Source organism: Tupaia chinensis, unplaced genomic scaffold (assembly GCF_000334495.1).
Source record: "Tupaia chinensis unplaced genomic scaffold, TupChi_1.0 Scaffold000133_1, whole genome shotgun sequence".
NCBI lineage: Eukaryota > Metazoa > Chordata > Mammalia > Scandentia > Tupaiidae > Tupaia > Tupaia belangeri.
Window position 1 is genome coordinate 3,471,644 of NW_006159602.1, and position 72,089 is coordinate 3,543,732.

The 72,089-nt window shown below is 41.8% G+C and overlaps 2 pseudogenes; both read left to right on the forward strand.

Moving 5' to 3' along the window:
- Positions 1-1,821: 1,821 nt before the first annotated feature.
- LOC102484691 (coiled-coil domain-containing protein 174-like) lies at positions 1,822-35,392 on the forward strand (annotated as a pseudogene).
- Positions 35,393-50,682: 15,290 nt separating this feature from the next.
- On the forward strand, positions 50,683-50,948 carry LOC102469660 (dynein light chain 1, cytoplasmic-like; annotated as a pseudogene).
- Positions 50,949-72,089: the final 21,141 nt, after the last annotated feature.

Here is a 72,089-nt window from a genome sequence, read left to right on the forward strand (position 1 = left end):
TCTTTGCCTTTGGACTCGCAGTTTCTTGCATAGATGACTGCATGATTGTCACAGGAAAACAGTACTTGCCTACAGCTTTGCTCAGTTGATTCGTAAGAACTGCATAGGTTACCCATCATATCTTTGCAAGGATTCTCTGAGAAGAGTGTTGACAGATTTAGGTCTACAGGCTCAAAAATTAAATCCCAACTCTTTAGACTGCCAAATCCAGGACAAAGTCAAGATCTTTCCTTTTCAGTAAGATGACCATCATCTGAGACAACTAAACTGTCACGTGGCTTTTCCTCTTCCAGGACTGCTCTTCTCTACCTCCCTCCCTGATAATCACTGACTGCATTTCTCCCTTTGAGATGTATTCAAATGTCCATGTGCTAAGTAGCCTTTGTCTACTGCCCATGCCCCACCCCAAGGTCCCCGGCCCCTCCTTCGGCACTGCCGTAGCACTGCGCATTACACATGTATGTGTATACACATGCACGCACGCATGCACGCACACATACACACTCCTCCACAGCTCTCACCACCTCTAGTTTCCATTGTTTGTTTACTGTCTCCTCTTTACCTGTGAGCTCTCATAGCCTAGCATAGCATTTAAAAAATGGTTTGTTGACAGATTGACTTACTAAAAGATGAATAAACAAATGGTGGATGACTTTGCTCACAAGATAAAGGAACCCAGCACCTAGCACATGTCTAGCAGATAGTGCGCATCAGAGAACTAACAATCTCTAATGCTTTACAGCTCTTCGTGAATTGTTATCAGACATTGTGTTCAGTGTTGTAATGAATTACTCATTTATGGGGATCTTATTACTATCCGTAATTACAGAGGAGGCAACTCCAAGGCTTAGAAAGAGTAAATCAGGGCCAGTCAGTGGGATGGTGGTTAAAGTGGCTGGATCCCATATGGCTGACCGCACAGTTTGGCTCCCAGGCCCTGTGGCTTGAAAAACATACCAAGCTCATGTGTGTGCATGCCCAAAATCCCCCCAAAAAAGGGAAGAAATGGAAAAGTAGAGATTGTGGCCTGACTATCCCCCGTGCAGTGGTACTTTCTCCTTCCTCCCCCCCCCATAAGTGCCTGTGTCCTCTGACAATTTTTTTTTTTAAAAAAGGAAAGAGTAATTTGTTTAAAGTTATACAATCGGTGGCTCAGTGGGCAAGCACTGAAAGTCATGCTGTCTCATTCCAGAGTCTGCATAGTTACTAATATCAAAGACTGCCTTTTTCTGCAGCATCCCATCAATACTTGAATGCATGAATGAATGAATACTCTCTCTAAAATGCGAAGTTATAGTAAGAAGTTATAGTTAGGTGAGCACTCGGAACCAGATTCATAGTAAGTGTCTGATGAATGGCAACAGGACTGGCCTTGTTTTAATCATACAGTCTACCTGAAAGCAACCCAATAGCATCAGTGAGAATCTGACATTAAGAAATTAGGACTGGTTTGAAATACGTGTGTTTGAGATTGTTGAAAATATGGTTTAGTAGGGAGGGGTCAATATCAGCAAGGATGGTATTGGATTTTTTTACTTTTCTTCCTTTCCTATTCTTTTGTCTTCTCCCCTTCTGCCTTTTTTTTTTAAAAAACTTCATTTTATTTTTGAGGGAGAGTGTTTGGGAGAGAAAGAGAGTAGGTCACCCCCTCCAGGATTTAAACTTCATTTTATTTTTGAGGGAGAGTGCTTGAGAGAGAAAGAGAGTAGGTCACCCCCTCCAGGATCTTGTCATGCTGTGATTCCTTTCCCCAACCCTCTAAGTCAGGATCTTGGACGTGTGCCATGTTCATCATATTTCTGTTTGACTCGGGATATGAACATGTGGTCAGTGAAGTCGTCTACTTCAGTAGAAGCTGGACTGTGTTTGCCCTTCATGTTAGAAGATCAGTTCATTGAAACATGTTTCCGTGGTATTCAGAGCACTCCTAATACACTGCTGCTACAGGCGCCTGTCGGGTTGGTCCATCCCATAATCTGGCTCTGGAAAAGAGTGATACTGTTATGACAAGAGTCAAAGGATGACACAAGTTCCAGGTGATCTCCCTGGCTCAGTGGCTCTCAGCCCTAGTTCTAAGTGAGCAGTCATTGGGAAGTGTTTAAAATGGTCAGATTCCTAGCAAACAATTTCCGAGTTTTTGATTAAGGAGACCTCAGGGTTGGGACTGACTTGTATTTGTGAGAAGGTCAGCCCTGCGGTCCAGAACTAAGGAGACAGTATGAAAAGATCTCCTCAGTGCCTGGCTTATAACTAACAGTAACAATTAACTATAAATAAAATATACGCTTCCCCTATTCTGAGACTTCTTTAATGGGATGGCAAACAGAAAGAGAGGATGGAAATTTATTTCTAGCCCTGCCAAGGTGAGAGCGAAGTCTGTCCGTGGGTATACTAATACCTGGCAGACATAGTTCAGTGACGCACCAACTCAGTGTTTCATTATAATCGACTAGAGGAGATATAAAAAATAATCTGAGTTCAATGGCAAAATGTTGTGGTATTTTTAGCACCCCTAATGTGCTGATGCCATGCACTCCCACCCCTAGGGATTCTGATCTCATTGGCCCAGGGTATGGACTGGTTATTAGGAATTTTAAAACAGTAAACGAGTGGAAGGACCACTGGTTTCATTGAAGGGACTACAACAGACATAAGGGAACTGACTCTGACAATACCCCTTCAACTGTGGTAGCTTCTTGGAATGGTCCGCCCACCACTCCCAGAGTCTAACTCAGAATGCAGCTCTCTGTTTCAAGGGCAAGGAAGAAGATGCCATGAATGTGTAGGAATCTATTGTTTTCTTCTAGAAGTTCCAGATGGAAACTCTGGAAGAATTTCATGGAAGTACATTTTTGATGTGTACTTTTGTTCTACCCTTATTCATACTAAGAAAACTTCTGGCATTAATTAAATTTCCTAACCTAAGGTGTAGGCTGGCCAATAACAATAGCCACTTAGCAATTGAAGATTTCCATGAAAGTGAGTATGTTGGGGTTATAACTCTTGGGCAGTAGATTAGGATGAGCCACTTTGCAAGGGCCCAGTTACCTTCACACACAATGATGCAGCTGTGGCTCAGAGCCCACAAAGTAAAAACCAGACCCTGCTTTCTTGGCAATCCTACCAAATTTCCATCCTATGAGGTTATTCAGAGAGCCCACTTTAATGGATTTCCTTTACAGGGCAACCCAAGGACCACCTTCAAAGCATTTGCCATGTTAAAATGAATCAGGGCATCTCCTCTTCTAGTCAAATGCTAGAAAGCACAAACAGGTATTTGTCTTTTTAAAATTTTTTGTTTTTTAAGTTTCCTATAGGGCATGTGTGCTCACCAGGAAGGGACAAAAAGAGATAGAGAAGGAAGCAAGAAATCCCCTCCTGGGGTTCGGGGGTAGATAGCCATGCCATAATCCCTTTACTCTACTCTTGGGATCCCGGGTACACACACACATGTACCCAGTGTGTTTTTCAACTGCCAGGTCAGTTACTCAGACTGGGAATAAAGCTACCCTAACCTCCACACCTCCTGCTGGCCCCTGGGCAAGTATTTAAAGCAGGCCCAAGAAGGAAAATAATCTGCCAGCATAAAAGGAAAATAGAGGGGCCAGCAGTTGGCATAATGGCTATGTCGCTGGACTCCCATGTAGTCGATCACGGTTCGAGTCCCAAACCAGATAGCTTAAACTCACACTGTGGATGTGTGCCCAAGATCCCAAGAGGAGAATAGAGGAGAAGGAATTGTGGTGTGGCCATCCCCCTTGGGGGGTGATTTCTCTCTTTCTGTCTCTGTTTCTCTGGCAAGCACAAACACCCTATAGCAAAAACCTCTTAAAAAAAAAGAAAGAAAGGAAGGAAGGAAGGGAGGGAGGAAGGAAGGAAGGAAAGAAGGAAGGAAGGAAGGAAAGAAGAAAGAAAGAAAGAAAGAAAGGAAAGGAAAGAAAGAAAGAAAGAAAGAAAGAAAGAAAGAAAGAAAGAAAGAAAGAAAGAAAGAAAGAAAAAGAAAAAAGAAAGAAAGAAAGAAAGAAAGAAAGAAAGAAAGAAAGAAAAGAAACGAAGGAAGAAAGAAAGAAAAGAAAAAGAAAAGAAAAAAGAAGAGAAGAGAAGAGAAAAGAAAAGAAAAGAAAGAAAAGAAAGGAAAGAAAGAAAAGAAAATAGAAATAAGGGAAGGGGCTAAATGTCACCAATGTGAACACGAGTCAAAGAGTGGTGTGTCTGAGAGGCAAATCAGAAAGATTTTTAAGCCAAGTGCAAGTATCTGAAGCCCTCTCTTGTTGCTAGGTCATAAAGCTCAGTAGTGAAGGTGAAAACATAGGATGCCTACCTCTACAGGGAGCAACTCCTCTCTCTCTCACTCTCCCTCTAATCTTACAGCCTGCCTGAAACATTCCACTACTAAGGCTTTGTTATGATAGAAAATGCAATTACTGCCAGAAAGGGTAATATTATAAGCCTTTTTATTAATGTCTATACAGTGATTTTTCAACTCTAGTTGCATGTTAGAATCACTTAGAAGAGGTTTTTCTCTCTTTCTTTTTAAGTATTGAGGCTGGAGCTCCGCTATCAGAGATTCCGATGCAATTTATCTCAGGTGGAGCCCAGGCATTGGCATATTTTTTAAACATATAAAGCAATTTTAATGTGCAGCCAAAGTTGGGAACCACTGGTCCAAAGTGTGAAAAATTTGATCATATCCTTTCTGGAGGGCAGATTTTGATTGGGAAGGAAAGAAAACTGAGTCCTTGGCCGAAGGGAGGTAGGGAGAAGTACCTGGAGTTTTTATAGGAAGACTTTTATAGGGGGGAGTGGTGGAGATTAGGAAAGGGGAGGTGGTGCTGAAAATAAACTTCTATTTGCCGGTTTTTGCCTAGGGCTGGCTCTGACCCAGGACAGAAGAGAGATAAGAAGCAAGGAGGAGAATGAGCTTATAAGAAAAGTGCATCTTCATGAATACATATTTAAAGCTGTCTCAATAAGCATTCTCAACATCACTGGTTTTCTGAAATTGACCACCCTTAACAAAGCAGTTTGACTTCCTACAGTACTCCTTCTTCCTGGATAACCCTAAAATAAAAACTTTAGCAAAATTGAGTATTAAAATACTGGGAGTGGCAAACAAAGTGTCTTTTTAAAGATTCCTTGGCATAGTTTATGTAAGAACCTTTAAGTGTATCCTGGAAGAAATGTATTACTCTGTTACACAGTGAAGTCACTGTGTAAATATCCTAAAAAAAAAAAAAAAAAAAAAAAAAAAAGGCAATCTAATTTTATCTTGTTTTTGTTGGTTTTTGCATCTTATGCTGGCCAAACAGCTTGTGCCTTGCCCCTATTCTCCTGTTATTTGCACAGTATGGAAATTTTAGTTTTGTTGGTCGTCTTTTGATTCTGTTCAGAAACTGCTGCACATCTGTCCTGGGGCCTCTGAGAGGCAGTGTGGCATCATGCATTGAGCCTGCGCAGCCTGGGTTTGAATCTCAATTCTTTGACCTTGGGTAACCTTACTGGATTTCCATTTGCTCATCTGTGAAATGGGGATGACACTAACCCTTGCAGAATTGTGAGACTTGAAAGAGAACATCTGAAAACTGCTTTGTCAACAAGAATGTGCTGTGCAAGGGAACTTGTCCCCCTTTTTTGACCCATCCCACAGGGAAGACCTTCAGCATAGCCTGGAAGAGGACTGGAAGACTTGGGGATTGGTAAAGGCACCTGCTCTTGGTCTGTGCATTCTTTAAGGGAAGATGTGCTGAGAATATCCTCTGTTCTGCCTGACGTCACAGCCCAAACTCTGCCCTAGAAGCCAGCATTAGATAGACGTGTGTGGACTACTGGGCTTGTGGATATGACCTTAAAAAGTTTCTAGATTAAGTCACTTCAGCTTGTGATAATCGGAGCGTGCTGTGTGTGCATGTGTGTGCGTGTGTGTAATTCATGATAGTGTGTACATACAATGGAGAGAAGGAAAAAAAGCACCCTGGACAGGATCTCATCACGTGGCAATCCCTTCTCCGCAGCCCTCCAGCCCTCAGGATCCTGGGCATACACCCATGTGCCCAGTGCTGCCTCAAGTCCACCAGAACTGACGAACCTGCTGTTTAGCTTGCTACTGACTGTGCCAGCAGCTGTGTGGCTTTGAGCACACAGGACCAGAGTTTCATCATCTTAACTGAAGGTCCACTGGTCTCTTAGTCCTCAAAGGGCCTTTTTTTTTTTTTTTAAGAGACATTTTTGGTGTAGAACACATGCACTCACCAGAGAGACAGAAACAGAGAGATAGTGAAAAATCACACACACACACACACACACACACACACACACCCGGGGAGATGGCCCTGCCACAATACCCACCCACACACACACACACCCCGGGGGAGATGGCCCTGCCACAATCCCTTCTCTAGTCCCCTATGGAGATTTTGTGCACATACACATGCACCTGTCGTGAGTTTTAGACTGCTGGTCCAGACTTAAACCATGGTCTATGATGTGAAAGTCAGCAAAGTAACCATTATGCCATCTGCTGGTTTCATTAACGGCCTCTTTCTTGATCCCTAATTCCCTGGGCATGTGAGTGTCTCCCAAACCAAAAATTCAAGGCAACTCTGAGCAAAAGCTCTATTGGTAGGACTCGTGGCTGTTCATCCATATTGTACGATGAAATCTCATGAGTCAATACCATTGAAAAGGAAATACAGAGACTTGTTTTTCCTTCCTTACTCTGAGACTGCCCTCGTTTTGATCTAGGACAGTGATTCTCCAAGTGTGATTCTCAGGCCAGAAGCTATCAGTATTAACATCTTGCAGGGAACTTGTTAAAAATGCAAATAAGGCACTGGCCCTACCCCAGACTCCTGAGTTAGATGCTCCTGTGGTAAGGCCAGCTGTGTGTATTCGAGAAGCCCACCAGGTGATTCTGAGGATCACTGAAGTTTGGGAACCGCTTTATCTAGAAGTCACCTACCTAGGGAGCTGCGAGCAGCTGTTTTCTCTCTGGGTTCATTAGAAATAGAGCTGGTGATCTTCAGGTGCTGCTCTTAGATACATTCATCGCCACACCCTTGGGGAGTTGAGCTTTTACTCGTTGGTCACTCTCCACCAGATTGATGAAAAGTTGTAAACTGCTTGAATTCACAAATGGTGTCTCTTCTTAGAGTGTACAGCCATCCTTTTCAATCCAATGAGTTCAGGACCAAAACCCTCAGACTGGTTGGTCAGCAGTGGGATAGAAGACAAGATTAGGAGGAAAAAGGAAAGCCTTCTCCAGAGTTCCATAGTCAGGAATGGGAGCCACTGAGTAGTGGGCCGGGATGCCAGACAAGCAGGAGGAAGCTGTAGGTCCTGTTTTTCTGGATGATTGTCTGTGGCACAGGACTGATTTGGTGAGGGTCATACATTTTTTTCCTGATTAATTTTATTTTAAATTTACAAATTACAGTTGCATATGTTAATAAGGGGCAACATGATCTTATGGTTTATTAATATAATTAAATCACGCTGATTAACAAATCATAACATCGTTTTTGTGAATGAGAATATTTGAAATTTACTGTCTTAGCAATTTTGATGTGTACAAAACACTATGATGATATTCTCTCTATTGTCCAATAGATCTCAAAAAACATACAAAAAATGAAAAAGTCTTTCTCCTCTTTTTTTTTTTTTTTTGAGAGGTTTTCGCTATAGGGCGCATGTGCTCACCAGACAGAGAGAGACAGAGAGACAGAAAGCGAGAAATCACCCCCCCCCAGGGGGGATGGCCACACTGCAATCCCTTCTCCTCCATTTTCCTCTCGGGATCTTGGGCACGCACACACACACGCCCGGTGTGAGTTTAAGCTGCCGGTTCCGGGACTTGAACCGCATTCGACTACGTGGGCGTCCAGCGACATAGCCATTACGCTAACTGCTGGTCCCCAAAAATCTTTCTCCTCTTGAGGAGGCTTGTGCCCTTTGACCATTATCTCCCTGCTACCCCCAGCCCCCAGGCTCTAGTAACTACATTCGACGCTCTGCTTCTATGAGTTCCATTGTTTTTTTTTTTTTTTTTTTTGAGAGATTTTCACTGTAGGGTGCGTGCGCTCGCCAGACAGAGAGAGACTTAGAGACAGAAAGTGAGAAATCACCCCCCAGGGGTATGGTCACGCCGCAATCCCTTCTCCATTCTCCTCTCGGGATGTTGGGCACGCACGCACACGCGCCCGGCGTGAGTTTTAAGCCACCGGGTCCGGGACACGAACCGCGGTCGACTACGTGGGAGTCCAGCGACATAGCCATTACGCTAACTGCTGGTTCCCTGAGTTCCATTGTTTTGATTCAACTTGTGAGAGAGAACTTTTGATATTTGTCTTCCTGTGCCCAGCTTATTTCACTTAGCATAATTCTCCAGTTTCATTCATGTTGTTTCAGAGGACAGAACTTCTCTTTTTCAGGGATGAATAGTATTCCATTGTGTACATATGCCACACTTTCTTCATCTATTTTTCTGTTGATGGACCCTTAGGCTGATTTCAAAATGTGGCTGTTGTGAATAAGGCTGCAATGAACAAAAGGATAGACATCTCTGCAACATACCAGTTTCAAATCTTTTGGGTAAAAAAGGGGGCTTGCTGAATCAAATTGTAATTCTCTTGTCAGTTTTTTGAGGCAACTTCATACAGTTTTTCATAATGAATGTACTAATTTACATTCCCATCAATAGAGCCATAATTTAGATTCATCTCAGAGGTTGAACCATGAGGGAACCATAGAAAGGGCAGAGACCAAAGATAGTCTGCCTAATTGCGTTTTATTTCCCATCAGAATGCTGTCATGTGGAAAGCATTTTCTTTCTTTTTAAAGGGACTTTAACCTTTCTGTACACAGGACAATGGTGGTAGGAAGGGGACTTACCTCTGTGCAAAGCCATGTGTTCTAGTCCTGTCTTGCCACCAGCTTGCTGTACCTTGAGCGGTCAACTCCCTGGACGTTTGTTCCTCCAACTGTGAAAAAGGGTTTGATTACATCACCCCTCGGGTCTCTCTTGCAGATCTAAAATCGTGGGTTAGTTCCTCCACATCCCAACAGTACCCGCTACCAATCTCAGTCATTTGCTTCCCTCTGAAGGTCACAAGCCATCTGATCCCTCCTTTTCATCTCATCCTTTTTCTTGTACAGACTCATGTTTGCAACGTGGGGAGGGAAAAGCAAAGACTTTTTAATACTGTGTGTTGGCTCCAAGAGTTGGCTTTGTTACTGCAGCCTTCAAAGGTCCAGCAGGGAGCAGGGATCTCAGAGCCACACAAGGCTTGGCTTCTGGAACCTTAATGGCCAGTGCAGGGGCCATTCTCAAGGGCCTTGTGCTCTGAAAGCAGCCTGACTGGTTGCCAGAGGATTGGATTCTCCATCGGACTAGCTGTTCTCTCAGAGCTTCACTTCATCAACTTCCTGGACTCAGCGGCTTTTACTTTCAGGATTCACAATTTGGGGAAGAAAAGCCTATGATTTCTCTTCCCGGGTAAATGTGCATTTTGTTATCTGACCTCAAGAAATAGCATGAAATTAACTTATTTCCCCTACCCTTGGTTAAAAGAAATGTAATTTTGTTCTGTGGCTCTTCACACGTTTGGTAATATCTGACCATAAATAGTTTTAGGAGTAGAGAGGGTCAAGCAAATAAAACAGCCTTGCCATGGGCTGAAAAAAAAAAAAATTCTGCCCAACAAATTTAAATTGCCTTTCCTTTGATCATAACGCATATTGGTGGCCTGAAGGAGGATAGTACCAGTGTGCTGAAGGCTAAAATTTCCATTTCTATCACTTTTTCTTTGCACACTGGAGTGGCTATCTGTAGGACTGCTGGTCACATTCACTGTCTAAGTAGGGTTCCATGTCAGTTTCTGCGTTCATACATGCTGGAGATCTGTGTAAAATGGCACTTTTTACCAAGAGCTAAGGATATAAATTTTCCTGTTTTGCATATGGTCACCATGCTGATATTAAAATCTGAATAGTCGCATTAGGGAGACACGGGAAAATATTTTTCTTACTTTATCATTGGTCTTTAACCTCACAAGATTGCTTCCCAGGTCTAATTATGAAGGCAGAGAGACATTTAGGACTTACAATCTCAAAGGCGGTTTCTGCATGTTACTTTAAGATTCTATGAGCTAAGTCCATTCTGCCCAACAAATTTAAATTGCCTTTCCTTTGATCATAACGCATATTGGTGGCCTGAAGGAGGATAGTACCAGTGTGCTGAAGGCTAAAATTTCCATTTCTATCACTTTTTCTTTGCACACTGGAGTGGCTATCTGTAGGACTGCTGGTCACATTCACTGTCTAAGTAGGGTTCCATGTCAGTTTCTGCGTTCATACATGCTGGAGATCTGTGTAAAATGGCACTTTTTACCAAGAGCTAAGGATATAAATTTTCCTGTTTTGCATATGGTCACCATGCTGATATTAAAATCTGAATAGTCGCATTAGGGAGACACGGGAAAATATTTTTCTTACTTTATCATTGGTCTTTAACCTCACAAGATTGCTTCCCAGGTCTAATTATGAAGGCAGAGAGACATTTAGGACTTACAATCTCAAAGGCGGTTTCTGCATGTTACTTTAAGATTCTATGAGCTAAGTCCAAGACTAAACAAGATCCCCTCTCATTCAATCGTGAAGCCAAGATTCTATCATGTGGCAATAAGCCCTTTATCAATGCTTTAATGGTAAAACAAACATGTTCGATTCTTTCATTTCCTCACCGCCACTACTTAAGGAAAGAGACAGTGATCTTTGATTTTCTTCCCATTTTAAGCCTTTACATTTTTTTTTATTTTGTAGTATGCCAGATGGCATGTATGTTCATGGCGGGGAGGGGGAGAAAGAGAGAAAGCACCCCCACACACACCACCATGGGGCATTCCTACACCACAATTCCTTCTCTACTCTCCTCTTAGGATTTTGGGCATGTATACACATGTACCCAGCATGCCACTCAGGCTGCTTGGTCTGGGACTCAAACCATGCAGTCGGCCATGTGGGATACACCTGCCTTAACTACTATACCACTGGCTGCCCCATTTTGTGACAAATGGAGGATGAAAACTTGGTTGGCTGAACTATGGATCACAGGGTTCCAAAAACAATGGCCAGAGCAAGCTTACCAAGTAGCTGCTGGGTGCTGGGTAAAAATGAACCATTCAAATCCATCCCTTTCCCAATTTGAGTCAGCACCACTTGTGATTTATTTTATTTTTTTTTTACTCTGGTTTCCATGGATCTAGTGGCTGGCTGGAACTGGTAGGACAATGCCAATAATTGTAAAATTCTCCCAGGTAATTGCTTTTCCTTTCTTTGGCCCAATGATGAGAGATTGGGCTGGGAAGATACTAAGATATGAGGCCTCCCTGAATCCCACTTGTTCCCACCCACCCCCAAGGCCTCAACCTCTCCCCACAAAAGATAAGAACTTTAACCAGCCCTATTTCAGAATGAGGGAGGAGGACAGGACCTAACTGCCAATCCTGAACTAAACAGAGTTTGTCTTGAGACTGCTGACACACTCAAGGTAAGAAAATGCTCAATTAATGGGGGCCAGCAGATGGCATGGCAGTTGTGTTGCTGGATTTCCATGTGGCCGACCACAGTTCGAGTCCCAGACCCAGTGACTTGAGGCTCACACTGGGCACTTGTGCATGGGTGCCCAGGATTCCGAAAAGAGAATGAAAGCGAAGGGATTGAGATGTGGCCATCTCCCCTGGGGGAGGCTGGTTTCTCACTTTCCCTCTCCCTGTCTCTGTTTTTCACTCCAGCAAGCATGGACACCCTGAGACAAAAGCATCTTAAAAAAAAAAAAAAAAAAAAGGAAAATGCTCAATTATGTTGGATAAATTGAATCAAAACCAGAGATAACATACTCCTGGGGCAAAGTGTTCATTTTAAACAAACTTTTATCTTCCACCTAATTTTATTATTGCAGCTTTACATTGTGGTAGGTTGTGGTCTCTTTCATGGTCTCCATTTCTCAGATGAGGAACCTGAGGAGCAGAGAAGGCAAGTGGCTTGTCCAAGGTCACACAGTGAGACAGCAGTGGAGATGAGACCCGAATCTCCGCTTGTGATTTCTAGCCCAGATGCTTTTCCACTGGTCCCTGAAGCGAGGAATGTGTGCCAGCGTGCTGGTTACGTAACCGAGATGCTGCACATGTCACTCTCCTCACTCCTACAAAGAAGCAATCCAGACAGTAGCCTGGCATCGATTTCTTATTGTTTATGAATTCATTCCATGGGGGTATCAATGCTTTAATGGTAAAACAAACATGTTCGATTCTTTCATTTCCTCACCGCCACTACTTAAGGAAAGAGACAGTGATCTTTGATTTTCTTCCCATTTTAAGCCTTTACATTTTTTTTTATTTTGTAGTATGCCAGATGGCATGTATGTTCATGGCGGGGAGGGGGGGGAAGAGAGAAAACACCCCCCCCACACCCCATGGGGCATTCCTACACCACAATTCCTTCTCTACTCTCCTCTTAGGATTTTGGGCATGTATACACATGTACCCAGCATGCCACTCAGGCTGCTTGGTCTGGGACTCAAACCATGCAGTCGGCCATGTGGGATACACCTGCCTTAACTACTATACCACTGGCTGCCCCATTTTGTGACAAATGGAGGATGAAAACTTGGTTGGCTGAACTATGGATCACAGGGTTCCAAAAACAATGGCCAGAGCAAGCTTACCAAGTAGCTGCTGGGTGCTGGGTAAAAATGAACCATTCAAATCCATCCCTTTCCCAATTTGAGTCAGCACCACTTGTGATTTATTTTATTTTTTTTTTACTCTGGTTTCCATGGATCTAGTGGCTGGGTGGGAACGGGAGCCCAGGTAATTGCTTTTCCTTTCTTTGGCCCAATGATGAGAGATTGGGCTGGGAAGATACTAAGATATGAGGCCTCCCTGAATCCCACTTGTTCCCACCCACCCCCAAGGCCTCAACCTCTCCCCACAAAAGATAAGAACTTTAACCAGCCCTATTTCAGAATGAGGGAGGAGGACAGGACCTAACTGCCAATCCTGAACTAAACAGAGTTTGTCTTGAGACTGCTGACACACTCAAGGTAAGAAAATGCTCAATTATGGGGGCCAGCAGATGGCATGGCAATTGTGTTGCTGGATTTCCATGTGGCCGACCACAGTTCGAGTCCCAGACCCAGTGAGTTGAGGCTCACACTGGGCACTTGTGCATGGGTGCCCAGGATTCCGAAAAGAGAATGAAAGCGAAGGGATTGAGATGTGGCCATCTCCCCATGGGGAGGCTGGTTTCTCACTTTCCCTCTCCCTGTCTCTGTTTTTCACTCCAGCAAGCATGGACACCCTGAGACAAAAGCATCTTAAAAAAAAAAAAAAAAAAAAGGATAATGCTCAATTATGTTGGATAAATTGAATCAAAACCAGAGATAACATACTCCTGGGGCAAAGTGTTCATTTTAAACAAACTTTTATCTTCCACCTAATTTTATTATTGCAGCTTTACATTGTGGTAGGTTGTGGTCTCTTTCATGGTCTCCATTTCTCAGATGAGGAACCTGAGGAGCAGAGAAGGCAAGTGGCTTGTCCAAGGTCACACAGTGAGACAGCAGTGGAGATGAGACCCGAATCTCCGCTTGTGATTTCTAGCCCAGATGCTTTTCCACTGGTCCCTGAAGCGAGGAATGTGTGCCAGCGTGCTGGTTACGTAACCGAGATGCTGCACATGTCACTCTCCTCACTCCTACAAAGAAGCAATCCAGACAGTAGCCTGGCATCGATTTCTTATTGTTTATGAATTCATTCCATGGGGGGAGGGACACACCTCCCAACAGGGTGTTCACACCTCAATCTACCCCCAGCCCCAGCCAGCACCGCACAAGGATGAGCACACCTGCACGTACAGCCAGACCTCAGACCCTGAACCTGCGACCTTCTCATGTGGGGTAAGCATTGCAGAGCATTGCAGAACACTGTGCTTCTGTGCTGGTCCCAGAAACACCTTTTTTTTTTTTTTTGAAAGGAAACGATGATGAATAAAATTAGATTTGGACTCAAAAGAGGGCATATGTTTATGTGTGCTCAAGGCTGTAATTATGGTTTTACTCATAGTCATCAGCCCAGCACATGCCCTATTAATAATGTCTCAAGCTCGGCTTCTTCTAAACTGGAACAGTGTATGCTCAGGAAGTCCCATTTTTTTTACCCTCTCTAAATTCACAGGTTAAAGCGTGTTTCATTTTGTTTATTGTGCACATTTTGAAATTAATTTCTGTTTCTAGAAGGTATTTCAGAGAGGTAAAAACATTCATTTACAGACCTGTCTCATTGTTATATAGCCAAATGCTATTTAAATGTGCAATTATTTAAATTAATTGGAAGCAATATGTTTTTCCTGAATCAGAAATGCATTCTTATTGCTGTTTCTTTTCCCAGTTCTTTTCTCTTTACCTCTGAAGTTATGAAGATTTTTATATTAACTTTGTTGAGTTTTCATCTTTCATTTATTCTTAAGTCAATCAGATAAATATATACTTGTGGTAGTCTGAGTCTATGGAATTTTATTTTACAATTTGAGTACCCCCTGTAGAAAATTAACTGCTAAAACATTTATTGGTATTAAGTCCAAAGTTGAGTTTTCACTGATTTGACTGTGAAGCATATAGCTTTAAAAATCAGCTATTTGGAACGTCTGTCCTGCATTCTGTATATCAGGTGGAATGTTTTTGTCAGCCTTAGACTACCAAGAAGCTCTTTTTGGTGGCAAGCTGGGGATGGCTATACTGCAATCCCTCCTCCTCCATTCTCCTCTCGGGATCTTAGGCACACACACACGTGCACCCGGCATGAGTTTTAAGTTGCCAGGTCTCGAACTCAAACCATGATGATTATATGAGAGTTTAGTGATGTAACCATTACACCATCTGCTGATCCCAATTATTAGTATTTTTTTAAAGTTTTTTGACCAGAGAGAGAGAGGGAAAGTGAGAAAGCAAGCCACCAGGTCTAGGACTTGAACCACAGTCAGTCATGTGGAAGTCCAGCACCTTAACCATGATGCCACCTGATAGCCCCAGAGTTGGCAATTTTTTCTGTAAAGGACCAGGTAGTAAATATAGCAGTTTTTGCTGGCCATAGACTCTGTTACAGCTGTTCAACTCAGCCATTGTAGTACGAATAGAGATATAGGCAATATATAAACAAATGAGCATGGATGGGTTCCAATAAAACTTTATTTACAGGGGCCAGCAGGTGGCATGATGGTCAAGGTGTCGGATTCTCACATGGCAGATGATTGTTCAAGTCCCGGACCTGGAGATTTGCTTTCTCACTTCTCTTTCTCTTTCTCTGTCTGTCTCTGATAAGAATATGTGCCCTATAGCAAATTTTTAAATAACAACAATAAATTAATAAATAATTTATAAAGTCTAACCAAAAAAAATCACTTTATTTACAAAGACAGGCAGTAGTCTAGATTTGTCCCATGATCCATGGTCTATTAAGTCCTGTGAGTTTAAAGTGACCCACTTTAGAGACCCACTGAGGTGAGGATTCAATTCACCCTGGATCCCATGGTATAAGGTAGACTGGCTGGAATGAAAGCCAGTCACTGTCAGCAAACCAGTGTCAAGCAGAGAATCTCCTGCAGTTGTTTTTCTTAATGGCATTTTCAACATGGGTCAGGGGTTGAGATATCCTTAGAAACAGCCAAGATGAAAAGCTAGGGCTCTGAACTTCGACTCTCAGCATTCAGATGCCAGCTCCACTACATATTAGCTATGCAACAGTACTGTGTTAAAGACCCTAATCTTTCCAAAATCATCTACTTTGTAAGATCATCTATTCTTTCTAAAATGCTGTATGTGCCTGCCTGCCCACCCCACTGCCCCACCTCATAGGCCAAATAATTTTCTCTGGCTGCCACAAATTGCTGGACGAAATCATATGAATTCTAAATTGCTTTTAAAAATTGACATTACTTTGCTGCAAGCCAACTACTTCATAAGCTGTGTCAGCTAAAGGTCTCCCCACCAGTTGGTCTGAAGAAGTTTTTGCTGTCATATCTGTCCTGTTAATTTAAGCAGAAACTGTAATTAGATGTAAGTGGTCCTGTTCCCACAGAAATGAATGGCAGCATCTGTAGAGAGACAACCGTTCCAAACCCTTTTGGCTACCAGCGCTCTACAAGTTAGCAGTATGGAGCAAGGCCCAGATCCAGACTTCTGTCGGCCTAATTTTATATCTGTGGACGCACAACACTAAATCCAATATTTCTAATGCCTTGCTGTGATGGGTGCAAAGCCAAGCACATTCCAGACTTTTATGCTGGTGGCTCCTCCTGAGAAGGACACACTGTGTGTGTGTGTGTGTGTGTGTGTGTGTGTGTGTGTGTGTGTGTGTGCGGTTTGTTGCTCCTCAATCATTTTAGCAGACAGGAAAAATAAATAATGGTTGATAAGCAGCTCTATGAAAGTCAGAAAATTAGAAAAAGTAGAAAGTTATGCTTATAACTGAGCAAGGGAATCACGAAGATATGTTGAATAACGACGTTTGTTTCTTTGTTTACTTCTCTGATAACAGAAACTACTGTCTGTATCCCGAAACTCTTGCCAATGATAGAGCCACGTACAAGGGCCTACTGCGTGTGGGGGGATGTTTTTGAGGGAGGAGTAGCTACGGTAGCTGAGCTGACTTTCAGGCAGTTACAAAATATGTATGGAGCCATCCTATTCTGTACTAAAGATTCAACGATGAATGAAACCAGGAGCAGTTGGGTACCCACTCCTCATCCATACCTCTCTAGTCCCTGCAGGGTACAAAGAGTCAGAAAGAGCTGGCTCTGTGGGGCAGCAGAAATATACTGTTTAAGACGAGCTGAATCCCACACAGCAGCCACAGTTGGAATCCCAGGCCTGGTCAATCTGAAACATGTCGGACACCTACGTGAGCACCCAAGATCATGGGTGGAGAACTGGAGGAAGGGGATTGTGGTGTGACTAGACCCTGTGGAGGGCGCTAATCTCAATCTCTCCCCGTCTGCTGTTCTCTCATGCACATGTACATTTATATCATGAATAATGAAAAGAATAATAGTAAAAGAGTCATAGAAAATGTAATTCTTCTTCTCAATGAACTTGAAATTTGGTCGGAGGTTAAAATATACAAACTCAAAAATAATACCGCGCAGACTTAGGAACAGTAAGAAGTGGAGTAAAATTCCTCCATAATGGGAACAGTGTGGTCCCAAAGTTTACTTGTTTAGTAAAATATCATTGCAAGATTAATGAAATGACCCTAGTGAAGTTGCCCAACTAGCTAGCCATGTGGGAGTTCCAGGTGATAACAGAATGTACTTCTTGTATTTTGAAGTCCTCAATTTAAATCCATCTGGGTCCCAGCTGCAGTTTGGTGTCACCTGGTGACAGTTGACTACTCCAGCTTAAATACAAATGGAAGGATTTGAGACTCTGTTGTGGGGTGGGATCTCCAGAGAGATGCAGTTATTCCAGGAATCTCCCAGGTAGTTGGCCCCCATTTTATTAGCTCAGTCCAGGGAATTTGGAGATGTGGAGACCACCCTTTGTTTCTCTGCTTCCCAATGGGATTACCTGCTCAGGCTCTCCTTTCCTTTCTAGGCTCACCTTCATTCCACCCCCAATGTCTTTGAAAACCACTTACAGCCAATGGCAGCCAATCCTTAATTCTGTCACATCCAAATTTGCCTCCTACTGTCTTTTTTTTTTAGCTTTACAAACTTGGAGAGAGGTTATCTTGGTGTAGATTGTAGCAGGAAAGGTTTCTTGCAAGAAATGAAGTTTGAACCTTAAAGAAAATGTAAAATTTAGTTGTACCAAAAAATAGTGAAGGCATTTCAGGGAAGACAAACTCTATCAAATCGAGTAAAAAATAGTTTCTTAGATGATTTTGCAGGCTGCTAGAAAACCATATATATAGCATAACATGTATTTGACCAAAATAGGATACATTTGGGGAATTTTGGAATCTTTTAGGTGGCAGTAAAGGGACAAGAACCTATACTGGTACCTGACAGTGTTTTCTATTTTAGAACTATGTGATGACTCTTACGCATTTTTGGCAGTGGGGAAAAAGCTTCTTTTTGGAGGTAGACATTTAATTATATCTAAGACACTTAAGACCCCATCAACTGTGACATGTTTGAATATGAATATGAAGATCAAAAAGCGAGTGAGAGAAAGAGAGAGAGACCCAATGTTTACCTAAGAACTAGTTTAATTCAGATTTTTATAACTTAAAAAATAGGCTTGACCTTTTATATAAACAGCAGTTTGCCTGGAATTTTGCATGTACTGAAGACTCAATCAGGCAAACTACAGATACTCGAGGGATCAAGACGGGAAATCTAAGTTTATAGCAATTGTGTAGCTCATTTTCAGTAAAGGCTTACCTTCTGGTTGATTCACTTGTTATTACCTCTTCCCTTGGTGATTTTCCTATTTCTCCCTATGGTTAATGCTTTGCTTTTTGTATGGAGTGCATTTTAATCTTTAAAGTGCCATGCAGGCAAAAATTAATCCTTGGTGCAATTTTTCCATTTTGTCGATGGAGGAGATAGCAGAAGCGATATAGATAGATTGTCTGAGACTCCAAAGTGGTATGTTTTCAGAGCTGGGATTTGGTGAGCAGGCCCAGCCCTAGAAATCCTGAGGTGGCATTAACATTTCCATTTGCTCCTATATTACAGATCCTCTTGAACCGAGTGTGTGAGTAATGTGTGTTTACATGGCATTGGGGGAAGGAAATAAGATGTGACCAATGGACAGAGCTAACGCCATGAGTTTCCATTTGGCCCAATTTAAAGACCACACAAACAAAACCAACATCTAAACAAGAAAACCGAGGCCAGCATCAGATACAGAACAAAGAGCTCTGGACCATTACTTCACCCCTTGAAGGAGCAGTGCCCCCATCTATAAAAACAGGAACAAAGACAAAAAGATTTACTGAGCAACTACGCATCGGCCTATGCCTGAAACTGAGTTAGGTGCCTTTGTCAGGGTCACAGAATTTTCCAGAAGTCCATTGTCTTAGAACAAGGAGTCTCGGAGAGACATCGTGACTTGCCATAGTTCATTTAGCTACAAGTGGAGCTAAGTCCTAGATCCCAGGCTTGTGGTATCACCGCGTAGCTGCCTCAAAAGAGAGGACCACGCTAGTTAATCTCGCAGGTCCTGGATGGCGCTAATGTCATGTGAACCCATGGTGCCTGACAAGGGACATTCGAAGACTCAGATGGGAGATACGAAGATTAAAGAGCAGATCTCAGAAGTATGGTTCACTGAGTGGAGAACAGTTTTTCTTAATCTCCACTCCACATCAGCATCACCTTGGGAACATTAACAGAAAATCCTGATGCTGTAGTCTACCCCCCAGGATGCATCTGAAGATGGAGAAGGGGCCCAGGCATCATTCTTTTAAAACCTCCCCTGGTGATTCCAGTGAGCAGCCAAGGTGGAGCACACCTGCTTTAGCTATAACATCATGCCAAACAGCTTTCTTTGGGGTGGTAGTCTGATACATGCTTCTCTCCCTCTCTGGCACCTCATCTCCCTTTGCTCCTTCAAGCAAATGGGAAGAACAGCAATCTTCAGGTTCCTTGGTCTTTCTCCCTGCCATGTATAGCATGATTGCTCTACGGAGGGAAGAAAGGAAAAGAATCCCAACAGGCACGGACAACGAACATTGGCAACAGGTTTCTTCCTGACAAGGACTTAGCAGTGCATACTCGTGGCATGCCAAAACATTAGCAAGAAGTCTGCTCACCCGTGACCTGCTCAAGGAGCTTTGCCAGCAGATATCAGCGGGCCCTCGGGAGTAGCCTCCACCCAGTGCAGCTCTCAGACAGAGGATGTTGTGGTTTTACTTTCACGGGGAGACACAAAAGTGAAGTGCAGCGTCAAAGCATTCCTGTGTCCAAAATGACCCAACGCCATATGGGAGGCTATGAGCTAGAAAAGAGTTGATTAAAATTTCAGCCCTCTTCACAGACCAAAAGGGATTTTATCATGAAATCTGGCATACTTACACTGTGGCTACTTCTAGAGTGGGATTACATCCTCAGGGAAAATGATTGAGTTCTTGTTCAGAGTTAGGTCCCCATTTGGGAACCTGATTTTCAACCCCTGACAGATGAAAACCCACGCTTCTTGAAAAAATAAACAAGGCAGAATGAGAAACACATATTTAGATCACTGTCCATTTACAATACAAATGTATTTCAATAATAGAATTTTAAAAAATGAAACAGTAGCATTTAGTAAACTATTTCCAGGATTTTTCCAAATTTCAAATGTGTAAAAAGAAAGAATCGCTTTAAAGTGAATCTATGTTTGGGCCAGCAGGGTGGTGTGGAGATTAAAGCAACTGGATTCCATAAAGGCAGCTGAGTGGTTTGAGTTCCAGACCTAGTGGCTTGAAAATCACACAGGATATATGTACATGCGTACTCAAAATTGTGAGAGGAGAATGGAGGAGGAGAGATTGTAGTGTAGCCATCCTCTTGGGGTCGGGGATGGTGTGTGAGTGACTTTTCACTTCCCTCCCCACCTCCTGTCTTTCTTTGGCAAACAAAAAAATGAAAAAGGAAGTCAGTCTTTTTCTGAAGGTTCTTGACTGTGTGAGAAACAGTAAATGCAAAATCCTAAGTGTTTTCAAATTTAGAAGCTGTTCCCCAGCCCTGAGATTATCCGAGAATAAGGGTGCTTTATTCACTGTTCTCAGTATTTTAAATCACGTTTCAATTGTTAATGAAAAATACAGGAGGAAGAAATTCTTTGATACTTTTAAACTGTGTGATTGTGAAATACACACATACATCAAAAAGTATGCAAAAATAAGAGGCTGGCAGGTTGTATCGAGGTTAAGGTGATGGACAACCACAGGGCCAATTGCAATTCTAATCCTGGACCCAGCAAATTGAAATTTACACAGGGCATGTGTGTGTGCGTGCCCAAGATCCCAAGAGGAGAATGGAGGCAAAGGATTGAGCCATGGCCATCCCTCCTGGAGGAGTGATTTCTCACTTTCCCTCTCACTGTCTCTCTTTCTCTCATGAGCATACATACCCTATGGCAAAAACCTAATGAGTAAGTAAATAAATAAACAAATAAAAATTAAAAACATCTTGCTCAACAATCTAGCATAAACACATTTGTGGATGCATCACCTGGCCAAGAAATAAGACATGACAAGCCCTCCTATAGATATTTTTTGAGGTAGGAAAAGGCCATTATTTTGAAGTTTAGTCTTTCCTCTTGAACAAGAAGGAAAAAATCATTTAAAGTTGGCTCTGAAAGATGCCAAAGAGGAATTTAAAGGACAGCCTTTCTCTGGGAAATACTGAGTTCATCTAAGATGTTGACGACCTGTCTTGAAGCCAACTCAAATTTTCATTGTTGCCTGAAAATATTTGTATGCTTTTGTTTCTGCCTTTCCCTCTGTTTAGAGAACCTTTCCCCTACGGAATGTGAAATGGGACTTGATACACCTTTCCAACTGGAGGCTTAGGTCATTATGTCACTTAAATATAAACTAAGGCCCGAAGAGTGCTGAATTTTTGAAATTATACTCTGAGAAGCCCAGCAACTGAAGGAAATCAAAGGAATTCTCATCCTTATCTGCATCACTTAAACTCTGCATCTCAGGGGTTTATGTCATTTTGTTGTTGTGCTCCAAATCCCAAATAGCATAAACTTTTTAAAAAAAAAGAATTATTTAACCTTATGTAATAGTATTGTGATTATTATTTTCCAGTTTGATCAGAGAGAGACAGAGAAAGAGAGAGGGAACACAAGAAAGCGTGCCACCAAGTCTGGGACTTGAACTACAGTCAGCTATGTCCAGCGCCTTTAACCAAGATGTCACCTGCTGGCCCTCAGCATAAACTTTAAAAAAAAAAAAAAATTCCTTTTAGCTTTACCCATTACTTAGATTTTTAACAAGGTGGAGCAGTGGAAGCAGCCTTGCTAGCAAGATTCCCAGTTTCCTCTTTCTTTGGGGTCCTTTTTCTGTCTACTCATTCCTTCAATTCTGTCTCACAAAGAGCCCAAACTGGTTTAGCTGAGGCTAAAATATGTTTAGAGGATGAGACAGGATGCGGTGTAGCGAAATTGACAATATTCTTTTAGCTGGGAAGGGGTGATCGACATGTGTGTGGGAGAGTCAGGGTGGGGACCGGGAATACTCACATGAATACGTCTTAGCCCAGATGTGATGGATTGACTTTATCTGAATTTTAAAAACAACACAGATTGAACGTGGGCAGGGTTAGGAATGCTACATCATGACAAGAACAGCCATTGAAAGTTTTGAAAGACTGCCCTTTGTGGGTCAGATTCACAGAAAGCCTTGCTTTGACCCTAGAAGATTCCTGCAGTCACAGGTGGTGGTAATGGTTAAGGGGAGCAAGGGAATCCATCTGAAAGGAAGGAAATGGTAAATTCTCAGGGATGGGGAGTCTCCCTCAGGGTTCTTTGCTGAGATACTCTTCTTTTTTCCACTCAAACCTGTGGGGGTTGTATCAAGACCTGCCTAATGCAGGGTAGAACCAGAGAAGATGGGGACGGGCAGATGGTCTAATGCTTACTTCGCTGGACTCCCACATAGGCGACCACAGTTCAAATCCTGGACCCAACGACTTGAAACTCACACGGGGCATGTGTGCATGCGTGCTCCAAATCCCGAGAAGATCATGGAGAAGAAGGGATTGAGGTGTGGCCATCCCTGCCCCCAGGGGGTGATTTCTCACTTGCTGTCTCTCTGTATCTCTCTCTGGGGAGTGCATGTGCCCTATAGCAAAAATAAAAAACAAAACCAGAAGAGATGGAGATCAGTCAGAGTACTAAGACCAAGGCCATGAGAAGGGTCAGCATGGTGCCACCCAGCCACAGGCTATGACCCACCTGGATGGTGAATGTGATAAAAACGAAGAAGTTACCATTCAAGTTATAGAACTGAGGCTAAGTGGACAGAACGGTTGGCTCCTTTCTCTAAAGTACTAAATGACCTAAGAGAAAAACGTAACCTTGGTACAAAATTTAAGAGGCAGGAAGATGAGGTCAGTTGATCCCCTGGTATAAGACAATACCCAGATGTGTAGGCTAAAAGGAAGTGATTTTTTTAGAGAATAGTACCAGAAAAGATCTAGAGAGAGTTTATTTTATTTTTAAGAGTGGTTTTTTTTTTTTTTTTTTCCTCCTATAGGGCACCTATGCTCGCTGGAGAGACAGAGAGACCAAAAACAAGAAACATTCTGCAAGGGGAATGGCCATGCCACAATCCTGTCTCTCTTTTCCTTTCAGATTTTGGGCACGCACACACACACATACCCAGTCTATTTCAAGCTGCTGGGTTTGGGACTCAAATTGCAGTTGGCCTTGTGTCAGTTCAGCACCTTAACCACATGCCACCTGCTGGCCCTATTTTGTTTTGTTTTATTATTAATGCTTTATTAATCTAATTGTTATAACATGATTTTTTAGTACATGAAGACAAAGTGTAATAATTAAATCAGGGTAATTGGTATATCCATCACCTCAACCATTTGTAACATTGTTAACCACATCCCCCTCACTGTATTTTATAACATTAGACATTGTTGGGGCCAGCAGGTAGCGTGGTGGCTAAGGCACTGGAATTCCCACATGGCCAACCGTGGTTCAAGTCCTGGACCTGGAGGCTTGCTTTCTCTCTCTCTGGCAAAACTTGGTGAAAAATGTAAATAAATAAATAAAATAATTCTTAAAAAAACATATTAAACATTGTTTTTTCTCTCCATCTACAACTTGTTTTCATTAATTAGCACCCCTCTCTTGCCCCCTCATCTTTCCCAAAATCCAGTAGTCATTCTACATTTCTCTACTTCTGAAGTCATCCTTTTCCAATCTCCATGCATCCAGAAAAACATGAAAATTTCTCTTTCTGTGCTTGGCTCATTTCATTTAACCTGAGTTCCCTAGCCTTTCCCATTTAACCTCAAAGTGATTGGACTATATTCTCTTTAATGGCTGCATAGTATTCCACTCCCCATATCTGTATCTAATCTTCCTCTCGATCTATCTGTATCTATTTATCCATAGCTATCTATCATCTATCTATCTATCATCTATCTGCCACACTTTCTTTATCCATTCATTGGCTGATGGACAGTTCGGTTGCTCTCACACTGTGTTTTGGTGAATCATGCTGTAGTAAGCACTGGGCTGCATGTGTCTTTACGATATACAACATGCTGATTTCTTTTCCTTTGAATGTAAATGCCTAGTAGTGGGATTGCTAGATCTAGAGATTTCATTTATTAAAATTCATTTCTAGCAACTCCTTGGTGTAAATGAGGTATTCTGAAATGTTTCTGAAATCTCATTAAAGAAGTGCCCTGGGGGAGCCAGACTGGCACAGAAGTAAAACGCAGTGCTCTGAGGCCAGGCCCTAAGGCACGGTTTGGGCGCGGAGGTCTCTCTGGCTATCTCAGCCACCTGTTTGCCCATGACCTGGGACTGGCTGAAGCCGTGGGTGGATTGTGGTGTCAAGACCATGGTGGGATGCTGTCTGTCTGTCTGTCTCTATGTTTTCCACACTCATGGAAGAAAGAATTAAATGTCTTATTGAAAAAAAAATAGAAAGGAAGAAAGAAAAGAAAGAAAGAAATACTGTGAGGTTGTCCATAGCAGCAATACCTGAATCTGATGAATTCTGGCTGACAGAGTCACCCGAGCCATTGCCCTTCCAGAACTGTGAGTCCTCGCAGGGACAGTTCAAGTTCACCCTCCTCTAATTTCCGACTATAGTATTGATTCTGAATTTGTAGTTCCTCAGATTATACCTTCAGGCTGCAATTAATTGCAGCTGCTCCTACTCAGCAGGCTTTACAAAAGGGCAGGTGGGTTCAACTGCCCTCTCCAACTTCCTTCCTGTTGTCAATGGGATCATACGATGTAAAGTCCCTTTGTCCTTTAGTTTCTATACCCTTTGATCTCATGTTCCTCATGTTCGTAGATTTTTCTTCCTAATGTCTCTTGAATCCAGGACTGCTTGTATCATTTGAGGAGTTTGGGGACAAGAGTCAAATAAGAGCCTATATAACCTGTATATGAATATTTAAAATTTGCTTCAGGAAACAAGCTCACAAACCATTCAATAATGTATGTTTCTTTTTGCCATGGAAAAGAATACCTTCATAGAAAAATACGGGTGTAACTATGGTTTACATATGACTGAAAGTTGGCAAAATGTCAAAGACAAGGGAATTTAATTATAATTGCACATGTCTGGCTGTTCTGTTGATGGGCTGGTGATGTTTAGATTAGTGATAAAAATAAAGATATACATATTTCATAAGTGAATGTGCATGTACTTATTAAAATCTATTTTCTTGCAAAGATTACCAATTACATTGTTGTAATAAGTTTTACAAACTTTGTATCCTATTCACAGTTACTATCTAAAAGAGTAAAAATAAAATGCAATTGTATTTAAATATACAAATTTGAATGTATTAGTCAACAAAAATGTAGCTTAAAGTAAATGTTGAAAAATTAAAGTTTTTATGAAAAATGAAAAATATTTTACTATGTTTTCAAAAAGCTCTTTTCCTCTTAAGTATTCAAATTCACTTATTAAAGTTAAAAGTACAAATAATGAATATCAACATTTTAATGTAAAACTATTTAAAACTGAAATAATTCCATTTTTATTTAATTTACGTCCTGTCATAACCCTATCATTCAGAGATAAAGTCATTGCTAACAATTTTTATGTATTTCATTGGGGTTCATTTTACTAGATTAATTGATGTTCTCTTGTTTCCTTTTAATACTACAGAGAAAGCACTTGCCTATGACATTAAATATTTTATCACATGTTTGTGATATCATTTATTTAGCTGTTTTTCAGTTGCTAGATATGTGAGTTGCTGTAAATTCCTCACCATAGATATGTATCACTTAGTTTTTGGACATATTTTACCCACATTTCAATTTTCTCTTCTTTTTTAGAATTGTTTTATCTAATTTTATTTACTGTCATTGTCGTTATTGTTTCACTTGACCAGAGAGAGTGAGCATGAGAAAGCAAGCCACCAGGTCTGAGACTCGTACAATGGTTGGCCATGTGGGAGTCCAGCACCTTAACCACCACAGCACCTGCCGGCCCCCTTTTCAATTTTCTTTCTTGTTTTTTTTTTTTTTTTTTTAGACCAATTTATTTTACTTTTGTCATTGCTGTTCAAATCTTTGGCATCATTACTGCTATTTTGCTTCTTTTATCAGACACTAGGATGAATTAAAATATCACACATTAATGACAGAGTTCACATTTTTCCTTTTAGTACTATAAATTATTTTTCAACTTATTAATTAGATACAACTTTGTAATCATTATATCTTTTTTCCTTTTTATTTTATTTTCCTATTATTACTTTATTTTATACAATCATTGTATATCATTACAGTTTGTCAAATGAATTGCCCAGCATGAAGACACTTCACACCAGTCCAGTTGAAGCTATCATACACATCAAGAGAGACATTTCAGTTTTAAGACAGAAAGAAGTTAAATTTTTGCTTGCTGTAGTGCATTCCAGCCCAATTGTCAGCAAGGTTAGAGCACACCTGTCCCAGGAATAGCTGGCAGGAGTCAGCTTTAACTTTTCCCATCCAACTGGTCATGGCCTTCCCCCTCTGCAATGCCAGACTGACTCCGGCAATCCCAGCTGCAGACAACGCCCAAACATACTGCCATTAAGACGTTGAATGTCTTCCTGCTGGATGCTGTATTCACAGCTTATCCAGTAATTTCATTTTTTCTTGCTCATCACAATCTTCCTTTCAAGTTTTTTATGCTAATACTTCACCCTCTTTTTGGATATCCCCGCAGTGCAACCTGTAAGGGTGGAATCTCAGTGAACCTACATTCTATCTTCTGCCCAGGCAGGCATGAGCTGTGCGACACTGGACAAGTGATTCATCGTCTCTGTTTCCGTGTCCTGTTCCGTCAACTAGAGGTATGTCAATAGGTCTTTTTACAACACGGTAATTAGTACCAACAAATTGAACACATCACTACAACACAAGGTGGAGGGTAGGAATTCACATGCGCATGTGCCTGGGGTGATAAGGTATGGTTCACCATTTTGCTGTCCTAAGAATGAGTTTGTTGACCAAGCGGATGTTAGTATCCCTTCTGCTCTGAAGGAGACACCAATTGCTGACTTTATTCTCTACTGTAACCTTAGATCAAGGTGGGCAGTGAAAAGGGGGTGATGGGAGAGAGGGGGTTAGTAAGTCCTGGCTGAGGAGCTTGAAGCATAATCTACCTATTAGGTGTGTTGATAGCTTTGGTCAAGAATTCACACACAAGGAAGTCAGGTACAAAATACCATCTATTTTTTTTTTTTTCTTTTCTTTTTTCTTTTAGCCACAGGCAGACAGTTTATGTCAGTTCCCTTTCTTCCTGCTTTCATCCATTTGCAAGCAAGTGATAACATGTACTAAGTTAAATAATGCATGGTACTCCGACTATTCTTACTTTCTATCCTTTGGTTATTGTAATTACATGTAATTTTGTGACGGATTTTCTATTTTTTAAGAAATCGCACTTTTGTACTTGATCCAGCTAACAGGATTTTCTTACATTACTTCATAAAGAGACCATCTTTTAAACTTCTAATGTTATTTCTTATTCATTAGTACATTTGCCTGTGGGGTATGTTCATAAATGGGTTAAAGTTACAAAGTTATGCTTATAAAAGCTCATGGTAATTTGGAGTATCAGGAGGATTTATTAATTTTGAAATCTTAAAAGAGCAAAAGCTAAAATGAGATTGGATTAAGTATATTCTTGCATGCAGTTATTCTAAACACCCTTAAGGACCAAAGACTAACTTACAGAGGACATTATGCAAATGTGAAGATATCCACAAGGAAGTCAGGTACAAAATACCATCTATTTTTTTTTTTTCTTTTCTTTTTTCTTTTAGCCACAGGCAGACAGTTTATGTCAGTTCCCTTTCTTCCTGCTTTCATCCATATGCAAGCAAGTGATAACATGTACTAAGTTAAATAATGCATGGTACTCCGACTATTCTTACTTTCTATCCTTTGGTTATTGTAATTACATGTAATTTTGTGACGGATTTTCTATTTTTTAAGAAATCGCACTTTTGTACTTGATCCAGCTAACAGGATTTTCTTACATTACTTCATAAAGAGACCATCTTTTAAACTTCTAATGTTATTTCTTATTCATTAGTACATTTGCCTGTGGGGTATGTTCATAAATGGGTTAAAGTTACAAAGTTATGCTTATAAAAGCTCATGGTAATTTGGAGTATCAGGAGGATTTATTAATTTTGAAATCTTAAAAGAGCAAAAGCTAAAATGAGATTGGATTAAGTATATTCTTGCATGCAGTTATTCTAAACACCCTTAAGGACCAAAGACTAACTTACAGAGGACATTATGCAAATGTGAAGATATCTCTAAGTGCCTCGTAGGCTTGCTGATGTAATATTTTACATGGTTAGTTAAGTACATCAAGTAAAGGTTTGACCTTGATGGAGTATTAAGGTGCTTATTTCAAAAACAACTCGGTTATTTTCCAGGCCATTGCAGAACAATCAACATAAGGTGAATGAAATCAAGAATCTCATCACCAGTGTCTTAGTCAGCCATGCATCTGCTCCATGGGGGACCAAATAGATTCTTTATAACACGCCCATATCGCTCATGTTTGTGTTTGTCATCGAAATATCACATGAGCTTGGATGTTCCTTAGGGATCACACTTCAAACATGAAGAAATAGTAATAGTTCCCAAGCATGGCTGAGCCCAAAAATAACATGGGAAAGTTTAAAAAATGTATAGAACCCTGGATCTCATCAAGACTCACTTTATCAGATGTTTTCGAGGGTGGGCCCAAGAATCATTAAAAGCTTTTTTAAAAAGCTTCTCCACATGAGTCTCAGGGTCTGGTTTAGGAACCACCACAGACCTCATAAACGGCAATTTGCCGGCATGGCGTGGTCTGTCTGTATCTTTCCTTTTGACCACATTGTCATCTCAGTAAGGTAAAGAGTAGATATGTTTCTCTGGGATTTATAGCTTTTATAGTAATGTGAAAACAGCAAAGTGTTAGTGGAGGTGTTAGGACTGAAGTCCAAAAGCTCAGAACACAGTGACCATTCTGGTGCTCTTGAGCTCACCGGTATTCATTGGCATCTTCTTCTGGCACCTGTATTCAGGGTTGGCTGAAAGTAAGGGGAAATTTTAGGGAGGAGGGAGAGGCAAATGAAGCCTGCAGGGGTTCTCAAAGGGCTATTCCTGGTGGACCAGGACACTTGGCATGACCTTGACTGGAGGGAAAAAACCTTTAGACACCATGGCCTCCTGCTTGGTAGATATTAAAGCTGAATTCAATTCAAACAAGAAAAGCTTCTGAAAGATTCTAGAATTTTGGGGAAACCAAAGACAACTGATAAGAAACCAGGTATCTGGAGGAAACAGAACGTGGGGGTTTGAGATGGAGCTGAGAAAGTTACTGAGCAGATCAAGGAACAGAAGACTTCAGACAAAGCAAGAGAAAAAATGGAAGAAAGGGCCAAGTTATGTGAAAAAAAATGATGACAGGAGACTTCATGGGTGTATCACGTATACTATGTAGCGTGATCTCAGAACTGTATGGGAAGATTTGCCAGATCTGCTGAAGATGGACAGAAATCTTCAGGGGAGACTTTTCATCAGTCCCACTCATAAGGAAACGTGTTCTCTGAAGAAGCAAGGAAAGGACTTCGGGGCCAGCAATGGGAAGAGGAAAGGGGCTTTTTGAAGAGGCTGATAGGGCCCATACATTGTGCAGAGTTCAGGAAAACAAGCCCCGGCAGCTTGGTGTTGGTTATTTTGCCTTTGCCTAGACACAGCTGCAAAACTAGCAGATGAAAACATTAGGAGATGCTGCGTGAACAGGCAACAGATCAGAGAACCAGATGAGAAAACAACGGAAAAATGAAAGGCCGCGTTTGAAGCAAGACTTGCCGAACTTTGATAGAGAAAGGTGAACAAATCAAGAGAAGATGGAACAGAAGAAGAAAACAGAGATAGGGGGTTATTGGACCTTTACCCCAGAACCAGAGGCTGTGCCAACTCCACATGCTGCTGCCCGGAGTAGCTAAGTGGAGGTCGTCGTCCGGGAGAGGAAGGACACCCAGCCCAGAGTGCCCCACGTGCGGGATTGGAACTCAGCCAAAGAATCTTGCTTTGGATACTGGTGGAAGAGGCAGTCAGATCCCGGGGGTTACTTTGTGGGGCAGAGAGAACTGGTCCTCTCAGTAGCCAGACGTGAGCAGGTCTGGGCACGCACAGTGACCCAGGGCAGTGGTGTTCTTTTTTTTTTTTTTTTTTTTTTTTTTTGGTATTTTTTACTTTAGGGGGGTGTTCTGCACATTTACTCCACTGAGAAATGATGAGAACCCAAAGTAGCAATTATATTATATTCACCAAGACAAGAGTGCTGGAAAAATGAAAACCAATAAAGAAGACTCATCAGGAAGAGAGACATGCTATTTTTTTTTTTGGAGAGATTTTTTTTCGCTATAGGGCGGGCGTGTGTGCGCGCCAGACAGAGACATAGAGACAGAAAGCAAGAAATCACCCCCCAGGGGGGATGGTCACGCCGCAATCCCTTCTCCTCCATTCTCCTCTTGGGATCTTGGGCATGCATGCACACGCGCCCGGCGTGAGTTTTAAGCCACCGGGTCCAGGACACGAACCGCAGTCAACTACGTGGGAGTCCAGCGACATAGCCATTACGCTAACTGCTGGTTCCCATGGGCAGTGGTGTTCTGACCACAGCCACCAACCCAGCTCTTCATGTGGCCGTCTGCCCCTGCCTTCAGCAGCCACGCCAGGGCCACCCTCTCCCAACGTCTTTATTATGTATGGTGTCCTTTGAGGCTGGATGACATGACACAGGATTATAACCAGGTGACGTGACTGGGCAGGCATCTGACAGGTTTATTCAGTTGCTGATGCCTCCCTACACCCCCTGCCCCACTCCCAATGCCACCCCCCAGAGAGGTGGGAGAACTTCAGAGACTGGGCTGGTCTTTTTAGAAGGCACAGACTTCAGGTTGGGAGAATGCAAATGATACTGTATGCCCCCTTTGGCTGCTGGCTGTTCTTCCTTACGCGTGTAGAGACTGTGTAGAGATGCAGGCATCTTGATGCACGTGTGAGCCGTGACAGTAAAATACTCTGTAAAACTTGGGGGGGAAATTTAGGGAGGAGGAAACTGGAAAATGTTATGAAGACATTCATTACATCTCCTCTGCCTCAAATGAAGTCCCCTTCCCGAAGAACTGAATGAAATCCAATCATTGGCCATTAACCACCAGTTGATCACTAATTTACGTAATCATTCACTGGAAAGAAAATATATTCCACAAATATTTACCGAGTGTGTATAGTGGACTGAGATCTGTGCCTGCCAAAAGGGCTCGGGTTTGAAGAACTTTCTCGACTCTATTCAGTATCACAGGGCAAGGAGAAAGCTGAACATAAATCTGATCGGCAAACTTATTTCAGAAGAAATTATTCCAAAGGTGTGGGGAGCAGGAGGGAGACAAATTCCTCATTTTGAGCCAGTCCCATTCTTCCCTATCTTAATAGGAAATGTTGGTATTTCTGATCATTCTAAGGATCACTAATGCCCCAGCAGACTGAAGTGGGGACAATTGGCAGGTGGAGAAAAACCAATGATGGTGGAGGTGAAATGTAATTTCTTCCACTATAATTCTCCCCGAGCTGTGTAAACTCTCCGCAGTTAAATAAACACTTTTAAAGACAAAGATTTTGCATTTTCATCCAAACACTGCTGGTAACAACTGCTCACTTTCACTCTTTTTGGAGCCTTCCCAAACAGCCAGGAGATTTGCATTTTCTCTAATAGTCTCAGCAGTATGCTTTCTTCCAAAAAGAGAACATGAAAACCATGCATTTCCCTGAATGCTGAGTAAAATCGCACGACTACGTTCCAGGTGGCCTAGTGGATAAATATGCGATTACTACTGTAATTTATTGATTTATGCCGCAAACTTTCCGAGCATTTAAACTTCACATACTACCAGGAAGATGGCGTCATAGCCTGCATACTTACAGGAGAGGTTCTGCGTTAACTGAGGAGCACTGAGCAGCTCCCTACACTTGAGTCAGTGACGAGAAATTCGAGAGATCCGATACTGACCCGGTGAAAAGGTGAAAGATGGACCTGTGTGGAATGTGGACGTTTATTTCTGTGGAGAGCTCTATATTTCTAAATTTTACATTTGTTTGGGGGGCAATAGCATATCTAAAGAGAATGAATATGGAACCAGCAGGTGGCCTAATGTTATGTTGCTGGACTCCTACATAGTTAACCATGGTTCAAGTCCCAGACCGGTGGATTAAAACTCATGCTGGGCGCTTTGTGCATTTTTGCCCAAAATCCTGAGAGGAGAATAGAGGAGAAGAGATTGCAGCATGGCCATCCCCTCTAGGGGGATGATTTCTTACTATCTTTCTGTTTCTTTCTTTTCAGTGGACACACATGCCCTGTAGCAAAAATTTCTCTTGAAAAAACAGACCAGAGGATGGCGTAATGGCTACATTACTGGACTCCCACATAGTCGACCACAGTTCTAGTCTCAGACTCGATGGTTAAAACTCACATGGGGCACATGTGCATGCATGCCCAAGATCCCAAGAGAATGGAGGAGAAGAGATTGTGGCATGGCCATCCTCTCTGGGAAGTGATTTGTTGCTTTCTGTCTCTGTCTCTCTGGCAAGCACACATGTCCTATAACAAAAATCTTTCTGAAAAAAAATAAAAGAGAGAGAGAATGAATATGGATGTTTAATTTCTCCTTAGGAAACATCCGTCACATTCCTAAAATGAAGGATCAAAGTGAGCAAAATGAAAAGGGGAGGAATAAATGACGACCGTGAGAGTCACTGCATCATCCCAGCGTGGCAGTGCGTGTTGGGATGATGTAATATGGGTTTCAGGTATCAGTTCTATTACTGACTGACCATGCGTCCTTGGACAAGTGACTTAACATCTCTGTACCTCATAGTCCCTATTTTAAAATGGGGACATTGTGGGGTCAGCAGGTGGTGTAGTGGCACTGGAGTCCCACACGGTCAAATGCAGTTTGAGTCCTAGACCTAGTGGCTTGAAACTCACACCAGGCTCATATGCATGTGTGCCCAGAATCCTTATAGGAGAATAAAGGAGAAAGGATTGCAACATGGCCATCCCCCATAGAGGATGGTTTCTCACTTTCTCTCTCTGTCTCTTTCTGTGTCTCCAGTGAGCTCATGTGCTCTTTAGTAAAAATCTCTCTAAAAATTTTTTTTAATGTAAAAATAAGGACATTCTAGTACTTACCTCAGAGCTGCCTTGAAGAGAAAAATAAGTTAATGTGTGTACAATGTTTAGGATAGTGCAGAATGCATTGTAGCTACTCAAAACCTTAGCTAGTAATTGCTACTAGATAGCCTAACTTTGCTATAAATTTTCAAGAAATGACTTAAAAGCAACAATTTTGATGAACCTGCAAAGTTGCATTGTTTCAACCCACTCTGCACCTGCCCCTGAGCTTGATCAGCTCACTCCCTAAAAGTATTCTCCATGTAGCTCTCCAAATTCCCAGGTGAGTGCATGCACACCCTGGAGTTTGTGCATGGTGGGCCTCAAGGTTTATGCCATGGGGTTATTTTACTACCTCAGAAAGTCACTGTTTTAGTCCATTCTGTTGCTAATAACAGAAAACAGCTGAACCTGGCAATTTATTAAAACTGATGTTTATTTAGCACGTAGTTCAAAGGTCCGAGGCCCAGGGGATGCATGTGTGAGACTCTCCTGGTGGATAACATAGTGGAGGGCAGGGAGCAGAAGAGAGTGTGTCACATGTCTGTATCTCTGATTCCTCTTAATATTTTCACAAGGCAGCCGAATTGCAACACATGAGTTTGGGGAGGATACACGCAAATCACAGCAGTCATGCTCTTTTTTTTTTTTTTTTTTTTTTTAAGAGGTTTTTGCTTTGGGGCCAGCAGGTAGCATGGTGGTAAAGGCACTGGACTTCCACATCTCTCGCTGCCGTTTGAATCCCGGACCTGGCGGCTTGCTTTCTCTCTCTCCTGCACATGCCCTATAGTAAATTAAATAATGATTAATTAATTTAATTTACTTTTTTAAGAAAGAGGTTGTTGACAGAAATAACCAACTCTGCAAAAGTAATTAATTAATGCAGTTCATTTTTAAGCCTGAATTTGACTGACCTAGGCCTGGAGAGGAGGCAAGATAAGCCTCTCTCACTGGTTGATCAGGTACAGGGGTACCTTTAATTTAATTTTTTAAAAAGAATTATTAATTTTAATTTATTTCTTTATTTTAATTTGAAGAGAGAGCGAGAGAGAAAGCTAGAAAGCAAGCCGTCAGGTCCAGGACTCGAACCATGGATGGCCATGTGGGAGTGTCCAGTGCCTTAACCACCAAGCCACCTGCTGGCTCCCAATTTTTATTTGATTTTGAGAGTGAGAACAAAGTTTAGAATTTAGTGAAGAGTGTTCCATTGATCCAGACAAAAAAGACATGGCATGTGGAAGGGGGAGCTTGTAACAGAGATAAGGGGGCTCGTATACAGTTGTGAGACTGTCCCCAAGACAGAATGTTGGAAGAGTCCTGTTACCAATGAGGCAAAATGATCTGCTAACGATTGTGGCACAGGGATACTATGCCAAAGATAGGATGTACAGGGATAGGATATGGAAAGATTTTTGTTATCAAATGGGCCAAAATGGTCTGTTGACATCTGTGGGCGTGACTCACCCCAGGCCCTCTGGAAGTGATTTTAGAAATAAGAAAAAGCAGTCAGATTTCTGTCTTCAAGGTTTTTGCCTTAGGGTGTGTGCAATGGAAAGAGAGAGACAGAGACAGTGAGAGGGAAAGTGAGAAATCACCCTTTAGGGGGATGGCCATGCTGCAATCCCTTCTCCTCCATTCTCCTCTCGGGATCTTGGGCTCATATGCACATGCGTCCATCATAATTTTCAAGCCACCTGATCTGGAACTTGAACCACAGTCAACCATATGGGAGTCCAGCAATGTAACCACTACACCACCTGCTGGTTCCCAGTCATGCTCTTGAAGTGCCGTGTAAACTGCCCCCTGCAGGTAACATGTGCATTCCTTCCCTACTTACTCCCTTTCCTGGGCACACAGGAGATTCTCATTCTCTACTTACTGACTGGTTGCCTGAGTGTACACAATCAACAAAAGTTATGGCTAAGCAGCGCGAGGTAACATTTGGAGAGTAACCCTAATGCTGAAGACCAGGGAGGAGCGCTAGAAGAAGGATGAGCGACTCCACAGTCGTTACAAGTTGGTATCGGATGGTATTTAGCTTTGCACTTTATATGTGAGTACTTTAGCCCATAGCTCTTCACAACATCAGAATTCAAACTGAGTCTTAAAGTTACCCTACAGGGACCAGCAGTTAGAGTAATGGTTATGTTGCTGGACTCCCATGTAGTCGACCACAGTTCGAGCCCCAGACCCGGTGGCTTAAACTCACGCCGGGCGCATGTGTGTGTGTGCCCAAGATCCTGAGAGGAGAATGAAGGAGAAGGGATCGCAGCGTGGCCATCCCCTCTGGGGGGTAATTTCTCGCTTTCTATCTCTCTGTCTCTCTCTGTCTTTCTGGTGAGCGCACACGCCCTATAGCAAAAACCTCTCCAAAAAAAAGTTATCCTACAAAGATCTCAGTTAAGAGGTGCCCCTTGCATGGTTCACAGCACATCCCAACTCAGAGCACGTTGCTCTTTGGTGCATATTCTTATTTTCCACATAATGTTTAGTGAATAGTGATGAGCTATTTGATTCAATTCCTTCAGATCTAGCATTAGCTTGTAGGAGCGTCCAGTGGCAAATTGACTGCATTGTGAGGGGAAATCAAATGTCTAAACATTCTTTTAGGAGAACAAGGGGAGCAGGACCACGCCGTGGAGACAATGACAGCCAGCTAGGGGATGGAGATGCTGGACCTCCGATGGTGACCTCCACTGCAGGCTGGCACAGGGGTAGGAAACAATCTAGGCTCTTGCTCTGAAAGGTGACTACCTGAGAAGTAAGCAAGTCCGGGTCCAGAGAAGCCAGGAGAGGACCTCGGCGGGGTACCCTCTTGGATGTCATTCTTTTGGACCCGAATAAAGAGGACACCCTGTGAATACCGAAGGCTGGAAATTCAGAGATCTTTTCCAACTGAACCGCCATAGTTTTATGTTTCAATAAACGTATTAGAGGACCAGCAGGTTAAGGCACCACCTGGCTGACCATGGTTTGAGTCCCAGACCCAGTGACTTGAACTCATACTGGGTATGTGTGCGTGTGTGCGTGCCCAAAATCCCAGGAGGAGAAGGGATTGAATGTAGCCAACCCCTCTAGGGGGTGATTTCTCACTTTTCCTCTCCTTGTCTCTATCTGGCAAGCACATGTGTCCTATGACAAAAAGCTTTAAAAAATAAAATAAAATAAAACAAGTCTATTTTTTATTGAGCGTATAAAAATAAGTCATACATATCACTATTTTCAAAGCGTTCACAGTCAAATGAGAGGTGATTGTCAACGAAGGATTGTCTCAAGTACGGTGAGATAAGTGCTTGAGTATTGCCACGGGCTGAACTCTATGGTACGACCAGCAGTTGATGTAATGGCTATGTCGCTGGGCTCCCATGTAGTCGACCGTGGTTCAAGTTCTGGACCCGGTGGCTTAAACTCACGCTGGGTGCACATGAGTGCGTGCCCAAGATCCTGAGAGGAGAATGGAGGAAAAGGGATTGCGGCGTGGCCATCGCCCCTGGGGGCGGGTGATTCCTTGCTTTCTGTCTCTCTGTCTCTCTCTGTCTTTTTTTTTTTTTTTTTTTTTTTTGGAAGGCTAGAGGGCGTGTGCGCTCAACAGAAAGACAGAGACAGACAGAGAGACAGAAAGCAAGGAATCACCCATTTCGTTTCATACTGGGCAGGCTGACCCACTAGCTTGATCTTTACCATTTTTAACAAAGGCTGAGATAAAGGAAGTGACCTAGATAGGCATTGTAAACCAGGGACTCATTGAGTGGCAAGAGCTGCAAGTTCCTAAGTTTCTCAGTTCTCAGTCTTCCTTTTTTCTTTTCTTTCTTTCTTTCTTTTTTTTTTTTTTTTGAGAGGTTTTTTGTTTGTTTTTTTTTTTTTTTTTTTTTTGCTATAGAGCACGTGCACTCGCCAGACAGACAGAGAGAGACAGAAAGACAAAGCGAGAAATCCCCCCCCCCAGGGGGGATGGCCACACCACAATCCCTTGTTCTCCATTCTCCTCTCGGGATCTTGGGCACACACACACACACACGCGCCTGGCATGAGTTTAAGACACCAGGTCTGAGACTCGAACCGCGGTCGACTACATGGGATTCCAGCAACTTAGCTATTAGCTATTATGCTAACTGCTGGTCCCACCTTTTTTTTTTTTTTTTTTTTTTTTAAGATGGAGTCTTGCCACGTTGCCACGGCTTTTAGGGTAGCCCAGAAATCAAACCGAGGCTTTCCATATGACTTCGGCCTGCCAGGTAGCAGGATCAACAGCAGCTACCACCGCTAGGCCTCTCAGTTTTGATGTTGCCCAAATGACGCACCTTTATATAGCACTAGTTGTGTCTGTCCTCTTGTTCTCATGGAGCTGATAGCCCATCAGAGGGAATAGACGTTAGCTAAAGAATTATGCACCTATCCTTCTCAGTTTTGTTGTTTCTGCTCTTGCTCCCTTACCCTACCCATACAGCAGCCAAACTGATTTTTTAAAAAAATATTTATTTCATTCCATTTGTTATTATTATTTTTTAATTTAACATAGAGAGAAAGGGAAAACAAAAAAGCAGGTCTCCAGGTCCGGGACTCGAACTGCCATCAGCCATGTACAAATTCAGGGCCCTAAACCACATGCCACGCTCCAAACTGATCTTTTAAAAGTTTCAATTGTAGGGGCCGGCAGGTGGTGCAGTGGTTAGTTGCTTCCTTGCTTTCCCTTTCTCTCTGTCTTTGGTCAAATTAAAAAATGATAGTATCAAATGGAATTAAAAAATAAATAACTTTTAAAAAGTTTAGGTTGTAAATCATGTCACTCCCTCGAGTAAAACCCTTCAAGTAAATTTTATTTCTCTGAGAATAATACCTGAGCACTTACTATGACCATCAAGCCCCTGCAGGACCAAGTCCAGGTGAATGCATTCTCTCTGCCGTGTGATACCCAGCAACACCTGCCTCTTCTCTGTGCCTTGCCCACGTTAGCCCCTTCCCAGACCTGGCACTTGCTCTTCCAGCAGCTCCTAATCACCCTCTGGCCTCACATGTCCCCCCTTCACAGCGGCTTTCCCTGACCAGCTCATGTAAGGAGGCTTTCCTCTTCACAGCGGCTTTCCCTGACCAGCTCATGTAAGGAGGCTTTCCACCCGATCTCATCTCCATCATTATTCCATTCACAGGCTTACCACAATCTGCAGGTACCTTCTTTGTTTCCTTCCCTAATGTCTGCTTCCTCCCAGAATAATGAATAGAGGGACCATGTTTACCCTATTCTGGGATTTATCTCTGGTGTAAGGTATCAGAGAGCGTTCATGTTTGTGAGGCATCCCTTTCAAAACCACCTCTGGAGCCACCTCCTCCACGAAGCCTGCCTTGGGCAGAATGGATTTCTGCCCCCATAGGGCCACCACTCTGCTTCGGGCACTCCTTCAACTCCACCACTCACTCCGCTAGGCTGTAATGACTTCTCTCCATGGCTGGTCTCTGCTAGCACAGCTCTGTGAGGTCAGGAGCACACTTATCTCTGAACCCAAAGCGGAGTGCTGGTACCGGACATAGCAGGGGCTCGGCTGCTTATAGATGGAATGAAAGCCACTCCAATGAATCAGCAATCCGTGTCTACATGTTTGTGTATACATCAGGAAGGGGGGGGATGCACAGAAGGGACCTCAGTTACTTTCGTGTTATTTGCTATATTGAAGCGAGTGGGGTGGAGGTAAAGCTTTTTGAACAGAAGAGGGGGAGAAAAGCAAACTTTCCAAGAAAGCAGACATTTTCAAGGCTTTCAGATTCGATGAGTAGCCTCTGGTGTGTTAAAAAAGAGAGACTAGAGAAAACCCAAACACGGGTACTTGACGCCATTCCTCTAATGCTGTCCCTGTCTCTTGATGCATTGTCTGCTGGTGGACGTATCAGTGCTGTGTGGATACAGGGGAAAAAGCATCATCTTCAAGTTGTAATGAATCTCAAATGGAAACGAGCCACACAGTTGGCCAACGCTGCTTTAAAATTGCACATCAAGAACACTCCCAGTGACAAACACTTTCAAGGCAAACAAACCAAACAGAAATTAAAAAATCTCTGTGGGGTATAAATATGTAATTACACTCACACAGGGAGCATTTTATCAGGTAAACCATCCTACTTTGTTAATTGAAATGCTCCGGCACTGGCGTTTTGGACAAAGCGTCTGCAGATGTATGTGTGTGGTGTAGACTCACTGCTCCGCCGGGCCTCTGCCTAGCTGGGGTTAACTGCCTCAAAGCCATTTTCCCCTGCAGCGGGGAGGTCAGTTCTCTAAGGCTTCCTTTTGTTTGTTTGCTTCTGTTTCCATCTAGCTGAATGTCACCAGGATGCAAACTGGTTTAGAATGCTAAATCTCTGTCCCAAACACAACTATTGTCAACCTCAGGCCTACGACTTAACTTTTATATAACTCATTTGAAATACATAGATAAGCAATTCTATTCTTTTTGGTAATTTAAAAATGTTTAGACAATCAAAATGAGAGACATTCCAAGAATGTGAATGGCGGGGGAGGGGTGTGGAAAAAAACTAAATGGGCTTCTACTTGGGTTCTGCCTCTGATAGACACACGCCTTTCGGTCATTCGAACATTCTAGCCTCGGTTTCCTCATCTAAAATGAAGGCTCATCTATCGTTGCTAACAGTTTCTTTCTAAGGGCTGCCAGGTCGCATGGAAGTTGGGGTGCTGGACTCCCACATGGTAGACCATGGTTCAAGTCCCAGATCTAAAGGCTTGTTTTCTCACTTTTCCTCTCTCTTTCTCTCTCTCTGGTCAAATCAAAAATAGTAATAATGATAAATAAAAACTGGATGAAAAATTCTTATTAAAATATTCCTTTCTACTTCAAGCCCTATGATCCATTCTCCCCTCTTTTGAGGACTCTTGAATAGCTGGATTTTTTTTTCAATGATTTATTTTATTTTATTTATTTACTATTATTATTTTAGAGACAGGTTTTTGCTATAGGGCACATGTGATAGCCAGAGAGATGGAAAGAGACAGAGACAAAAAAAGTAAGAAATCACCCCCCAGGGGGGATGGCCATGCCACAGTCCCTTCTTCTCCATTTTCCTCTTGGGATTTTCGGCATGTAGGCACACATGCTCAACGTGAATTTCAAGTCACCAGGTCCAGGACTTACACTGCTGTCAACTATGTGGGAGTCCAATATATATATATATATATGTGTGTGTGTGTGTGTGTTATTTGTATTACTTATTTCTTCCATGATAGAGAAACATAGAGATAAAAGCCCCCAATGATGTCTCCATGCCATGATCCACCTCCAGCCTCAGCCAGCCATAATCACATGTATGTGTCTGGAGTGCACAGGGTGGCCCTGGGACTCAAACTTGACACCTTCCCATATAGGTCCAGTTGCATATGATTGTGCCACCATCTGGTCCCAGTGAACTATATTTCTAATGAGGGAAACCAGCAATTATGTTTCTCCAGCTCTCCAATATTTCTTCTGAAAAATACTTTTAAAATGTGCTGCTTTTTCCAGTAAGTTGGTTTGGAGAGATAACTAGAACATCTCTTCTCTTCTTTGAAGATGGTCTGACCAGGCCTCATTACCAATGGGATTCCTGGGGAGCAGACATGGAGATGCCTATGAGGGTGTTTATTATGTGTATTGGTGGGATCAACCACCATGGAAGGAAAGGGAAAGGAAGGGGAGGGTTGGGACTGGGCAGAGGAAGAGGCTGGGCTGTGATCATGTTCTAGTCACGGCCACAGTTGGCCTCCAAGGAGCTCTGGACCAAAGCTGGTCCTCCAGCTTTCTTCCTAGATGGGGCTGGGCCTTTGCACTGCACATTGCTCAATCCTGGGCACAATGCCTTCCTGTGTGAAGAGGCTTCAGTAGGATGTTCCCAAAGAGGCGGACAGCCAAGAGCTGTGCCAACAGTGCTCCCAGTAGCCAAGTGAATAATGTTTCAGTCCTGAAGGAGGATTGGGCTGATGTATTTCAGTATTTGCTATAAATCCTTGTTCGGGCTTAACCAATCATGCCACTGTTTCATGAGCACTGCAATTGTTGAAGATGAATCTCACGCAAAAGGTTGATGCTGCCAGAGAGGTTCTCCTGTCTGGTTATATTCATAACTTTGTTGAATGAAAAGGGAGCGGGGCTTTGTGCGGTAGACCAGAGCTATAACCAGCCATAGGAATTCAAGGGAGCTTTCATTGCACACATCTGAGGCAGGGCTGGCCCTGATGGGTGAGGAGATGGGACAATGCCACCAGATGGCTCCACGACTGGACCTCACTTTCTTTATGTTACTTTCTCTCTCTAGACAAATGGGCACACAGTCCAAAAAATTGTTCAACCTGGTGAAAAAGAGGGACATTCTAGTAAGTTGTTTGGTCTCTGTGTTAGGGTTTAATGGGAGGGACATGGGGCTTGAGGTCAGGTGGACACTGAGCTCACATTCATCCCTTTCATCCTCTGTCTATTATTCTTATATGGGATTTGACTTTTTCTGCCCTTCCTAGTTTCTCCATACAAGCTGCAAAGCCTTGAAATGTTTAGTTTTGTATTTTCTGGCATAACTGGCTTTGGAGTGAGCATTCTTCCAGGAAGTCAGTCTATTCCTTTGTCTGCCAGAATGTATACCCATACCCTGCTTTGCCATTCATACACCAAATGACCAGGGGAAATCACCTCTCTCCTTTGTGACACAGTTCCTTTTTTTAACAAAAATGGTCATGATAACAGATGTGCTAAATAAAACAGCTATCAGGATTTTTCTTTCTTTCCTATTATTTTTTATTTTGAGTTTTTTTTTTTTTTTTTTTTTTTTTTTTTTTTTTTTTTTTTTTTTTTTTTTTTTTTTTTTTTTTTTTTTTGGCTATAGGGCACATGTGCTTGCCAGAAAGACAGAGAGACAGAGAGACAGAAAGCGAGAAATCACTCCCCAGGGGATGGCTGCACCACAAACCCTTTTCTTCCATTCTGCTCTCAGGATCTTCAGTACGCACACACATACACCTGGCATGAGTTTAAGCCACCGGGTCCGGGACTCGAACCATGGTTGGCTATGTGGTAGTTCAGCGACATAACCATTATGCTAACTGCTGGTCCCATCATTGCCTTTTCTTGAGCTATCTCTTCTATCCTTCCCCCTGATGTCCTCAACATACAGTCATCCTCCCCTCTGCTGCACTCCTATAATACTTTCCTCCTGGACACCAGAGCTTATCACCTGTCATTAGTTGTCATGCTACAATTGGTCTACCCAAGATCAAGGAACATGGTCATTGTCAAGTTGAAAAGTCAGATCCAACATTGGCAATCATAAGCTGAAATTCATGTGCTGAAGTGAGTATTAAAGGACAGCCTAGCCATGGTGGTACCATTGTTAAGATGCCAGGGACACGTGGGAGGCCCAAGTTCAATTCCTCATCCAACAAAAAGGCCCACCATGCCTGTAATCATAATGTCTGGGGGAGGCTGATGTGGCAGGATCACAAGCTCGAGGCTGACCTGGGCAGCATAGTGAGACCTTGTCTAAAACAAGGACGCAGTATGGTGGGTTGTGCCCATAGTCCCAACTGGGGCGTGGAGGCAGGGAGATCCCAATATGACCAAGCTGCTTCTCAAAAAAAGAAGGACATGTAGCTGTTTGTAATCAAACTAAGTCCCCTAACCTAGGTGGAGTTAAGCCAATTGCTCTATTTTCTAATCATTCTATCTTTGCTTTTTATTTTTAAAAAATAGTTTATTTTTAAATAAACTATTCACCCACTGCATATCATTACAGCTTATAAAATGAATTTCCCTTTTTTGCTTTGTCTACTAAAGTGCTTTCCACTTGGGCAAAATTTCACATAAACTCTTTGTAGTTTCCCTCCCTCCCTCCCTCCCTCTTTCTTTCTTTAGGTTCCTCTCCCCCCCTGCCTCCTTCTTCCATCCTTCGTTTCTCTCTTTCACAGGTATTTACTGAGTGACCTCCATGTGCAGGCCACTGTAGGTTTGATGCTGAGCAGAGTGGGTAAGGTCTCCGTTATTTTTTGCATTTACAGTTCAACAGGGAAGACAACAATAGTTACAATATGGTATGACAAGCGTGTTGATAAGGAAGTTTAGGAAGCCTTGGAAGTACACAGCTGGCATACTTACAGACCCTCCCAGCTGAGGGAGAGTGCCTTAGAAACAACCTATGGCCTGTACAATACAAAGAAGAAAAAAGAAAAACTGGAGATGTAGCAGGTGGACTTTTCTAAGAGCTTCCCCAGTTTCTCCTTTTCTATTTTTTTTTTCTTTTTAAGAGAGATTTTTGGTATAGGGTTTGTGCACTAGCCAGAGAGACAGAGACAGAGACAGAGACAGAGAAACAGGAAACGAAATATCACCCCCCTGTGGGGAAGACCACACCACAATCCCTTCTCCTCCATCCTCCTCTTGGAGTTTTGGGCACACAAGCACATGCACCTGGCACGAGTTTCAAGCCACCAGGTCCAGGACTCAAACCACAGTCAACTATGTGGGAGTTCAGTGACATAACCATTTGCTATCTGCTGGTCTTTGTCGTTTTCTATTCTTGACCTTCTTCCATGACTATGAACTACTTGATACTTGCCTTTGACTCATTCTATAAGTGTTCATTGAATGGCTATCGTGTGTCAGGCACTGTGCTAGGAGCAGGGAATATAGCAGTGAATAGGACATAAATGATAGTTGACAGCTCTATGATGGACCTGGGATCAAGCTTGGATTTGTTGATGTATAGGACAGTATGCAAGTTCTAATCATTTCACGTGTTTTACTCATTTAATCTTTCAAATCGTCCTATGTGTGAGTATGATTGTTGTCTTCATTTTATAGATAAGAAACTGAGGCACAAAGAGGTCACATAACTTGTAGGAAGTCTAAAAGCTAGCTTCAGTCTGAACTCTGCCACTGAGCTATGCTTCCTTGGCCAAATAACTTACAACTGTACAAAGTAGGAACTATTATCATTCATATTTTATAGGCAAGAAAATTGAGGGGCAAAGAGATTAAGTTCATCAACCTAGAACACTTTGTGATGGCTGCTTATTATCATTATTCTTGAAAAAAAAAATGGGGGAGGAGAGTATGAGGGGTAATAGAGAGGTTCCAGGAACATCAGAATGAGCAATTTTGTTCCAAAACAATGTAATTCTACCAATTATCATCTCATGAGCTGACTTAAGTATTGGGTAAGAATTATTTGTGCATCATTAACAAGTCAATGTTGAACACTTGACTTCTCAAAGAGCATGTCTCTTTTCTCTCCTCTCTTTCTCAGCTAGCATTAGGTATGTTATACAGACATGTCTTAAAAACAACATATTGGGGCTGGCAAGTGGCATGGTGGTTAAAGGTGCTGGACTCCCACATGGCCAACCACGGTTCAAGTCTCAGACCTGATGGCTTGCTTTCTCACTTCCTCTCTCTCTGATCAAACTGGAAAATAATAATGATAATAATAATAAATAAAGTTAAATAAAATAATTCTTAAAAAAAACCACAGCATATGAAGAGGAAAACAAAGGGACTTTCACTAACAATAGGCACAATGTTTTAGTCTGCTTGAACTTTCGTTAAAAAATACTATAGGGGTCAGCAGGTGGAATGATGGTTGAGGTGCTGAACTCCCACATGCCTGACCATAGTTTGAATCCTGGACCTAACGGCTTAAAAATCACACAAGGAGTGTGTGCATGTGTGCCCAAAAATCCCAGGAGAAAAATGGAGAAGGAGGGATTGAGATGTGGCCATCCCTCCTTTGAGGGTGGTTTCTCACTCTCCCTCTCACTGTCTCTGTCTCTCCAGTGAGTGCATGCATCCCATGGCAAACTCCTAAAAAATGATAAAGGAATAAACAAATAAATATTATAGACTTGGTTACATAAGCAACAGACATTTATTTATCAGAATCGTAGAAAGTCCATGATCAAGGTACTGGAAAATTCAGTTTCTGGTGACTTCTCTCTTCCTGGCTTGCAGACAGTTACTTTTTTGCTGCATCTTCACATAGCCTTTCCTCTATGCATATGTGAGGAGAAAGTCTCTCTCCCTCTTTTTAAAAGGCCACCAATCCTGTTGGATTAGGAACCATTCTAATGACTACATTTAACCTTAATTTCTTCTTTATGAGACATGTCTCCAAATATAGTCACATTAGGGGTGAAGGCATCAACCTGGTAATTTTAGAAGGACATCGTTTACTCCACAATATTCCATCAATAGTCCCATAATATCCATGTCCTGCTTACATGCAAAATACATTTACCTCATGTCAATGGCCTCTGAAATCTTAACCCATTCAGTTCAAAGTCTCATCTAAATATCATCTAAATTAGGTGTGGGTGAGATTTGAAGTAAGATTGACTCTCAGGTAAAATTCCTCTCCAGCTGTAAATCTGTGAGACCAGATAAGTTAATGTTTCCAAATACAATGACAGGACAGTCAGAGGAAATATACTCCCACTCTAGAAGGGAGAAGAAAGAAGAAATGGGTGATAGGTCCAAGAAAGTCCAAAACCTAGTCCATCCAGTAGATACTCAGCCTTAAAGATAATCCTCTTTGGCTAATAATCCTCAAATTTTACAAATGATACTCTACCCTATAGGCCCAATGGAGTGGCTATGTCTCCCCACAGTCATACACAGTAGCCCTGCCCCACCTTCGGGTCTCTGTGAAGGCTATCTGGCCAGCTTAGACCAATGAAGGAACCTCATTTGCTGAAACAATGGAGGATGCAACCCTCCCCTCTGGGCCATGGTGGGAGTGGTAGCCCTGATGATCTCTGAATCACCTTTAGGGTCATTCTTCCCTTTTCTTGAAGGATCTCACCAAATAATTCCCCATCCTGAAGAATCCTAGAATTCCCACAGCCTTTCTTTATTCCGTCCTATTTTCTTCCTGTTCCTTTTAGTCCCAGCTGGCAGTACTTCTGCTGGTTTAATCTCATTTCTATTCCTGATTTCTACTGAAATAACTGATTAAATCTGTGGTTAATACCCATACTAATCTCCTTATCAAATGGTTGTTCAGCCACACCTTTAATGTTCTCTTCAGAGATACTTCTTCATATTCTGTGATACGGATAGGCTGAGAATTTTCCAAATCTTCAAGTTGGTTTCTTTTTGTGTTAAATTTTCTTCAGTTTCTCTCTCTCCTCTCACATTTTACTCTATGTAGTATGGAGAAACTAAACTCTAACACTTTGTTAGACATCTCAGTTAAATGTTAATTTCAATACTCACAGGTTTGCCTTCCACTTAGCACTAGAACACAATTTGGTAAAGTTCTATGCCACATTATAACAATGATAATCTTTCCTCCTTTTTTCAATAGCACACTTTTCATTTCTTCCTGTGACCTTACCAGAATGGATTTAAAAAAAATATATTATTTGATTTTTTTCAGAGGGCATGTGTGCTTGATAGAGATGGGGATGGAGAGAGATAGAGAGAGAAAGCACCTCCTAAGAGAGATGGTCACACCACAATCCCTTCTTTGATACTTCTTTCTTTCAGAATTTCGGCATGCACAAACACACTCTCAGAATGTTTTCAAGCTGCCAGGTCCAGGACTCAAACTGCACAGGAGGTCATGTGCTCCAGCACCTTAACCTTCATGCTACCTGCTGGCCCTCAGAATGGCTTTCAGTATCTGTCTTTCTAACATTACATTCATGATACTGTATGTATTTTCTAAAACAATAGATGCTTTTTTCTATAGCTCTTCTCTTTTTTTCTGAGACCTCATCAGAATTGCTTTTAGCATTCACATTTCTATGAGTAGTCCCTTTAAGGCAATCCAGGCTTTTTCTAACGTGCACTTTACAACTTTCCTGCCCTAGACCTAGGACTCAGTTGCAAAGCTACATCTACATTTGTAGGTAACTTTTCCAGCAGCCCCTGACTTCACAATAGCACAATCTGTATTAGCTTGCTCAGGCTGACATACCATAGACTGAGTGGCTTAAACAACAAACATTAATTTCCTTACAGCTTTGGGGACTAGAAATCCAGAATCAAGGTGCTACAAAATATGGTTTTGGTGATGGTGGTCTTTCTGACTTGTACATAAGCCACCTTCTTTCTGAGTTCTATATGTGCACATTGAGAGAAGAGAAAGCTCTGTTCTCGCTTCCTCTCTCTTAAAAAAAGTGATAGGAAGCATGTGTGCATGCTCAAGAGAGAGAGTGAGAAATCACCCTTAACAGGGTCTCATCATGTTGCGACCTCTTTTCCCCAGCCTTCTAGTCCTCCATATCTTGGGCGACTGGATGTACATCCGGTGTGTTTTCAGGCCAACCTGGGGATCCAAACCAGAGGTTGGCATGTGGTTTCCAGCCTTGGAAGGGCATTGTGTTACCATTGTGCCATAGCAGTTGGGCCTCTTGGATTAGGTCCTTATTCTTATGACTTAATTTAATCTCAATTATTTCCTTGTAGGCCCTATTCCAAATTGATCACATTGACTATTATGAATTTAGCATATGAATTAGGGAGTGGTGATGGGAGAGGACACAATCCAAACACAAAATATTAGTAATTAATGTTTCAATAGTATAGCCCAACTGTAGAAAACATCTATCTGCATTTAAAGCACAAATCCATTACACTGAAGAAAGGTAGATGCCTCAAACACTGTACTTCATCCCATTTGGTTATAGGTACCTAACTTTAAGATGGAAAGAGAAAATAAATACTTACTGAACATATATAATATCTTATTTAAACCTCATGGCAACCCTGTAAATTATTGATATTACAGTCCCCATGTGAAAAATTGATAAATAATCTATTACTTAAAATGATACTGAGTATCTTACTAAGACCAGTTAGCTACATGAGTGGAAAGCTGGGCTTTAAAACCAAAGGAAAGTGATGAAAATAGGGGGTCTTCAAAAGAGAAACTATAGAAAGATTGAAGATATTGTAGATGATTATCCTAAGAAAAGGGAATTTCAATAGACTTATTTATTCACTTATTCCAGAAGGCAGTGCATTAGAAGAATTGGTGGAAATTACGCAGTAAAATTATGAGTTAATATATGTAAATTTTTCTAAAAGTTACAATTCTTCAAAATAGAGTAAGTTATTTCAGGAGTTATAACATGCTACTCACTACAGGAGGTGTATTAAAGCTAGAAACTCTGGGAGAGGAAATAGAGTGGAAGCAATCATCAAAAGGATACAGATAGAGAATGAGTTTAAACATTTTTTTAATCCTGAATTTTGTGAAATTTGCTGTTATCATAGAAGGAATTTCACAAGAGCAAGTTTTGAAATTCTGAATACTTAACTTTTGGGCAATAGAGTAGTTCGTGAAGATAATCTGATAACATGATTGTTTCTGATTGGCTTCTAAATATTTTTAATATATGAAAACATAGTCAATTCAATAGAAATCCACTTGAATTAAGTTATTAGAATTAAGAGAAAAACCCTTGAGAGTCATTCTATTTATGACAGCTGGAACCTATCTCCCAAGTATGCCCCAGTAATTACATTTAGAGTTGCTTATCTAGGGCACATCAAAGAATTAGATGCAAGTGGTCATTGCACTAATGAAATGCTTATCTTCCTCTGCTCGACATGCTGAAGAGCTTTTAGAAATGTCTGTTATTTGGACTCTTCTTCCACTATTAATTAATTGAATGGATATTAGGGCTCCAAAGCTCTATTAAATGAAAAGAGACCTAGATTAATTCTATACAGTAAGTACATTTGAAAGCAAAGAAAATAATTTTCAATATAGTCATAGACAGATCCAGGTTGGGAAGGATAAAAAAACAGCATTTCTTCCTCCAGAGATGCCTAATTCATCAATAATAGAACCAAAAATAACAAAAAAAAAAAAAAAGAGAAAGAGAGAGGGGGGTTGGGAGGAGCTTAAGGTCATGTGTTCTTGGAGAACTTGAAATTAAACTTACATCATTTCATTTACAATAAGTATCTTCTATAAATCTGAGACATATGTTGGTTATTATAATTCTACTTACGTTCTATGTTCAAATTTTGAATATATTTGAACTTGACAGCTCTTGGTTAAAATTTCCTGGGAGGAAAAAGTACTTTTGACTATGTAGCTATCCCACCCATCCTACTGTTTGTAGGAAATAAGCTCCATGAAAAAAAACTAAAACCCCTGAGGGTTCCTGGTCTGGGGAAACTTTTGCCAACATTTTATTAGTAAGACAAGCCAACCCTCTCCCCCCCTCAAAAAAAAAGACTCCCTGGTTTTAGTAAGAAAGATCATAGTAGGGGATCTCTGGGGAACTCTGTCAAATAAAACAAAAATTTCAGTGGAAAGGGAAAATGGTTGGACCACTAAAAGATACTCAGGTGGGGACCAGCAGTTAGCATAATGGCTATGTCACTGTACTCCCAAGTAGTCGACCGTGGTTCGTGTCCCGGACCCGGTGGCTTAAACTCATGCCGGGCGCGTGTGTGTGCGTGCCCAAGATCCTGAGAGGAGAATGGAGGAGAAGGGATTGCGGTGTGGCCATCCCCCCTGGGGTGGGTGATTTCTCGCTTTCTGTCTCTCTGTCTCTCTCTGTCTGTCTGGCGAGCACACGCACCCTATAGCAAAAAAAAAAACAAAAAAAACCTCTCCAAAAAAAAAAAAAAAGATACTCAGGTGAAAAAGAAATTATTGAGAAGAATGTTTGGCCTCATATGTCTCTCAGTGTTGCTAGGATTTTGTTGTCAACTTTTACTTTTCTTAGCCTAGCTTTATAATATGTCTGACAATTTCAGCCTCCTTTCTCAACCTGTATCTCATGCCTCCTGTCTCTCCCATTAGCTCATTTCTTTATCTGAATGAAAACTTCAAGCAGCTAGTTTAGGAAAGCATTCTGCATGGATTGCTCTGCGTGGGTACTAATTATTTTAAGCCACATTCGTTTGTTGTTTTTTCACCTGCTGGATGAGCCCCTCTTCCCAAGCAAGCTGCCACAGGCCACCATTTGCTCAGAATACAAACACATGTGGATTCCACCATGACATGAGGACATAGAGGAGCAAATTTGTACGTTTAGTGTTACTGCCACATTGCAACCCAAATGTGATGGCAGGCTTTGACAATTTCCTTTGAAGAGTTAACCTTCAATAGAACTTAGAGGGAAAAATGCATGCTCAGTTAAGGAACTTGATTAGAGTGGTAAGAAAATCATTGATGGCCGTTCCCACCAGGCCTGAGCTGTGCTAGCACCTCCCCCAGGAGACCATTGCTGTCAGCCAGCCCCTGTTACATGGTAACCATGTGCGACCGGAAGGCCGTGATCAAAAATGCAGACATGTCGGAAGAGATGCAAGAGGACTCAGTGGAGGGTGTGACTCAGGTGCTGGAGAAGCATAACATAGAAAAGGACCCTGTAGCCCTTATCAGGAAGGAGTTTGACAAGGACAACCCCACCTGGCACTGCATCGTGGGGAGGAACTTTGGTAGTTACATGACACGTGAAACCAAGCACTTCATCTACTTCTCCCTGGCCAAGTGGCCATTCTTCTGTTCAGATCTGGTTAAAAGCGTGGACGGTGCCGCACACCCGGGATCCATCCAAAACCAAGGACCGCAGCCTACATTCCAAATATTAGAGATGGAAACCTCCAGCTTTGCCAGGAGAACACCTCAATCTCTGAATATGTATTGTGTTTCGCACAGGGCATTCTCTGTGCTAGTGTGTTGTGGTTATAAAATAATTAGCAAAGCAGCTTATATTTGTATTTATTTCCTATTCCATACTTCTCTGCCCCTTTTTTTTTTTTCTCTCAAAACCCATCCTTTAAAAAGTAAATCTGTTGGAGAACCAGCAGCTAGCGTAATGGCTATGTCGCTGGACTCCTACGTAGTTGACCGCGGTTCCCGTCCCAGACCCGGTGGCTTAAAACTCACCCCGGGCGTGTGTGTGTGCGTGCCCAAGATCCCGAGAGGAGAATGGAGGAGAAGGGATTGCAGCATGACCATCTACCCTGGGGGGTGATTTCTCGCTTTCTGTCTCTATGTCTCTCTCTGTCTGTCTGCCACCCGCGCCCTATAGCGAAAACCTCTCAAAAAAAAAAAAAAAGTAAATCTGTTGGAGGTGTGAAAAACAAACAAACAAAAAAGAATATCATCAAGATGTGAATGATCTGAGCCATCCTGGAGGGGTCCATGTTTTACTTTCAAAAACTCTCAGGTGGGGACCAGCAGTTAGCATAACGTCTATGTCGCTGGACTCCCACGTAGTCAACCGCAGTTCGCGTCCTGGACCCAGTGGCTTAAAACTCACGCTGGGGGCGTGTGCATGTGTGCCCAAGATCCTGAGAGGAGAACAAAGTAGAAGGGATTGCAGCGTGGCCATCCCCCCTGAGGGGTGATTTCTCGCTTTTTGTCTCTGTCTCTCTCTGTCTGTCTGGCGAGTGCACGTGCCCTAGAGCAAAAAACTCAAAAAAAACGCCCAAAAAACAAAAAACTCTCAAGTTGGGTCAAGCATATAAGAAGATTACTACGCAATCAGGATGACATGAAACTCAATATATAGATACACCTACAACTTGATTGGAAGACTCCAGGCATAATTTTATAAGCAAATCGTTTCTTCAGAACTATTATGTGAAATGGCTTTTATTTATTTTTCTTTAGGTTTGATGGACCGAGCGATAAATCAATCAGTGTTCTTTTGTCTGGATGGCCTCTGAGTCAAGTATATGAAGTAAAGGGGCTCTGCAGCCTTCTCTCTGCTCTCGGTTTCTCAAATCATCTCACTCCCTAACCCTGTGAGGGTCTGACATGTAGTCATATGTCACATAACGACAATGGGCCGCATGCAATGGTGGCCCTGTAAGGAGCAGGAGGCTACAGCCTTGGTGTGGAGTAGACTCTACCATTCACATTTATGTACATACATTCTGTGACGGTCACACTATGACAGTCATTTACAATGCATTTCTCAGAATGTATCCCTACCACTGAGGGCTGCATGGCTGCACTTCAACTTAGAACTTTCAGGGTTAGAAGGGAGTGCCAAGCCATGTTTTTCTACTTTCCTCTCAATGAAGGGATCTCCTCCAGAACACCCTCATTCAGTTACCCAAATTTCATTTGCTGTAATTATTATCTAAAGCAAAATCACGTCTAGGGTGTCAAATCTTCCAAGCAACTACTGCTCCTGTCTCCTAATTTGCCCAAGGTAGACATCAATGACTATGGATCCTCTTTCCAGCTGCATACAGACACAGAAACTTTCTTTCTTTCTTTTTTCCTTCCCTTCCTTTCTTTCAATCTTTTAACTATTTTTTTAAAAACTTCTTTTTGAAAATATTTTTTCCAATATAGTGCTCTATAAAGCTACTACTCATCCTTTAGGGCCCAGAAAAGAGAAAGAAAGATGAGGCCTTTTACCCATTCTGATTTTCTTTTTCTTTTACTTTCTTTCTTTCTTTTTCCTTCTTTTCTTTTCTTTCTTTCTTTTTTCCTTCATTCCTTCTTTTTTTCTTTCTTTATCTTTCCCTTTCTTTCTTTCTCTTTCTTTATTTTCTCCTTTCTTTTTCTTTCCCTTTTTCTTTCTTCTGCTCTTTCTTTCTCTTTTGTTCTTCCTCTCTTTCTTTCTTTCCCTTTCCTTACTTTCTTTTTTCTTTCTCTTTATTTCCCTTCCTCTTTCTTTCTTTCTCTTTCTTTCTTTCTTTCCTCTTTCTTTCCCTTCCTTCCTTTCTTTCTCTTTCTTTCCCTTTCTCTTTCTTTCTTCCTTTCTTCCTTCCTTCCTTCCCTCCTTCCTTCCTTCCTTCCTTCCTTCTTTCCTCTTCTTTTTTCTTTTCTTTTTTTTTTTTTTTTAAGGTTTTTACCATGGGATGCATGTGCTCACCAGAGAGACAGTGAGAAGGAAAGTGAGAAATAACCCTCCTGGAGTGGATGGGCACTCCGCAATCCCTTCTCCTCCATTCTCCTTCTGGGATTTTGGCCATCCACCTGGTGTGATTTTCAAGTCGCCAGGTTTAGGACTCAAACCATGGTCAGTCATGTGAGAGTTCAGCACCTTAACTACCATGCCACCTGCTGCCCACCCTCTCCGATTTTAAAGCATTGAATCCTTCACTTTAATTAATTTAGTTAACCATGTATCAAGTAGGCCTAGAGAGAAGCTCCATAGGATATATAGATTTTCTTCTCAGTATTATTTCTATCTAGTTTTCATTTCTTTTTTATAATCATGATTGTAATATATGCAACAATTTTAATTTAACATGAAAAGAATATTCCAATATTCTTGTAAGCATTTGATACACATAATGCTAAATGCATGCATAGTGTTTTATATAACTGGTATTATTAACTTAACTATTTCCTTATGTTGAACATTTAGTGTCCTTCTGATTTTTTCCTATTATAAATAATATGAATATGATGGAATTAATTTTTACATAGGAAGATTTTTCCATATTGTGATTATTTCCTTAGGGCAGATTCTCAGAAGTGGATTTATGCAGTCATGAGCATTTTTAAGACTCTTGATAGATTACCTAATTTCTTTCCAATGGATTGTATCAATTTACACTCCTACCATGTATTAAATTACCTATTTCATCTACCCCTTGCTAATTTTGCATATATTTAAAAATGTATAGGCAGCAGTGTTCATAGAATTGAGGTTGCTTTTTTGGGAGTCTTAACATGTGATATGGGTAGCTCACCATTCTGCTGCCATATTCTGTCTTCTGCTGAGAGTGGTTGGTGTCTCCTTGGTCTGTGGACATTTATAGCTTTTTCCAAGTTTTTTTTAGAAACTGGCCTATGAAGTTCCCTGCTATTTGGCCCACTTCTCTTGGCAGTACTTATTATTATGAGCTTGATTCTCCACTCCTAATCTTTTCTCTGCTTACCACTGACAGTAAGAACAACTTCTGCTGCTGGTACTAACACTTACTAAGCACTAGTTCTGGATGATCCAAGTCTAAGTGCTCCACTGGTAACATTTCATAGTCCTCATTATATCCCACTGAGATAAAAACTGAGTGTGCATACTTGAAACTTATAGAAGCTCAGTAACTTCCCCCCTAAGACCCTCAATGACTAAGTAGAGGAGCTGAGAATTGAATCAAAGCTCTATCTATTCCTCCTCCCAGGCTTCTTTTGTTTTGTTTTACCATAGGGCCCGTGTGTGCTTGCTAGAGAGAGAAAAAGAGAGGGATAGTGAGAAATTACCCCTGGTGGTGGTGGTGGTAGGGGGGGTTGTGGAAGCATGCTGCAATCCCTTCTCCTCCATTTTCTTCTCGGGATTTTGGGCACATGTGTGTGCCTGGCATGATTTTTCAAACCGCTATGTCCAAGACTCAAACTGTGCCTTAACCCCCATGCCATGAGCTGGCTCCTCCCATCCTAGGTGTTTAGCCATTCTACATTATGACTTTAAGTCCCAAACTTCCCCTCCTAGGCTCAGTTAATCCTTTGACTCTGGAACCAATCTTGTTTTGAGTTGGGGAAAATTAAACTCTAGTTCAGCATCTGAAACTGCTCTCTTGTTGCTAGACCAGCTCTGATCTTAAGCTCAATCCACACTAAATGGACCTCTGCCCAATAATGTAGCTGAGAAGACATTGGGAACCAGGGTTGATAAGAACATTCACTAAAAGTGAGCCTTTGAGGGGCAAAGCAATGACTCAACATTAACACAGCTGGACCTACATGGAAAAGGTGCTGCTTGAGGCCAGCAGATGGCATAATGGTTACGTTGCTGGACTTCCACATAGTCGACTATGGTTCTAGTCCCAGACCTGATGGCTTTAACTCACACTGGGCATGTGTACATGCATGCCCAAGATCCAGAGAAGAGAATAGAGAAGGGACTGTGGCATGGACATCCCCCCGGGGGGTGATTTCTCACTTTCTGTCTCTCTGTCTTTCTAGCGAGTGCACACCCTATAACAAAAATCTCTCCACAAAAGAAAAGAACAAAAAAGAAAGAAAGAAAAAAGAAAAAGAAAAGGTGTTGGCCTCACTTCCCAGGATCTCCTTAAGTATGCTGAGTGTATGCACATTCCCACAATTCAGGCCAGCTGAAGCTGGAATCGGTTGCAGTATAAAGATTCTGTTGGAGGTTTCTATCTAGCCTACCCCCTCCCATCTCTCGCACTCTCTCATGGAACCAATAAATAAACTTTGAAAAATAGATTTTTGTTTGTTTCTTTTTTAAAAAATTGAACCTTTGAGAACCAGCAGATGGCATAATGGTTATTTGCTAGATTCCCAAGTAGACCACAGTTTGAGTTCCAGACCTGGCAGCTTGAAACTCATGCTGTGTGTGTGTGCATGCATGCCCCAAATCCCAAGATGATAACGGAGGAGAAGGGATTGCAGTGTGGCCATCCCCCAGGGAGTGATTTCTCACTTCTCTCTCTCTGGTGAGCACAGGGACCCTAAAACAAAAACAAAACAAAACAAACAAATAAAAATTCTCAAAACAAAACAAAAAACAAAAAAAGTGAACCTTTGAAGGGCTAGCAGGTAGCATAGGGGCTAATGTACTGAGTTTCTACATGGTTAACCACGGTTTAAGCCCTGTCATAGCAGCTTGGAAATTGTGTGTGTGTGCGTGTGTGTGTGTGTGTGTGTTCCCAAAATACCAAGAGGAGAATATAAGAGAAGGGATTACAGCATAGCTATCCCCCCATGAGGTGATTTCTCACTTTCCCCCCTTCTCTGTCTCTGTCTCTCTCCAACAAGCATACATGCCCCATGGCAAAAAACAAAAAAAAAAGAAAAGGAAAATACTGAGACTTTGAAAGTATTCAGAGAGGGTTACCCAGGGTGTTTATACTTCAGCTTCTGCTTCTACATTTTTCTTGTGGCCAAATTTGTGCCCCTCTCCCCCAACTTGTTCTCAGTTCTAGTTACTGTGTTTTTCCTCAATTTGCAATCCCAGAAACACTGGAATGCTTAAGTCTCAATTTCTTGTTACTAATCCTTGTCTTAATAACTTCACAATAACTTAGTTCTTCTAAAATCTGCAAAGGAATAGTAAAATCTGGCTCTTATATACTAGCAGGAAATGGGAAAACAAAAGTAGATAATATCTTGAAGTTTTAGAATAGAGTGTCTTATATAAGGCTACATTCATTGACATGGAGACATGGATCAATATTACATCAAGTATTTGTAGAACTAGTCTATGAGTTTGCTGCGATAGTTCCTGAACACATAGATTCTGAGATAAGTAGAGATGTGAGACATCCTTGGCATAGAAGGGGTCAGAAGATTCAAGGATGTAGAAATGTTAGAATAGATTTGTGATGTCTAAACTTACAACTCATCTGACTATACCCCCTAGTAGAGGAACTCTCTTCATTTTAGTGATATGAAATACACTAGTAGCCCAGCCACAGTTTGGGGGAGAGGGTGCTGCTGTGTGATGGCTGAGACCCTATGCAAGGCCGGGGATTTGCCCCAGCCCAACCTAAAGAGCTTGGGTTCAGTGGTGCACATCTAGAGCCTTAGCTATCTGGGAAGCTGGGAAGGGAGAATTGCAAGATCCTGTCAGAAATAACTTCCTGCTTCTCATGTGCTCTCGCTCATAAAATTAAGTAAAATAAAATTTGAAAAACACATTTATTTTTTAATTTGAAAAAAAAATGTATTGTAAGGGGGTCACTTGTATCTTTGATAACCTTTGTAGTGGCTACAGTGTACAAACTGAGGTTCACAAAGGGGAGAATACTGGGTCTCAGTAAGATCATGGGATTGAGGAATAACAGAGACCAAGTGGAATTTCTGAACAGTGTATAATAGATACCGTAGCTGCCCAGATCCCTTGGTCAGGGCTAGTACTCCCTGCTGCTGGGAATATTGGCTCTGAACAACTCACAGATATGTCCATCACTGGAAAATGCCTCACTCAAGGTTATGCCCCTTCCTAGGCAGCCTTTGACTAATAAAATTGAAAGATGTGGATGTGCAAAGTCCTGGCCCATTTGCCTTAATCTTTAAAAATACTTTATTTATTTATTTATTTTAATTTGACCAGAGAAGGACAGAGTGAGAGAGAGAGAGAGAATTGAGAGAGCAAGCTGCCTGGTCTGGGACTTGAACCATGGTTGGCCATGTGAGAGTCCAGCACCCTTAACCACTACATCACCTATTGGCCCCCACTTGCCTTAATTTTGACAAATATGAAGGGCCATCCAGGTTCTATGCTGTCTGCAGAATCAACGAGGCCGCGGTAACAAGTGCATTGTGAGTCATCTTCATGCTGTGTCCACTGGTCCTCTGGTCTATCTCCTGAAAACATTCTCCAGTAAACCTTTTGAATGCAACTTTTCATCTCAAAGTTTCCAAACTATGCAACCTAATCTGACTGGTGCCATAAATGTCCTGGGAACCAGACTCTAACATGGTATTTTAGAGCTGTATCAGTCACCAGCCAGCTAGCAATGAGAACACCTAATAGTAGGTAGAGTATGATTAGCTCCAAAAATGCCGTCACAATGGAACTGTTAAAAATTTCACCAGTGGTGAAGTAGGATGGAAGACTACTGAGAGGGAGTGCTCTATCCAGTGCAATATTTCTATTGCTTAAGAGGTATGAAAGATATCATTGAAGGAGGACAGTGGAATTATGTTGCGTTTGTTTTGTCATTGATTATCTGGAGAAAGAAAACATCAAACTTGTGTGATCAATTCAAGACAAAATATGTAAAAGTCAAAGGGCCTACTTGATAGCATCTGAGAGGGTCCTAATGTCTTGCAGCCAAAGCACAGACAGAATGGAAGACCGGGCTCAAGTTAAAAGTGGTGGAACTTTACATCAAGTTCAGTGTGAGACTCTGTGATTTAGGATGGGGTTTTCTGGGTGTATATATTTGAAAACATTAAACTCCAAATTCCTTTAAGCCACTGGGCCTGCGGAAAGTGGCCTTCTTCCTTGTCAGAATATAATTAAACTTTCTTGAAGAATATGTAGAAAAATCAAAACATGCAGGTGCCTTAAAAGACCACACTGTGGCACAGCCAAAGAAATTATAATTAGAATGAAGACACCGCCCTCAGAATGGGAGAATATATTTGCAAACTCTGCCTCAGATAAGGGACTGATAACCAGAATACATAGGAAACTGAAGCAGCTTATCCTTCAAAATATAACCAATCCAATTAAAAGATGGGCAAATGAGCTGAACAGACAACACTCCAAAGAAGATATATGAATAGCCAAAAACATATGAAAAATGCTCACAGCCCTTATCATAAGGGAAATGCAAATAAAAACCAAAATCAACTGTATTGTGAGTCAAATATCACCTAAACCCCAGTCAGAATGGTTAAGATTAAAAGAAAAAAGACTGATAAATGCTGACAAGACCACAGTAAAAAGGGAGCTCTCCTACACTGTTGGTGAGAATATAAATTAGTGCAGCCACTATGGAGAACAATATGGAGGTTCCTCAAAAACCTGCAAATAGAACTACCATGTGATCTAGCAATTCTGCTCCTGGGCATCTACCCAAAGGACTCAGCATTATTCACAGTTGCTAAGTTGGAATCAACCAAAATATCCAAGAACAGACACTGGAAAATGCCTCACTCAAGGTTATGCCCCTTCCTAGGCAGCCTTTGACTAATAAAATTGAAAGATGTGGATGTGCAAAGTCCTGGCCCATTTGCCTTAATCTTTAAAAATACTTTATTTATTTATTTATTTTAATTTGACCAGAGAAGGACAGAGTGAGAGAGAGAGAGAGAATTGAGAGAGCAAGCTGCCTGGTCTGGGACTTGAACCATGGTTGGCCATGTGAGAGTCCAGCACCCTTAACCACTACATCACCTATTGGCCCCCACTTGCCTTAATTTTGACAAATATGAAGGGCCATCCAGGTTCTATGCTGTCTGCAGAATCAACGAGGCCGCGGTAACAAGTGCATTGTGAGTCATCTTCATGCTGTGTCCACTGGTCCTCTGGTCTATCTCCTGAAAACATTCTCCAGTAAACCTTTTGAATGCAACTTTTCATCTCAAAGTTTCCAAACTATGCAACCTAATCTGACTGGTGCCATAAATGTCCTGGGAACCAGACTCTAACATGGTATTTTAGAGCTGTATCAGTCACCAGCCAGCTAGCAATGAGAACACCTAATAGTAGGTAGAGTATGATTAGCTCCAAAAATGCCGTCACAATGGAACTGTTAAAAATTTCACCAGTGGTGAAGTAGGATGGAAGACTACTGAGAGGGAGTGCTCTATCCAGTGCAATATTTCTATTGCTTAAGAGGTATGAAAGATATCATTGAAGGAGGACAGTGGAATTATGTTGCGTTTGTTTTGTCATTGATTATCTGGAGAAAGAAAACATCAAACTTGTGTGATCAATTCAAGACAAAATATGTAAAAGTCAAAGGGCCTACTTGATAGCATCTGAGAGGGTCCTAATGTCTTGCAGCCAAAGCACAGACAGAATGGAAGACCGGGCTCAAGTTAAAAGTGGTGGAACTTTACATCAAGTTCAGTGTGAGACTCTGTGATTTAGGATGGGGTTTTCTGGGTGTATATATTTGAAAACATTAAACTCCAAATTCCTTTAAGCCACTGGGCCTGCGGAAAGTGGCCTTCTTCCTTGTCAGAATATAATTAAACTTTCTTGAAGAATATGTAGAAAAATCAAAACATGCAGGTGCCTTAAAAGACCACACTGTGGCACAGCCAAAGAAATTATAATTAGAATGAAGACACCGCCCTCAGAATGGGAGAATATATTTGCAAACTCTGCCTCAGATAAGGGACTGATAACCAGAATACATAGGAAACTGAAGCAGCTTATCCTTCAAAATATAACCAATCCAATTAAAAGATGGGCAAATGAGCTGAACAGACAACACTCCAAAGAAGATATATGAATAGCCAAAAACATATGAAAAATGCTCACAGCCCTTATCATAAGGGAAATGCAAATAAAAACCAAAATCAACTGTATTGTGAGTCAAATATCACCTAAACCCCAGTCAGAATGGTTAAGATTAAAAGAAAAAAGACTGATAAATGCTGACAAGACCACAGTAAAAAGGGAGCTCTCCTACACTGTTGGTGAGAATATAAATTAGTGCAGCCACTATGGAGAACAATATGGAGGTTCCTCAAAAACCTGCAAATAGAACTACCATGTGATCTAGCAATTCTGCTCCTGGGCATCTACCCAAAGGACTCAGCATTATTCACAGTTGCTAAGTTGGAATCAACCAAAATATCCAAGAACAGACAGATGGATTGAAAAAGTGTGGTACATATATACCATGGAATACTACTCAGCCATAAAAAACAATGAGACCCTGGTATTTGATAGAAAGTGGAAGAATATGGAACATTTAATGCTGAGTGAAGCAAGTGAGACAATGAAAGAGAAGCACTGTATGTCTCCACTTAATATATACCGAACGTTTACACTCTATGACAGAAATTGAAAGACTGAAATGTATAAAGGCATGGAGAGCAACAATCGTGGATACTAGAGACAGTGTGGGAGAAGAGCGGGCAGTGGGGGGTGGGAGGGAGGAAATTAGAGAGGAAAAAGAAAAAGAAAACATTTAACAGAATCAAAGTCTAAAACTATGTGTTAAGTATGATATATATGATATAATAATATCTTTGATGGGACTAATACTCCGTGTATTCATGCTGGCAAGATTTCTTTCATTTGCTGCAAAGATATTAAGTGATGAAGTGAAAATAAAACAAGAAAAAAAGAAATGGCATTCTCATACACTTCATGGCTTTAATGAAAACCGCAATTGCAGAATAAAAGTGTAAGAAGAACGGAGGGACCAGCAGTTAGTGTAATGGCTATGTCGCTGGACTCCCACATAGTCAACGCGGTTCGAGTCCCGGACCCAGTGGCTTAAATTCACACCGGGCACGTGTGTTTGCATGCCCAAGATCCCAAGAGGAGAATGGATGAGAAGGGATTGCGGTGTGGCCATCCCCCCAGGGATGTCTGGCGAGCACACGCACCGCACCCTATAGCCAAAACCCCTCAAAAAAAAAAAAAAGTGTAAGAAGAACTACAAACAATAGTGGAATGGCATGTAATAAAGTATATAGATATATGTTGCTATAGTCTATATTACAAATATATCTGTCTGCAGTGAGTGCTATAGTAAAAATATACCTGACTTTTGACAGGAAGAAAATAATTCCTAATTTGAATGCTATCTGGAAGAGCCTACCCCAAAATATATGTCATTAAAAAATAAATAAATAAACGCCACACTGTCTCCCTCTTACTTCCCACTTATCCCTCATATTCCCTCCTATAACTAGACCAGTACCAAAGATCAAATATCAGATAACTTGACAGAGAAGGTATTAGGCTGGCAACGGAGCAGAAGCTAAACCTCAAAGGAACTGTAGCAAAAAGAGTCTGTTTGGAACTGGCTCTAGAGGGCGCTAAATCAAGGAGGAGGAGGGCGATAGAACATAAAATTGAGTAAGGCAAAGTCCACTGAAATGGTAGTGACCTTTTGTGATACAGGATTTAATAGCCTGACACAGACCTCAGAGACAGTGCTAATGACAGCTCCTGGAAGCTTGGGAGAAAAAGCAATGGCCACATTAAGTGAAGGAAAAGTACCAGAACTACTATGGTAAGTGGTAAAGGAAAAGATAAAGAAAGCATAGGTGAGTATGCTAATTTGGATAGACGATTATATATAAGCTTAAAAATTCCCACCAGCCAAATACGCTCTATCTTCTGCAGGAAGAGACTCCAACATCATTGAAATTCTCAGTAGTCGCCGTCATCCTCCCTGGTTTAGGACAGGGATACTATTACAGAACAGGATTCTCTGAGAGCAGTGCGATTACAGTTCGCTGTGCTTAAACACTAGAAGCAAGGTAAGTGCAATTAGCGGCAAGGACAGCAGTGTACCAGGGGAGATCTGACTTGCAGGGAGCTGTGAGATGGTTAATTACCAGGAGAAGGTAGCACTGCAGCTACAAGGGGAGGGTGGGTAGGGAAAATATGGTTAATGCTCAGTATTCCCATTGATGTATCTCTTAGTCTCTTATCTCTTCTATGTCCAATGTTTTGTTTTTTTTTCTTTTTGCCAGTTTTTAAAAATAATTATTTACTTTATTTATTCATTCATTCATTTTTTTTTTTAATTTGACCAGAGAGAGACAGAGGGTGAGAGTGAAAGAGAGAGGAAGTGAGAAAGCAAGCCACCAGATTCAGGACTTGAACCCTGGTCAGCCATGTGGGAGTGTCCAGTGCCTTAACCACCATGCCACCTGCTGGTCCCCTTTTGCCAGGTTTTTGCCACAGAGCAAGTGCACTTGCCAGAGAGAGAGAGAGAGAGAGAGAGAGAGAGAGAGAGAGAGAGAAATTGCCCTTCAGGGAGAATGGCCATGCTGCAATCCCTTTCTATTCTCCTCTTGGGAATTTGGCCATGCACACACACATGCCTGACATGAGTTTCAAGCCACCAGGTCCAGGACTCAAACCACAGTCGGCCGTGTGGGAGTCCAGCTCTTTAATCCCACATCACCTGCTAACCCCCCATGCCCAGTCTTAACAATAAAAGAACAAATGCAATTGACATGATCTTACAAATGAGAGTCTAGATCAACTTACCAGGCAAGCCACTTAGACCAGCAGAGTTGCTAACCAAAGATGAGATGAAATAAAAATGGATAGTGGAGGAGGAAGATAAGTATTAGTTATGGTCTCTTGTTACACTTGACTTGCCCACTGTGTGGAGGGAGAGAAGGCCTGACATGTATACATGGTATGTACAGGGGCTCCTGGGCAATGGCAGCTAGTTTGGCCTATAGTGAAGGGTCTAGAAGGAACAGGACTGGAAAACTGATGCTACAGAAATTGAGGGAAGAAATATGTGAATTCCTGTGTGAGTGAATCCATGTGAGTGACATCCAGAGGGCACCTAACAGACAGATAAAGAATGTGACCCAACCTGTGGGTGTGACCTAACTTCCTCCTTGGCCATCTTGGTTCTTGGTTAGTGGGTCCATGGATGAAGTGACTGTTGTGAAAGGAATTGAGACCTGGGCCTGATATCATGAGTCCCTCTCACTGGGTCTGACCTAACTCTTGTCACTGCTGAGCCCAACTTGCAACTAATACTCCGTGTATTCATGCTGGCAAGATTTCTTTCATTTGCTGCAAAGATATTAAGTGATGAAGTGAAAATAAAACAAGAAAAAAAGAAATGGCATTCTCATACACTTCATGGCTTTAATGAAAACCGCAATTGCAGAATAAAAGTGTAAGAAGAACGGAGGGACCAGCAGTTAGTGTAATGGCTATGTCGCTGGACTCCCACATAGTCAACGCGGTTCGAGTCCCGGACCCAGTGGCTTAAAATCACACCGGGCACGTGTGTTTGCATGCCCAAGATCCCAAGAGGAGAATGGATGAGAAGGGATTGCGGTGTGGCCATCCCCCCAGGGATGTCTGGCGAGCACACGCACCGCACCCTATAGCCAAAACCCCTCAAAAAAAAAAAAAAGTGTAAGAAGAACTACAAACAATAGTGGAATGGCATGTAATAAAGTATATAGATATATGTTGCTATAGTCTATATTACAAATATATCTGTCTGCAGTGAGTGCTATAGTAAAAATATACCTGACTTTTGACAGGAAGAAAATAATTCCTAATTTGAATGCTATCTGGAAGAGCCTACCCCAAAATATATGTCATTAAAAAATAAATAAATAAACGCCACACTGTCTCCCTCTTACTTCCCACTTATCCCTCATATTCCCTCCTATAACTAGACCAGTACCAAAGATCAAATATCAGATAACTTGACAGAGAAGGTATTAGGCTGGCAACGGAGCAGAAGCTAAACCTCAAAGGAACTGTAGCAAAAAGAGTCTGTTTGGAACTGGCTCTAGAGGGCGCTAAATCAAGGAGGAGGAGGGCGATAGAACATAAAATTGAGTAAGGCAAAGTCCACTGAAATGGTAGTGACCTTTTGTGATACAGGATTTAATAGCCTGACACAGACCTCAGAGACAGTGCTAATGACAGCTCCTGGAAGCTTGGGAGAAAAAGCAATGGCCACATTAAGTGAAGGAAAAGTACCAGAACTACTATGGTAAGTGGTAAAGGAAAAGATAAAGAAAGCATAGGTGAGTATGCTAATTTGGATAGACGATTATATATAAGCTTAAAAATTCCCACCAGCCAAATACGCTCTATCTTCTGCAGGAAGAGACTCCAACATCATTGAAATTCTCAGTAGTCGCCGTCATCCTCCCTGGTTTAGGACAGGGATACTATTACAGAACAGGATTCTCTGAGAGCAGTGCGATTACAGTTCGCTGTGCTTAAACACTAGAAGCAAGGTAAGTGCAATTAGCGGCAAGGACAGCAGTGTACCAGGGGAGATCTGACTTGCAGGGAGCTGTGAGATGGTTAATTACCAGGAGAAGGTAGCACTGCAGCTACAAGGGGAGGGTGGGTAGGGAAAATATGGTTAATGCTCAGTATTCCCATTGATGTATCTCTTAGTCTCTTATCTCTTCTATGTCCAATGTTTTGTTTTTTTTTCTTTTTGCCAGTTTTTAAAAATAATTATTTACTTTATTTATTCATTCATTCATTTTTTTTTTTAATTTGACCAGAGAGAGACAGAGGGTGAGAGTGAAAGAGAGAGGAAGTGAGAAAGCAAGCCACCAGATTCAGGACTTGAACCCTGGTCAGCCATGTGGGAGTGTCCAGTGCCTTAACCACCATGCCACCTGCTGGTCCCCTTTTGCCAGGTTTTTGCCACAGAGCAAGTGCACTTGCCAGAGAGAGAGAGAGAGAGAGAGAGAGAGAGAGAGAGAGAGAGAAATTGCCCTTCAGGGAGAATGGCCATGCTGCAATCCCTTTCTATTCTCCTCTTGGGAATTTGGCCATGCACACACACATGCCTGACATGAGTTTCAAGCCACCAGGTCCAGGACTCAAACCACAGTCGGCCGTGTGGGAGTCCAGCTCTTTAATCCCACATCACCTGCTAACCCCCCATGCCCAGTCTTAACAATAAAAGAACAAATGCAATTGACATGATCTTACAAATGAGAGTCTAGATCAACTTACCAGGCAAGCCACTTAGACCAGCAGAGTTGCTAACCAAAGATGAGATGAAATAAAAATGGATAGTGGAGGAGGAAGATAAGTATTAGTTATGGTCTCTTGTTACACTTGACTTGCCCACTGTGTGGAGGGAGAGAAGGCCTGACATGTATACATGGTATGTACAGGGGCTCCTGGGCAATGGCAGCTAGTTTGGCCTATAGTGAAGGGTCTAGAAGGAACAGGACTGGAAAACTGATGCTACAGAAATTGAGGGAAGAAATATGTGAATTCCTGTGTGAGTGAATCCATGTGAGTGACATCCAGAGGGCACCTAACAGACAGATAAAGAATGTGACCCAACCTGTGGGTGTGACCTAACTTCCTCCTTGGCCATCTTGGTTCTTGGTTAGTGGGTCCATGGATGAAGTGACTGTTGTGAAAGGAATTGAGACCTGGGCCTGATATCATGAGTCCCTCTCACTGGGTCTGACCTAACTCTTGTCACTGCTGAGCCCAACTTGCAAGCAACAGAGACAGATACTGAGCCCTCAACCTGCCACCATTCCTCAGGAAACCAGCCACCTGGTGGGAGGTCAGCTACATCTGACCCCTTTCACCTTGGAGGGACAAAATTCATCTTTATTCAAGTCAACACACACACTTGCATCTCTGCAGTGCTTCCACAAGCACCAACAGCTAATCCATCATTATTTCTACCACATGTTGCCTCAGGCCAAAGGATCCATATTATGGCATAAGAGATGCGAAAATGGATTCATGAACAAGGGATTACCATGTGCTTCATCCCTCAGAGCTATAGAACTAACCTATCAGATTGAATAGTGGAACTGCCTGTTGAAGTTTCAGCTAAGGTGTTGGTTCGCTAGTGGCAGCATCTTGCATAATTGTAGTTCCAGCTTCTGCTACATGCATTAAACTATTGGCTGATGTATACAGCTTTGTTTCCAATAGCTAGAACATATGGAAAGTAGTAAGGCTGGCCATCAGAGCATCTCTACTACCACACTCGATGACCTACTTGTACAATTTGTGCTTCTTGTTACGATAATATACAGCATATAGGGATCAGCGGGTGGCGTGGTGGTTAAGGCGCTGGACACTCCCACATGGCTGACCAGGGTTCGAATCCTGAATCTAGTGCCTTGCTTTCTCACTTCCTCTCTCTCTCACTCTCACCCTCTGTCTCTATATATATATATTATAAATAATATGTATGTGCATGTGTGTGTAAAGACAGGTAAAATGGATATGATTGCCAAATTGTAAAGCATACATTCAAGAGGGCCAGACAATGGAACAGCAGTAAAGCACAAAGGTCTGTGAGGCTGATCCACATGGAAGGTTCTTGGTTCAGATCTGGAGGCCTCCTTGAATACACTGAGTGTCTGTGTACCACGATTTGGAGCAGGCCGAAGCTGGAGGTGGATCATGGTGTCATGACCCTGTTGAGGGTGCTGTCTCGATTTCTCTTCATCATGAAAGACATAAATAATAAGCTTTACAAACGAAAGCATACATTCAAGACCCTGGAGATTACAGATATGTCTTCTGCTTAAAGTAATGTGTTACATTTATGCCAATTTAATCATTAACCTTAGTAAGAGGCCAATTATACTGTTCAAGAGTAAGATGTTTTACAAGAAAATGACAAAAAGATACATGTAATCATTGCAATGCCCGTTTACCATCAGATAGGATGTGCAATAATCCCTTTAGCAAGCTTAAGCTTTTACATATTAATGGCAACATTGGCGAGCAGGAAGATGCCTTTTACAGTGTCTGTGTCGCTGAGAGTCTTAAAATGCAGAAATGCCGCTACTGCTTGACCTGATTGCTGGTTTGTGCTGGGGAAAACAATGCTGTTTCCTGGTCTCTTTTCTCCCCACTGCCAAGGCCTGGGATGGTTTGTTTTTGTTTTTGTTTCATTTTGTTTTTAAGCAATGCTGTATAGAGATTAATATTGAGGAGTTATATGTCGTTTGGACGTTTGGCTACGTCTTTGTGACACTCAGTATGGGTCTCATGTAGAGTAGACTTGCCCTATAGAGAAATACTGGCAACACTTAATTCTTTAGCATGTGATTGTGTTATGACAGACACAGTAGAACCCTTAAAACGCCTATCCCAATGACCAGCTTATTATCTCTAGGTCTCAGAGCTACTGGAGTCATTTAAAGATCAGCTCTAAGACTTAATGCATGTTTTTTCATGCATATGGTAGAAGGACATGGACAAGGTGAGGACCTCTATGATCTGTGTCTGGCAACGGCACACGCACTCTGGCAAAACAAACAAAACCAAAACCACACCAAAAGGAAAGAAACAAATGAAAAACAACAACAACAACAACAACAACCTAAGGAGTAAAAGTTGGGAAAAACTAGTTAACAGTTTACCTCTGAGATAATGCACATGTTAATGAACTTGGTATAGCCACTCCACAGTGTATATGTATCTTAAACAGTATGTTGTATACCATAGATATGTACAATATTTATTTGTCAATTAAATATAAAAAACAAACAATCCTGTTCGCAAAGTGAGGTAAACAGATATATCCAGAGGCCAGACCACATCCTAGAGGTGATGATGTCGGTGATTCTTCATACGTTCCACATGGTGAAGCCCATATCACCATGGATTACATTGGGCTGCATGTAAAATACACCTCAAGGAAGAGTGGCTTAAACAAACAGCAAAATAATTGTGGGGACTATAAAGGGGCATTGGGGTATCACAGTAGTACTTAATGGATCCTGCAGTTGGGCAGGCTGAGGCCACAAGAGACGCCTGGGTTTGATTTGCAGCACACCCTAAAGGCTGAGCATAATAGCTAAATCCCAGCTACTCTGGAGGTTGAGGCAGGAGAATCTCAGTCTTGCTAGTATGGGCCACATAGTGAGATCCTTTCTGAAAGAGCCAGGAGTGGCGGTCCTCCTTTGTGGTCCCAGCTTAGGAGGTAGAGACTGGAGGATTTCGACAGAAAGAACTAGCCTAAACACAGACACAGACAGACAGACACACACACACACACACATTGGATCAACCCCCAAAGCCTGTAGAAATCCTAGTCACACTTAGACTGAGACCCAGGCAGGATTTTTCTCTCTAGAAGACCATGTGTCTTGATCAGCATCTTTGCCTAACTCTGCCCTTTGCAAAGGCCCAAATGGTGCTCGAGTTTTTGAAGGGGGTGCTGAGGAGGGAAGAATTGGGGTGGGAGAATAGAAAGGGATATGCTACAGAGATGATTATTGAAAGTTGACAGCTGCCAAACACGCTGTGTCCCTGGCAACACCTGTTGAATCTGCGGCGGTGGAGGAGAGTCAGATGAAGAAAGACAGCTGTAGACACGCCAACAGCAGCAGGATGCTGTGCTGGGCTCATACTCTGCCAGCAGAAGATGTGCCAAACTGGCTGGCCCAGGTTCAAATGGCTGGGTGTCCACTCAGTCTGCCAGCGAAGAAGCCCAGGGAATACATTTGCATTAACACCACTCGGCCACCTCCCTCTGCTCCTGCCTCCTCGTCCCTCCCCCGCTGCACAGAACATCGTTCCTCTTCCCAGAATGTCATCTTCAGGCTGCTTTTCAGAACCTGCATTTCAGTGAAACATGAGGTAAGCCAGATGCTGTCCTGAATCGCCTCGAAGGAAGCCAGCATCAGCAGTCGCGAGCAAGACAAAAAACTCCATCTCGGGTTTTTGGCAGTTGGCTAGAAAATTATGCTAGGTAATTTTAATTTTTTGTGTGTGTGTGTGAAAAGAAAAAATAGATGAGGTTTTACATTTTATCTCATGCAAACATTATTCTCACCCAGACCCTTCCTTTATTCAAGCACCCTGAAATTTGGAGGATTCTCAGCTAAGCTGGGAGAGTTTTACAATGGCAGTGGGACTGCAGGGAAAGTTTGGTTCTGCCTGCAAAATTGCTTCCTAAGATGGAGAAGTGTCAGATATGTCTACTTTCTCCTTATCTTTTTTCAAGGCTCCAGGGATACCCTTGAGGAATAAAAAGTCTAAGATCTGGATGAGAGAATTTTTCTCTGCATAGACCAGTGTTTGTACTTTAGAAAAGAAATCTATCCATATACATATTATAGCATATATCATTCCCACCACTTTAGGCCAGCATGCAGTAGAGGTGGTGAGAGAGATAAAGCCTTAAGGAAAAGAGGAGCTTTGTGGATTACTGTTTTTGATAGCCTTTCTCCCAGAGGTCTTAATGAGTAGCTAGACCTCAAATGATAGAAATTATCCTGTTCTTCTTTCTAACCTTCTAACATTGCTCATGAAGAAACCCTCAAAAGCAAAAAAAAACCCTACATTTCCTAAAAAAGGCTTTTATTTTATTTGTGTTATCTTTGTGAAGGAAGATAATTAACACTCTTGATTCCTTTCTTTCTGAATAATTGTACATCTTTTTAGTAGCTTTTCAGTTGAAACAATGAAGTAATGTCAGAAATTCCCAGTTAGGGGAACCAGCAGTTAGCGTAATGGCTATGTCGCTGGACTCCCACGTAGTCCACCGCGGTTTGTGTCCCGGACCCGGTGGCTTAAAACTCACGCCGGGCGCGTGTGCGTGCGTGCCCAAGATCCCGAGAGGAGAATGGAGGAGAAGGGATTGCGGCGTGACCATCCCCCCTGGGGGGTGATTTCTCACTTTCTGTCTCTATGTCTCTCTCTGTCTGTCTGGTGAGCGCACGCGCCCTACAGTGAAAATCTCTCCAAAAAAAAAAAAAAAAAAAATTCCCAGTTAGCAGGCCAGCAGGTGGCATGGGGGCTAGGGGCACTGGACTCTCACATGGCTGACCGCGGTTCAAGTCCCAAACCTAGCGGCTTGCTTTCTTACTTTCTGCCTCACTCTATCCCTCTCTGGTCAAATTAAAAATAAATAAATAAATAAAGTCAAATAAAATAATTCTTTAAGGAAATTCCTAGTTAAACTACATGTTTTTGAGCCAAAACATTGTTTTAGGAATTTATCTTATAAATGTACATATATAAAGGCACAGTAGAAAGATATTCACTGCAGCAGTTTTATCAAATCTATTTTAGCAAAAGACTAAAAAACCTGCGGGTTCATTCATAGGGAACGTTTCATCAGTAGTATATACACACAAATACTATGCAACTGTTAAGAAGAGTGAGTTGGCTCCATACATATAGATATGGGTTAATCTCCAAGACATGATGCAAAAAGTAAGGTATAGAATAATATGAGTAGTATGCTCTTTTGTAAAAATGGGGGGGGAGTGATATACACACACGTGTGTGTGTGTGTGTGTGTGTGTGTATATGTATGTGTATATATATATTGTATTGGTCAGTCTTCTCCAGAGAAATAGAACCAGCTGATAAATAACATTAAAGAATGAATTTATTATAGAAATTATCTTGTATGATCATGGTGTGGAAAAGCACTACTACAATGGTCTATCTGCAAGCTGAAGAAATAGCAGGAAGACTCAGAAGCAGAGAAGCCACTGGTGTAGTTCCCAGTGAGGCCAAAAGGGCCTTGAGAGGCTAAAGGTCCAAGTTACTTCAGGTAGCCACTGATATTTTTCCAGAGTCCAAAAGTTAAAATACTTGGAGTCTGTCTGGCTGGAGAGGTGTAGGAACCAAGTGCCAGGGAGAACTGAACATGGCTAAGAGCCAAGTCATGGAGTAAGGATGGTGTAGGCCGATTTGTAGGCAGTAAGAGTAGAACACACAGTATGCTCTTGAAGGAAGAGTTCAGAGAAAGGAAACAGAATGCCTCCCTTCCTCTGTTTTTCCCTCCCATACTTCAAGAAGATTGTATGGTGCTGGCATACGTGGAGGTAGGCCTTTCTCTCAGTCCACAGCCCACATGACAATCCTATCTGGCAGTGCTCTCACAGACATATCCAGCAACAATGCTTCACCAGACATTCAGGCATCCCTCAATCCAATCAAATTGACACCCCAAACTAACCACTACCATGCTTATCTACACATTGACCGTCTCCAGAAGAATGAAGTGTCTAACTGTGGTTAACTCTGGGAATGGGAGCCAGGTGATTGCAGATGGAAGACCAAGATTTTACTGTGTATTTTTGATACTATTTTAACTTCTAAAAACTCATATGTCTACCATATTTTTAAGAGTTTTTAAAAATAAATCAATAAAATAAATGTATTCCTAAACTCTAGATTAAATATTAGAATTTTAATCTCTGAGTTATTTTTGTTTGGTATCACACACAAATTGTTCGGCCATTACTACAGATTAATAACTTGATTCATGGAATTTGACTGGCTAGTGACTAATTAGAAAACATTAGTCTATGTAGTCAAAAGATCCATGACGAACATAAATTGTGATGAGACTCTTTTTCTTCCTCAGCCACATAAATTAGCTCAAATTAATTGTTGCTCACCATGAATAAAATAAGATTGCTTTTAAGAACTTAATTGTCATAATTCTGCAATAGCATTTTGGCCCCTAAGCCCATGTATTGAATATTTAAAACATTTGATGCTTTCAGCTTGTAATTATGTTTCTATATATACATATTCACATGACTCCATTTACAATAAATTATGGGAGAAACTGATGAGGATTTTTATGGACCCAAGAATATGTA